This window comes from Topomyia yanbarensis, chromosome 3, assembly GCF_030247195.1.
Source record: "Topomyia yanbarensis strain Yona2022 chromosome 3, ASM3024719v1, whole genome shotgun sequence".
Taxonomy (NCBI): domain Eukaryota; kingdom Metazoa; phylum Arthropoda; class Insecta; order Diptera; family Culicidae; genus Topomyia; species Topomyia yanbarensis.
Genome location: NC_080672.1, coordinates 102,308,495 through 102,380,583, shown reverse-complemented (window position 1 = coordinate 102,380,583; position 72,089 = coordinate 102,308,495). Strand labels below are relative to the sequence as shown.

General features: G+C 40.0%; 5 protein-coding genes across 5 annotated transcripts; 3 read left to right on the top strand and 2 right to left on the bottom strand.

Moving 5' to 3' along the window:
• The first annotated feature begins 11,891 nt into the window (after nucleotides 1-11,891).
• Nucleotides 11,892-15,968, top strand: LOC131687111 (uncharacterized). The gene has a single exon (XM_058971152.1). It carries the CDS (start codon nucleotides 11,892-11,894, stop codon nucleotides 15,966-15,968), a length of 4,077 nt encoding a protein of 1,358 aa, XP_058827135.1.
• Nucleotides 15,969-18,950: 2,982 nt separating this feature from the next.
• LOC131691365 (activator of 90 kDa heat shock protein ATPase homolog 1) lies at nucleotides 18,951-21,095 on the bottom strand. The gene is made up of 4 exons (XM_058977689.1): nucleotides 20,826-21,095; nucleotides 20,002-20,768; nucleotides 19,803-19,938; nucleotides 18,951-19,742 (listed from the first exon to the last, which is right to left on the bottom strand). The coding sequence occupies exons 2-4, from the start codon at nucleotides 20,763-20,765 to the stop codon at nucleotides 19,608-19,610; spliced, it is 1,035 nt and encodes a 344-aa protein (XP_058833672.1). The 5' UTR covers nucleotides 20,766-20,768; nucleotides 20,826-21,095; the 3' UTR covers nucleotides 18,951-19,607.
• Nucleotides 21,096-25,857: 4,762 nt separating this feature from the next.
• LOC131691948 (pre-mRNA-splicing factor Syf2) lies at nucleotides 25,858-26,826 on the bottom strand. The gene has a single exon (XM_058978729.1). It carries the CDS (start codon nucleotides 26,725-26,727, stop codon nucleotides 26,008-26,010), a length of 720 nt encoding a protein of 239 aa, XP_058834712.1. The 5' UTR covers nucleotides 26,728-26,826; the 3' UTR covers nucleotides 25,858-26,007.
• Nucleotides 26,827-36,854: 10,028 nt separating this feature from the next.
• LOC131691822 (zinc finger protein GLI4-like) lies at nucleotides 36,855-51,423 on the top strand. The gene is made up of 2 exons (XM_058978486.1): nucleotides 36,855-37,612; nucleotides 49,685-51,423. The coding sequence occupies exons 1-2, from the start codon at nucleotides 37,174-37,176 to the stop codon at nucleotides 50,830-50,832; spliced, it is 1,587 nt and encodes a 528-aa protein (XP_058834469.1). The 5' UTR covers nucleotides 36,855-37,173; the 3' UTR covers nucleotides 50,833-51,423.
• Nucleotides 51,424-56,368: 4,945 nt separating this feature from the next.
• On the top strand, nucleotides 56,369-66,737 carry LOC131691049 (protein lin-54 homolog). Its single transcript, XM_058977204.1, has 6 exons — nucleotides 56,369-56,816; nucleotides 57,496-57,641; nucleotides 57,698-58,761; nucleotides 58,820-59,338; nucleotides 65,238-65,383; nucleotides 65,645-66,737. Exons 1-6 carry the CDS (start codon nucleotides 56,807-56,809, stop codon nucleotides 66,097-66,099), a joined length of 2,340 nt encoding a protein of 779 aa, XP_058833187.1. The 5' UTR covers nucleotides 56,369-56,806; the 3' UTR covers nucleotides 66,100-66,737.
• The last annotated feature ends 5,352 nt before the right edge of the window (nucleotides 66,738-72,089 follow it).

The window sequence follows — 72,089 nt, the reverse complement described above, 5'->3', positions numbered from 1 at the left end:
GCGCCATCTGCAAACGTTTGCCAAACATGTTTCAGACGTCTGATTTATTCGGAATTTCAGTAGCGGGTATTTACACACGATTCAAATCGAGCCTAAACGTCTGTTATCTGTGGAAATACTAAAGTTTCTTATCCAATGTGGTAAAGAGCTGTATGATTACTCGCTGGCGAGTTGAACTACTTGTGAGATTAACTTACTTACTGTTTCTTTTTGTTTTTGTGCTGTTATTTTCCCCACCCTTCCACACATCCTTCTCCTTTCCTTTCGCTCAGGAAATGATGAAAACAAACGGCAAGGCACAAATCCCCGACTATATCCGGGGAACATGCCTTTTAAGCCAAAATACGCGGACAAAATTTAAACAATTTTCATTCAATCCATCCCGATGCATCGGCTAGTACCAACGCCAAAGCAGTCTAAATTTTTATATAATATCATTTGCCAACGAAACACCGAGCGGAATTTATTTCATTAATTATGTTAAAATGAATTCTTCTCCATCTAGTACAACCTTCTATGTATTGGATGTTGTTTACTGAAAGAAACTTGTCTTAGCAAATATTAGTTCCCTTGGCGTACCGCGTCTGCGGTTGTATACCAACATAGATTGAAAATTTAATCTTCCGCTATTCGTACATCCGTTCCAGCATCAGTAGAATTTCCTATCTTTATGGGACCGACTTGCAGGTATCGGTCGTAATCTCGCGTGTATAAAAGCATCGTACCAGCGCAAACCATACTTACTTCCGAACCAATGTCGCCGATAATTTTGCTTCTTTCGATGTTGGAAAGTTTTCTTGAGTGTCGTTTTTGTGGAATTTTTCTGCGGAGGTACTCAGGTTCCTCGAAAACCGACTTCTGGTATTTATTAATCTGCTCTTATTGAAACTTATGATGCTCGGAACCCATCGGTTAACACAAAAGCTTGATTTTATTTAAATTTAATAATGAACAAGTTCTTGGAAGAACGGAGGTGGATCTTAGTTCGTACTAAAAAATAACTTACCTGTCACTTCATAGAATCGATTTATGCTAATGATACATGCACGAACAGGTTCTACATTATGCACAAGATTACTTTTTAGTATTCAATAATTAATCATCATATAGGCGTTTTGCTCAGAAAATTAGCACTAAATTTAAGTCCACCACCCTGAAGCTCATACCGTATATTTCTCCTCCTGCCCCAACTTGTTTCGACTCTCTTGCCACACGTTAACTTCAATAAAGCTAAACCAGAATTATATAAAGACCACACGAGATCTAAAGCTTTATCTGCTTTACCGCCATTGAAAAGTTTCGTTCCCGAGAGCAAACCGATGCAAAACAAACACCAGCTGCCATAAAATTGGTAATACATTATGAGCGAGGCTGTCGAGGTTTTCTTTAACCCGATACATGGATCTTAACTGATCAGGTCGATTCGCGCTTTTGAGAAGCAAACAATGATAAAGTTTTCGGAAAAAATAAACTCGGTCGATAAATTTCATTTCGTAGGATGTTGTCACATTTGAATTCATAATAAAACAAACTATTCCTTAAACAAATATATAAGGTAATGAACCTATTTTCACCCGGCTTCAATTATAGCCCCACCTATTTTGAGGTGGTCGGTTAGCGTAGTTTATTCCATCTTCTTCAAGGCATTAGGTCAAATGAAAGTGCGATAATTGGGATATACTATTAGAGTTTTCGTTGCGCTCAAGCAGAAGGATTTTACCATTCTCAGGTCATTTTTGTTATTATATTAGTTCTTATGAACTCAGCAAACATGTTAATGCCTTTACGCATTTCCTCGATTGTAGGCTGCGTATTTATCGAAATAGTGCGACCCTCCTTAATAAGGCCAAAATAGACTCTTTACCCTAGTACTCCCCATTGCTCTACCTTAAAGTCACACACATTCGATCCCATCCAGCACTGTACGACGTGTTGAGTGAAACAGATCTGAAAATTTGCTTCCATCTGCCTTCAGCATTCCCCGACCCAAAGCAAAAAAAATGGAGATTGGGCAATTCGGTTGTCTTGCGTTGCTACGGTTGGTAATCTGTATACCGGCTAGGCTAGGCTGTTGCTGTTGGCAGCCCTCTTCAAGCATAAACCATCATCCAGAGACACCCATCACTGCTGGTATTATGTGCTGTCTAACGTCGTCGCCACCAGTCACCACACAGCCAGCGCCCAACAGCACGCTGCCATAAGCCATCCGGTACGAGCGCGATGGAATCGAAGCAAAATCGATTCAGCTGTTCCGCTGTCACGGCCCATCGCTAGATTGAGATGCCCATTCCAAGGCGTTGTTTCGGGTGTTTTTTGCGATATCGGATGATACGCGATGGTTGCGGCAGTGGAGATTAATAAGCAAATATTTTATGATTGGATTGTGCGCTACCACGCGCCTCCACTGCAGGCGATAATCGTGGCGGAAGCGCGTGGTAGTTTATTGTTTGTTATTGAGCATGCGAGGAAACGAAAACAATAATATTTTTCTGTTGACAAACATGAAATTGCGTTATGATAGATCGGGTCGGAACTATAAAAACTCCAAACGAATTCAATTAGTCGATTGAACGCATCTAGTCATTGAGCAATGGGCATCCACAAGCAGCACTCGGAAGCCAGTGAGGGCTGGTAAATAGCTTTCGTTTTACAGTTACCATTAAATTTATAAAGAGATCATTAATTTATAGCTACAAATCATCGATTGTTTTTTTGTTCCGTTTAAATATTTATTGCATTAATTTATCATTGCGGATTTCAAAAAACTCTGAATTTGAATTTAAGCTCAGAGTTTATAAGCGTTTGTTTTGAATTTAATCTCGAATTGATTCAGATTACTAATGCGAATTTGCCTTTTTGGCATGAAAAATTCAGTGCTACTGGTTTCCAATGAGTACGATTTTATTTATGAAATGTAGAAGCCTAAATATATGAGAGAAAATTGAGCACTAAAAAGTTTGAAGAAACTGACATCTTGATGATAGAATCATTAGTACAGCGACGCTCAGATCGTTCGGACGTATACCGCGTTTGACTGATGGAAACAATTTAAAATGTTCCTATTTATCAAGCACAACACTGTTTAGCTCTTTTTGAGGTCTCAAATAGTGTAAATTTTAAGTTATTGGTTACTTTCAGGTGACCGCACCATGAGCGTCAACCATACGGGGCGCGGAAATCATTATCTGCTTTGTAAAATAAGTCTGGATAAGTGTGCCATTTTCAGGTAGGGGAACGTGGGAAGACGACTTTTCAGCTAAACCTGCATAACTCTCTAAAAAAGTTTTTAATCCTTCAAAACTCATTGAGATATAATGTGCAAAGGTATTGTGTGTGTTCATGATTTTCCACAGAATTTTTTATTTACTTTTTCGAAAATAATAAAAGTTTTTCGGTGAACGCAGTCTCCCCGCAGTGGGAAAACTTGACCAAGGCACTTTTAAAAAATCAGAACAAAAAATAATGACATAAAACATACTATAATTCTTTTTTCCATATTGTCGAGATCCTTAGGTAGCAGTAAAAACATAAAAGCGTTGCATTTCATAAATTTTGACTATTTTTAATGCATTTTCTTTTAAGGATTACTTGCACTGCTTACATTGCATGTTCACACGTCGCGAAATCAGCCATATTATTACTAACTTTGTTTACTCATACTAAAAAATACAGACTGATGTTTGAGATGGGATTTTTTGTGACGTGATTAACATTAACAGTGGGTACCACAGCATAGTAAATATCTGAAATTTTGTATCTTTCTTCTGCTTATTGCCACTTGGTCAAGTCTCCCCATAAAATCTTGGTCAAGTATCCCCAGCATTAGGGACCATTCATAAATTACGTAACGCGTTTAGGGGGGGAGAGGGTACGAGAAGTTGTGACATATTGTGACATACGGGGGAGGGGGAGTAGGCTAGATCGTTACGTAACATGTTTCTACTGAACAAAAACATTTTTTTCGTGGAATTTGTTACGTAATAGGGTAGGGGGGGATAGAGAAATGTGTGACAATTTGTTACATGGGGGGAGGGGGGAGTCAATTTTGGGCCATTTTCGCGTTACGTAATTTATGAATGGTCCCTTAGTTATTGCGTTTAATGTCGTGCAAATTTTAGTAATAACAATTCCAATGCTCCGATTTATGCAAAATCATTTCACTACTTCTTAAGGAATAAGATGATATATGAGTACTTTAAAAGAAATTATTGGTCGAGGAGATATGTCCATACAATGTTTGATAAAAAAATTACATCATTTCACACAAATTTATTAATTACGGAACATTTTCTATAAGGAAAGGATTTTTCATTCCAAACCTCTACCTTAACAGATCGAAACACGTATAAAAATATTTTTGAAATTTTTTTAAGAACTTAAGAGAAGATAGATAGATCCAATAATAGAATTCTGCACTTGGTCAAGTCTCCCTATGTACCGCACACAATCAATTATTGTTCAAAAATTGATCTGAAAAAGAAAACCAATATAAACTCCAAAGGGGTGCGAAACTGTGGCTCCACCCTACGTGACAGAAGACCACGCCACGGAGTCGTCAGTCCCATTCAGATTTGTTCACAATGAATTTCTCAAATGTAAAATAGATAAACAACAATTTCAACTGGAACGACTTCAAATTAAAAAACCTGTTATAATCCACCTAGTGGTGCAATTTTGCCTCATTTATTCAAACTATGATTTAATGCCTGGTACATTGAATATAATATTCTATTACATGCTTATTGCATTTAGTAAGCATATATAAGCGCACGACTATCACGAACCAGATAAGAAACATGTCGACGCTGACACACTTAAAACAAACAAAAATATAATATTTTATTAGCTTAATCAGCGTGAGTTCAATATTGTGTTCATCTTAACATATTTTGAAATGCGGGGTTCTGGGGAAGAGAAAGTGTATAATAATTAGTGGGGGGGAGGATGCGCCAGCAACCACCTAAAACTTATTTTGAAATACGGAGTTGGCGAAGGGAATGCAGGTGTGTGGTTGGTCTGAGAGGGGGGGGGGGGTGAGACGGAGGATGGAGTTGAAAGGAAGGAGGGTGAGGGGTAGATGGGAGTCACATACATCCATTTGAGACTAGGTTAGTCAAAATTGGTTCAGTTATCATCGAAGTGGCTCTATTTCTGAAATATTCCCGGAACCCGGGACTTCCCGAATTATCGGTAGTGGACAATGTATTCAAATAATCTTTGATTCGCCATCAGTGATCTAGGCATGCGAATCGAAGTAATTTGATGTGCATTTCAATAGAATTTTAACCTATGGGGTATTACCGGTTTTTATGAGAAATTGCTATGTGACCGCAATAATCAAGCTGTAACTCCGGAACCAAAAGTTAGAACCGAATGCAATTCAATAGTAGTCAATGGGAGTATTATACCTTTCTTTTGAACTCAAAATTGTAAAAATCGGATAAGAGTTTGCTAGAAAATATGTGTGACATTAGCTTAGGAACTTGGCGAGTTCCCCGGGGGCATCAAGAACCATCATAGATGGCGTATGTGGTCAAAACTACTTTGATTGATCATTAGTGATCTAGTCCTGCAAATCCAAGTAATGTTGAACGTATTTGAATACGTATAACATCATTCGAACATCATAGAGTTACCAGTTTATATGGGAAATTGCTGCGTGACCGCACTCTACAACCCGTAACTTCGGAACCCGAAGTCCGATCAACTAAAAATTCAATAGCGTCTTATGGGAGCGTTATATCGTTCATTTGAAACTAAGTTTGTGCAAATCGGTTCAGCCATCTCTGAGAAAATTGAGTGACTTTTATTGACACACACACATACACACATACATAGGCACACACACAGACATTTTGCGATCTCGACGAACTGAATCGAATGGTATATGACATAACAACTATACTCAAGAAAAGAAATCTTAATTCGAGTTCAAAAATTTTGCAAAAGAAAAAACAGCCACGGTAATATTAAATTGAAAAACCTGTTTTAATCCACCTAGTGGTGCAATTGCGCCTTTCTCATTTATCCAAACTATGATTCATTAGCTAGTGTTGTTCAATAGAATTGTGGAAATGTCCATTACATTCTTATTTCACTTAGCACGTACCCCACGACTACCACGAAAGTAGACGCAGACTCACTTTAAACAAAAAAGTATAGGGGAGACCGGGGCTAATTTGCGGTGTTTTATAGACAAAAATGTGTGACGCGGAAATCCCGCCAATTTACCCCGGCCACGGCGTAAGTTGGCGGTATGTATGAATACGCCAGAAAATGGAGATTCAATTACATCAAAGGTTCGTGCTGAACGTCTTTTCAATAAAATTGTATATTACTCGACAATTTCCAATATATTTCAGTCTCAATACCCCGGCATTTTATTTTGACGCGTATTCCATATTCAAAAGCATATTTTTAAAATTCTTCAGGCTATTGGCCGAAGTAAATATCCCCTGCATTGACAAGATACACAAGGAAAATAAAAATATTTGATGACTCAATTTGCACAGTGCTGAGTGCCCGACCAGAATGATATAACAAGTTTATAACAGAACACAATTTTTGAAACATATTGTGTTATAAATTAGGTCTCGTTAGTAGTTAAAATAACAGAAATTTATAACAAGTAACAATGCGAGATATAGTTTTGAAATATTTCTGTTATGTGTTTTTGATCGGGTGGCGACACAATACTCAACCGCAAATGTTGCCTTTCATTTGAGACTTGGTTTGAGAACATCGATTCAGTCATCACCGAAGAACCGATGTGACTTAAATTGTGGAATATGCCCGAAATCCGGGACTTCCGGAATCGTCGATAGTGGACAATATATCCAAAGAATGTTTGATTGGCAATCAGTGATCTAGACGTGCGAATCGAAGTAATTTGGTGACCATTTCAATAGTTTTTAACCTCTGCGGTATTACGATTGCACCGATTTATATGGGAAATACCAGTGCACTATGGTCCCAAAGCTGTATTTAGGAAGACAAAACTGTTTGTGCCAAAACCGTTGGTTTTAGATATATAGTATCTTCGGCAAACTTTCTTAGAACTTACTTACCGATTTTTTTATATTAGTTGAATTATGGTGGTCGTTGTGGTTAGGGTGTTCAAAGTATCAACTTCTTAGATATGTAAAATTCAGCTACATAATGTTCTACAAAGTTATAAATCAATCAAATTGAAGCAACTTTTCTGAAGAAACTATGTGGCTATCTCTAATGGTTCATGTGCTATGATTTTTGCAATATTTAAGGTAGGGTGGCTCTTTAAAAATTGGTTTTCTATTAATATCTTTTTATGTGTAATTTCTCGCTAATACTTTGTTCTATAGGTTTTTAGAACTTTTGTAAATACACATTTTTGCCGAAGCAATAAAGTTTCTATCTCTTTTGTTTGCATAGTTACAGGCGATTTTCAAAACAAAAATGGTTTTTTTCAAAGCTATATATCTTCCAACATTGCAAATGGATTTTCAATCTTTTAGTTTCATTTGAAAGATCGAAACTTTTGTAATTTTTGGTGAAGAAACTGCGAGAGCGTTATTTCTGTAAAATAAATAATTAATTTTTGAAAATGGTGTATTTTTCAACAAAAATCGTTCATAACTTTTCAAATAGACGAGATAACTTTGTTACTTCAGCAAAAATCTTCGCCATGCAAAGTTCTAAAAGTGCTGCAAACAAAGTATTTACGATAAATCAATGTATGAAGTGACAAATGAAAAATTGTGATTTTAAGAGGTCACGTTTTCATCGCTCAATCTCTTATGGTAAAATCAACTGAGAAATAGTCATTGAGTGTGATAATACCGAATGGCATGGCAATTCTATTGGATTTGTAAACGTTTTGGAAAGAACAATCTACCGTACATCTAAATAGTACAGTGGATTTACAGTAGAGCTGCAAACTATCGTTAATCCTAAATCGGCCAACAAAAGCTATCTATGCTCACTTAAGTAAATCCTTTTTGGTTTGGACTAGTGCTCAAAACGAGTGCTAGAAAGAAAATGTTTTAGTTCACGTCTTGTTATCTTAAAATAAAATCTTGAAACGAGTTTGTTATTCATAGCAGCAGAAATTATTGTAGGGGAAAGAGGGTAACAGTGGAACTATGAAAACGTATTGTTCCACTGTTACCCTCTTTCCCCTATGCTTTTCCAACATTTATGCAATGTTTGAAAGTATAAATTAATTATAATGACGGCTGTGGGTAAATTAAGGAAAGATTCTCAATTTTTTGTTACTTCAAAATAAATAAAAGTAAGAGGTCTGAAAATCGCTAACCGCGAACTGGTAAAATAACTCATAAAGCATAATTCCCTAGCATCTATATAATGCATGATGACGGTACTTGCTTTATTGGCCCCGTAATAGATAACTTTTATTTAGAGTTTACTATAGTACGCTATTAACACTATTGTGAATTCACGCTAACATGTAGTTGTACGGTAAATTGTTGTGTTTTCAAACTGTCACATATTCAATATATTTTCATTATAACACACATTGACTATTTCTTAGTTGATTTTACCATAAGAGATTGAGCGATGAAAACGTGACCTCTTAAAATCACAATTTTTTATTTGTCACTTCATACATTGATTTATCGTAAATACTTTGTTTGCAGCACTTTTAGAACTTTGCATGGCGAAGATTTTTGCTAAAGCAACAAAGTTATTATCTCGTCTATTTGAAAAGTTATGAACGATTTTTGTTGCACAATACACCAATTTCAAAAATTAATTATTTATTTTACAGAAATAACGCTCTCGCAGTTTTTTCACCCAAAACTACAAAAGTTTCAATCATTCAAATGAAACTAAAAGATTGAAAATCGATTTGCAATGTTGGAAGATATATAGCTTTGAAAAAAACCATTTTTGCTTTGAAAATCGCCTGTAACTATGCAAACAAAAGAGATAGAAACTTTATTGCTTCGGCAAAAATGTGTATTTACAAAAGTTCTAAAAACCTCTAAAACAAAGTATTAGCGAGAAATTAACACATAAAAAGATATATTAATAGAAAACCAATTTTTAAAGAGCCACCCTACCTTAAATATTGCAAAAATCATAGCACATGAACCATTAGAGATAGCCACATAGTTTCTTCAGAAAAGTTGCTTCAATTTGATTGATTTATAACTTTGTAGAACATTATGTAGCTGAATTTTACATATCTAAGAAGTTGATGCTTTGAACACCCTAACCACAACGACCACCATAATTCAACTTGTTACCACCGCTGGGCAGCCCGAGAATGCAAGTGGTGTTTCCCCCGGTCAATGCGAGTTGACAGTTGATGCGCAAGGTGTTGATAATTAGATAGGAGCAAGAACCATAATAACAAATGTGCTAGGTGCACACACCAAAAAAATCTGAATTTTATCGTTGACGTAATTGTAAACATGACACAAATCAACAAACCGTAATTTACGAAATGACGGAACATTACCGTGTTCCATTTAATTTTACATGAAACATATACTTTACATGCGCAATGACATAAAATTACACTTCCTACCATTCAGAACAAACGCTGTATGTGGAGTAAAATTACATGATTTACGAAATTAAACGTCATGTAAAATTAAAATCAAACGTAAAACTAAGTTATTTTTGATGCTCGTATATGTCAGGGTCAGGAGACGTAAATTTACATTATTATTTCTAGGTGTGCAGTTTAGCTAGCCAAACGAACATTTGATTATATTTAATGTACTAAACATTCAGTATTTCGGATAAAAGCTTAGGTGGTGGAATATATTGAGGTTACCTGTAAGTAAATAGAAATTAAAATTATATAATGATACTTACCAACTACATTTTGCCAGCATCGAGAACTAACCCTAAATTTCTAGAAGAAAACCTAAATCTAGTATAGAAGTCAGCAAACGGTGTGTACGAGAATTGAGTGAGCTACTTCTTGTAAGTTTATACCGTTGATTAATTATTATGATGTGAACTCTAATTCAAAATAAATTTGCAGTTTGAGCTGCACGACGAGGCTGCTACAAAAATTGAGTTCGATTTCAGTCCGAACAATTTCTCAAAAAGAAGTTAAGGATTTCGGATTGAACCTCATCTACAAAACACGATGGCTGAGCCTATTCTGGATTTTACGCAAACTCCTTGCACAACTTGCGGGCAAATATCTACTGTAAATGAGGAAATGATTGCCTGCGAGACGTGCAACAGTTGGCACCATTTCCGATGCGTCGGAGTAACTGCTGCCATTAGAAAGGAGAGAAAGTGGTTTTGCCTGGAAGCCGCCTGTCAGGAAGCGTCTTATGAATACCAGAAGGCTAAAGAGGGGAAGAAAACGACCCGTGCTAAGAAGAACGCCGAAGAGTCAGACAAAAGCAGTGTCAAATCTGACCGCCAAAACGTCCAGACTCTAGAGCAAAAACTAAAGGCCATGGAAGAGAAGCAGAAGCGGATAGAGCAGGAGCTGGAAACTGAGTGGCGTCTGAAAGAGAAGGAACTTGCCTTCAAGCGGGCAATGGAGCAGAAAAAGATCATGATGGAGAAGAAACTACGCGCTCAAGAGGAAGAAGACCAGAGGTTTTTTCAGGAAACCAGGCTGAAAGAGAAGAAGGAGCATATAGATCGGATGAAAACGATGCAGCAGTCTTACCACGATGCGATGAAAAGTTTAGATGACGAGTTGAATGCACTGAAGGTAACCCGCAATCCAATGGAAGGTGGTTCAGGGTTAAGCGCAACAACGGGCATTGTAAAGCTGACCGAGAAAAATATATCGAAGCTAAGCAACAAAACCGTCGTGGAAGATGACGAGGACGACAATGAGGACGAGCATTTGCTCGAAGACATAAGTAATTCAGACGGTAGTTCTGAATTTTATGAGACGGTCGGAAATAACAAGGTCAGTACTATCTTCAACAAGTCGGAACAAAGAAAAGGAGGTCCAACAAAAATGCAAATGTCAGCGAGAAACGGGATTACTAAGAAGCTTCCTGTGTTTTCTGGTAAGCCAGGGGAATGGCCGTTATTTTATGGAACATACCAAGCGTCCAACGAAGCATGCGGATATTCGAACATCGAAAATTTAGTGAGACTTCAAGAGAGTCTGAAGGGCCCGGCCCTCGATTTAGTTCGTGGGCAATTGTTTCTTCCTCAATCCGTACCAAAGGTCATCGCAAAGCTTCGACAATTATACGGTCGTCCAGAACAACTTCTTCAAAGCCACTTGGAAAAGGTACGGAAATTAGAACCGCCAAAATCAAACAAACTGGCTAGCTTTATTCCGTTCGGCACTGCTGTTGAACAACTTTGTGAACATTTAGAAGCGGCAGAACTTACGCAACATTTGGTGAACCCGTTGCTAATCCAAGACCTTGTAGATAAACTCCCTGATGGTGACAAGCGCGAATGGGTTCGCTACAAAAGGAACAAAGGTGAAGTTACACTGAGAACCCTAACCGATTTTCTCGCCGAAATCGTAGCGGATGCCTGCGAAGCTAATGTAAATATGGAGTTTTTACTGGGGTCCAAATCGTCAAATGGCGTTCCGTCTGCGAGAGGATGGTCGAAGGAAAAAGGAGTGCTGTTCAACCACTGCGAAGCAGAAAGCTCGAACGTGAAGGACCGTAAGACACAAAAACCGTGTAAAGCTTGTCAACGAACGGATCACCGTTTGCGTTTTTGTCAAGATTTTAAAACCTTGGAACACGCTGACCGAATGGAGATCGTGAACCGATGGAAGCTGTGTCATGTTTGCCTCAACGAACATGGAGGCACACCGTGTAAATTTAAAATCCGCTGCAACGTTGGTGAATGCACGGGACAACACAATCCGTTATTGCACCCAAATCTTTGGAACGAGTGCGCACATAAATACGAACAACCCAGTTTTGTTTAGAATGATCCCGGTAAAATTGCACTACGGTGACCGATCAATAACTCTGCTGGCGTTCTTGGACGAAGGAGCGTCTGTCACTTTGATGGAGAAGCAGTTGGCAGATCGACTGGGAGTCGTCGGAGTTCAAGAGAAACTTACCATAAAGTGGACTGCTGATATTACGAGGGTCGAGAAGGGTTCACGGCGATTGAATGTATGGATCTCTGCTGCAGATTCTGATGAAAAGCTGCTACTGAAAACAGTACGGACAGTGGAGAAACTCATGCTACCGCCACAGTCACTCGATGCACAAAAGTTGTCTAATAGGTACGAACACATGCGTAACCTACCCATTTCCTCTTACGATGGTCGACCAGAAATGCTAATAGGGCTAAACAATATTCATTCGTTTGCCCCTGTAGATGTAAAAGTTGGTACGAATGTAGAACCGATTGCTGTGCAGTGCAAGCTGGGATGGACGGTGTATGGTCCGACAAAGCCAGATGCAAGCTCTTCGGGACATTATCTGGGTTGTCATCAAGAAGTGACCAACGAAGACATACATGAGCTGCTAAAATGCCAATATGCTTTGGAAGAATCGGTAGTAAAGGTGTCGGAAGACTCTGCAGAAGAGAGAAGAGCGCGAGAAATACTCGAACGGTCTACTAAGAGGGTTAATGGGCATTTCGAAACAGGTCTGTTGTGGAAGTCGGATGATCCGCGTTTTCCAGATAGCTTCCCAATGGCCTTTCGAAGACTGAAACAACTGGAGAAACAGTTGGCGAAAAATCCGGAGCTCGATATGAACGTCCGCCAGCAAATTAAGGAGTACCAGCAGAAAGGATATGCGCATCTGGCAACTGCGGATGAACTTTCCGGTACCGAACCATCAAAAACTTGGTACCTTCCCCTCAACGTCGTTTTAAACCCAAAAAAACCTGGAAAAGTCCGTCTTGTTTGGGATGCAGCTGCGACAGTGCAGGGGGTTTCTCTTAACTCGCAACTTTTAAAGGGACCGGATATGCTCGTTCCATTGGTGACGGTCATCACCGGTTTTCGAGAGCGTAGGATTGCATTTGGAGGCGACTTACGCGAGATGTACCATCAGCTGAAGATAATAGCCAAAGACAAGCAGGCTCAACGTTTCCTTTTTCGAGAGAATTCTACGGCATCACCAAGCATTTACGTGATGGACGTAGCCACATTTGGGTCGACGAGTTCACCATGTTCCGCGCAATTTGTGAAAAACAAAAATGCTGCTGAATATGCAGCGCAGTTTCCTGAGGCGGCGGAGGCGATCATCCATCGCCATTATGTCGATGATTACTTTGATAGTGTCGACACTGTTGAAGAAGCTATTCATCGAGCGAAAGAAGTGAGTTTTGTTCATTCGAAGGCGGGCTTTGAGATCAGAAATTGGGTATCGAATTCTCCGGAATTTCTCCAAAGTCTCGGAGTACAACGACCAACGCAGGAAGTGCACTTCAACCGGGACAAACAGACCGATAACGAAAGAGTTCTAGGTATCATCTGGGATCCAGAACAAGACGAGTTCTCATTCTCAACTCAACAACGTGAAGAACTCAAGGCATATTTTCAAGGCGACAAGAGGCCAACAAAAAGAATTGTACTGAGCAGCGTGATGGGATTTTTCGATCCGTTGGGGCTGCTATCTCAATTCACCATTCACGGGAAAATTATAATTCAACATTTGTGGCGATCCGGTTGTGATTGGGATGATCAGATTAGCGATGATTGCTGGGGAATGTGGATGCGTTGGATTGGTCTGCTGCCTAAAGTGGACATGATTCGTATTCCGCGTTGTTATCTCGGTGATGCGATGCTCTCTTCGGTCGACTCGTTGGAGGTTCACATTTTCTCCGATGCTAGTGAACACGCATATGGCTGTGTAGCATACTTGCGGGCCGTCATCAATGGAAAGGTTAGGTGTACACTGGCAATGTCCCGTTCTAAGGTCGCTCCACTAAAACGACAATCAATTCCACGCTTAGAACTAATGGCGGCACTTCTCGCTGCTCGGATGAAACAAACGATTTTAGCTACCCACAGTCTCAAAATCTCTCGTTGCATTCTGTGGACAGATTCTCGAACTGTTTGCAGTTGGATCCGAGCTGATCAACATAAATACAAACAGTTCATCGCCTTTAGAGTAGGAGAGATTCTAGAGTCGACAAAGGTAACCGACTGGCGTTGGATTCCGTCAAAATTAAATTTGGCCGACGTATTAACAAAATGGGGTCTGGGCCCACCACTCGAAAGTGATGGAGAATGGTTCAACGCCCAAGCCTTTTTATATCAGCATGAGGATCAATGGCCATCGCAGGACATGTTCGTTGAAGATACCGACGAAGAAGCAAGAGGTGTCGTTTTATTCCACGGATTGATCGATGCTCAAGCCAGTTCGCGTTGGATGACAATAGTAAGAGTAACCGCGAATGTATTGCGTTTCATAACGAACTGTAAACGTAAGAGAGATGGTCTAGCTATACTAACCTCAAAGGCTACGGAGAACCAGAGACGACTGATCAAGTCCGAAATTCGCACAACACAACGACCATTTCAGAAAGAAGAGTTCATAAAAGCAGAAAATATTCTATGGAAACAGATACAGTTTGAAAATTATGGCGATGAAATGAGTGCGCTGATGAAAAATATGGAAGCTAAACCAGGGCAGCCGTTAGAGAAGATTAAAAAATCAAGCTGTATCTATAAGCTAACGCCTGTGATAGATGAAGAAGGAGTACTAAGAATGGGCGGAAGAATGGGAAAATCTAAAACGATTCCCTTTGATAAAAAATATCCGATCATCCTGTCTCGGAAGCATGAAGTAACGAAGAAGCTGATTCAGTTCTATCACGAGAAATATGGACACGCTAATCGTGAGACTGTTTTCAACGAGTTGAGGCAAAAATTCTGGATTCCTAATCTACGGGCCGCTATTCTACAAGTAATGCACGAGTGCATGTGGTGTAAAGTGAAGCGATGTCGTTCGCATGCGCCAATAATGGCTCCACTTCCGGTACAGAGGATAACGTCGTGTTTACGCCCGTTTAGCTCCGTAGGAGTAGATTATTTGGGACCTGTTGAGGTGACAATCGGACGAAGGAAAGAGAAACGATGGGTGGCAGTTTTCACTTGTTTAGCTGTAAGAGCGGTTCATTTAGAGGTGATACACAGTCTCACAACGCAGTCTTGTTTGATGGCCATCAGGAGATTTGCTTGTAAACGTGGTATGCCGGACGAGATATTTTCAGACAATGCGACATGTTTCAAGGGAGCTGATAGTGAGATGCAAAGGATAAAGAAACTAATCGGAAGCAGATGTGCAGAAAAAATATCAAGTTCCACGACGACCTGGCACTTCAACCCTCCTGGTGCTCCTCATATGGGTGGAATCTGGGAGAGGATGGTGAGATCGGTCAAGGAGGCAATGACCGGATTGAACTACGGAAGGTCGCTGACGGATGAAATCCTGACGACAGCACTAGCGGAAGCGGAGGATATGATAAATACTCGCCCGCTAACATACGTTCCACAAGAGTCGGCAGAAGCGGAATCACTTACTCCGAATCATTTCCTGCGAGGTTCGGTGACAAGCGCAGACCTGGAAATTGATGACTCGGTGGACTTCGCGGATGCCCTAAGAGACGTTTATAAACGCTCCCAGTACTTAGCAGACCGTATGTGGGAAAGATGGTACAAAGAATATCTACCGACAATTAATCAACGTTCAAAATGGTTTGAAGAGCAACGACCGTTGCAAACTGGCGATCTGGTGTTTGTGGTTGATGGAAAGAATCGTAAACAATGGATTAGAGGTATTGTGGAAAACGTATTGAAAGGATCCGATGGGAAGATCAGGCAGGCTATGGTGAGGACCTCGGGTGGAGTCTACAGGCGGGCCGTGGCAAATCTTGCGGTTCTCGAAATTCAAAGTGGTAACTCCGGAAATGCTGAGGACAATACCGGATGTTACGGGCAGAGGTATGTTACCACCGCTGGGCAGCCCGAGAATGCAAGTGGTGTTTCCCCCGGTCAATGCGAGTTGACAGTTGATGCGCAAGTTGTTGATAATTAGATAGGAGCAAGAACCATAATAACAAATGTGCTAGGTGCAGTTTAGCTAGCCAAACGAACATTTGATTATATTTAATGTACTAAACATTCAGTATTTCGGATAAAAGCTTAGGTGGTGGAATATATTGAGGTTACCTGTAAGTAAATAGAAATTAAAATTATATAATGATACTTACCAACTACATTTTGCCAGCATCGAGAACTAACCCAAAATTTCTAGAAGAAAACCTAAATCTAGTATAGAAGTCAGCAAACGGTGTGTACGAGAATTGAGTGAGCTACTTCTTGTAAGTTTATACCGTTGATTAATTATTATGATGTGAACTCTAATTCAAAATAAATTTGCAGTTTGAGCTGCACGACGAGGCTGCTACAAAAATTGAGTTCGATTTCAGTCCGAACACAACTAATATAAAAAAATCGGTAAGTAAGTTCTAAGAAAGTTTGCCGAAGATACTATATATCTAAAACCAACGGTTTTGGTGAAAACAGTTTTGTCTTCCTAAATACAGCTTTGGGACCAAGTGCAGTGTAACCTTACTAACCGACCTGTAACTCCGGAACCAAGAGTCAGAACCGAATAAAATTCAGCAGCAGTCAATGGCATTACTGTATCGTTCATTTGAAATCAAGTTTGTTAAAAATCGGTAGAGAATTCGCTTCCGGAGTTACGGGTTGAATAGTGCGGTCACACAGCAAATTCCCATATAAACTGGTACAACCATGATATCCAAATGACGTAAAACATATTAAAATGGGTTCAACATTACTCTAGTTTACGGGTCTGGATCACTATTGATAAATCAAAGCAGCTTTGACCACATTGCCCACCTATGACGGTTCATGATGCCTCCGGGGAACTCGCCAAGTTCCTAAGCAAATATCATACCTACTACCCAGCGGATATTTGGAATCTCACTCACTGACAACTGCTACAGTGTAACCCGGTCAAAAAGGGCAAGTTGCTGGCTAACGGGGGACTATTTGCCAAATCGGATGCGCTAATTGCCCTTCAATTTGCCAGCTATTTCAAATGCTACAATTTGCCGCCCCAAGTCGCCCACGGAACGCGCCAAACTTATCGGATATAAACAATACACTCTAAAGAGAAACTGGGCACATCTTTGTCAATTTTCGGTGAAGTATGAGAAAAGTTACGCAAGTTTTAAGCCATCGCAATGATTATCTACACACTCTTTATTTGTTTATTTCTTTTTATTTATTAGTATCTAACAAACGATTTGTATGGTTTGATGTGAAAACCAAAACCGTACAATTTATTATCTTAATGGATATTCAAATAAAAAGTTATCTATAGGAGGGCCCGTCAGTATTTTAAGTCCCGGGGCCCGCCACGCCTCTCGAAGGACCTGGCCTGGCAAGGAATCTCATCTGCCAACAGTTTTTAGGAGCAGTAAATCGGGGATCATCAGAGTCACACTTCCTAATCCAAGATTTGTGAAAAATCGAATCGATTACCACAAACCGTCGACCTCAACATTGTGGACGCTGTAGTCCTTCATAAAAGACTTGTCGCCACTACCGTCTTTTTCTTGTTTTCGGCAGAATACCACAATTCTAGAGATTTCATTCAAAACGTCATAACAAGCAAATGTAAACAAACTGAGTTTTTTTATTCCAATAAGGTGAGCTTTTCCTCACCATGAACAAATGGTCGGTGTTAAGTCAGACCGGACTAAGTCGCGAAAGATCAAAAAATGAGATAATGATAGCACTGGATAAAGAATTTCGTCAGCTGCATTCGACTTTTGCCAGATTTGATATATGTAATAATAAACAAGAATTATGGCAAAAATTAATTTCCAATCATTATGTAAAGGATGCTGCGATTCAAACTTTAAACTCGTTTTTCTCGAAATCAATATTTTGTCACTTAGTCCGGTCTGACTTAACACCGACCAAATGATAGAAGCATCAGGAACAAGGAATCAGTAGCAACTGGCTCAAATGGCACGTTCTTCGTGTTGATCGGAGATTTGTGCCTTGCCATGATCTGTTTTTTTCATCATTTCCCTTGATCGGAAGGATTGGGAAGTGGTAAGGTTAGAGGTAAGGAAAATCACGACACAACAATTAAACGATCTGCTGTTGCTACAATAGCAGAAATAAAACGTCCAACCCCCGGAGGGATCTTAAATATTTATTCAAGCAGCGGATATATCAACACCCCAAGGAATATTGAGAACACCCTCGTAGAGATATTTGTAGTAACCTTTGTGCTTTAGTGTGGGAAACAATTGGCATCGAACTTATATCCTACAATATGGCTTAAACTATAGCTGCATACGTTACAAATCGTTATTGTTTTGAAACTTTGCGCTTTAGAACATTAATGATCCCGAAACCATAATTCGACCTGAATTTTTGCTTCGAGACAATGCTTAATGCCGCATCGTCTAAACTCCAGAAAAGTTGAAGACCTTCCTCTTTGATTACTTTGGTTCTCATGATTTTCAGTTGACTACCTTTGCGGAAAGATTATCGAAATTTAGCCCTGTCAAAACATCGTGCCCTTTAATGACTCTTTGGCATTCCAGCTAACGATTTTGATTCGCTAGTTGGACCGACAGATGTCAAAAAAAACTCGAAAGAAGACGTTAGTAGTGTAAATGATTGATAGATAGGTCGTCAAAGTAAATTTGGTCCAACTAAAAAGCGGCCCAGTTAAAAAATGACCAACCAGCGAATCACGACTGTACAGCTTTGATCGTTCTGAGGTGAGAACCACACGACCCCATACCCAAGCCTAAAGCCGCAGAAACTAGACAGAAAGAATACGGATGGGATTGAATAGAGGGCCCTATTCTCAAAGTTACGTCACCTAGTGACTAGAAGGAATTTTTCTTCTAGTCACTAAGTGACGTGACTGTGAGAATAGGGCCCAGGAATCAGAATATATTGGCCCAGGAATCAGAATATAGATCTCGGCAATAGACAGTTTCTTTCCGATGGATAAATAACATTATTGTGTACAGGATAATTTGATGTATTTCGATCATACACATTTCTACAGCAAACTTGCAATAGCAGCGTGTTTGGAGCCACTTTTCCTTAGCTTTCAACGTGTTATTCTAAATAAATATTAACTTTGCAAAGAACTACTGATTTCATGTGTAGATTTTTTTTTTGCGTAAAGGATTGGAATTAAACTAAACAAAATATTGACAAAAACAGAAAGTATAATTGGTGCATTTTTTTAAAAGCGCCAATAAAACTTTGGCCCATTGCCCTTTGACGGGAAATTCACAGCAGCAAACGAAGCACAACACTTTTCCTTTGTTAATCGTTAACATCTACTCGGCGTGTAAGATTTCGTTTGCAATTCGCTTTCAAATTGCAACTGTCAAAGTCTTATTGGTCGTTTACAGAAAAAAAAACGCGAGAATTGTTGATCAATTGTTGTTATACACTGAGAACTATATCCGATGGGCTATTACCAATTCTAATAACATCTGATCATTTCCCGATATCACTCATCAAAAGAAACATTACTTTCATGAATCTATCGATATTTTTATGCTTATTCCGGTTGTTTGTTCTATTTTTCGACTTTACAGAAGATGCACATAAAGTATGAAAAATGTCACGGTCGCAACCCGCGGTCCTTCGAGGTGATTCGTTAACACAAAAACGTTCCGAACCCGAACGCCGACCGAATACTGTCCCAGTAGTAGCGGCTCCAGTTGGCTTTGGTTGCTTCGAACTCGGCCGCAGGAATAAGCGTTTGCGTTAATTTCAGTTCCGTGTGATCCTCCTAGAATTGAAAGAAGTTTTTGAAACTACACTGGGAACGGTTTTGTACATTTAGACTCACCATTTGTTTTAGTTCCATCACAACATTTGAAAAATGCCCGGAAGGCCACTGTTTCAGTCGCCATGTCTGTGTGATCTTCTCATTGGGGACGATTTCGTCAAATGCGCCACTGACATTTCCTCCGAAATAGACGAATCTAGAAAATGAAAAAAACCATTAAAAATAGCTATAACTAATGATTTTTTTCTGCTACACATACTCTCCGCCTTTAAAGAGATCCAACTTGACATGGCCTCGAGTAAACGCAGTCACCATATCTGTTCGGGTAAGAGCGTCGTAAAGCTCGTTAGCCCGGCATTGAAAACGTTCCACGGTTTCCAACGTTTTTACGTCCAGCTGGCAGCCGACTTTTTTATCATCACTAATCACAGTCTGTAGCTCAATTTTCTGTTTATTGAAACCGCTCGCAAACACAATTTCCTTATCAGGCTTCACAGGCGGGTTTCCGTTTTCCTCGCCTTTTTTCGGCAAAATAAGTCCTTTGGCAAAGTCTTGCTTTAACGTTTCAACATACGCTTCTAGCTGTTTCCGAAGCTTGTCACGTCCAATATTATACATAAAAACTTTCAGCTTCTCCGAAGCGTTATTCGAAGCGTCCACTGTGACCGTCAGTTCAATCTCGTCGATATCATTTTCCTCCGAGAGATTCGGAATGGTGACCTTCCCAGTAACATCCTCATCATCGATCGTTCCTTTCCATTTAAGAACAATGTTCCATTCGTAGAAAAAGATTAACTTTCCTTTCCGATTGTTGGCCGTTGCTTCCCCGTCCAACTTTTCGATTTCAACGATTTTACACTCTTGGCCAGAGCCTCTGATGACGTAGCCTTGAAGCAAGGCAGTTAGCTTATCCTTAGACCACGGGGTAGCATTTTTCTCCGTCCAGTGCCAGTTGTTTACATTCGTTGCATCCGGCCGTTCCTCCACAATCCAACGAGGATCTCCTTCGCCCCACTTGGCCATTCTCTGCAATAGTATACCTTCAAGTTAACCCTTTATTGATTTGAGGTTAGTCCGTCTCACCAGTTGTCTAGTTTGTTTGCTACTCTTATGGATACAGAACCACACGTAATAAATTGACAAAAGTTTATACTTTTCGAGTAACTGTTGTACGTATCGAATATCCCTTTTTATATTTTATATTACTGTTAACTACTCTCGTGAATTTCCTATTTGTCTGGCAGAACAAACTACCTTAATACCTTCAGACTGCGCTGCGGAATGATTCTAGACTGTTCGGCAACCTTCGGGACTAGTCGATCTGTATCTGTCACACCGAGATCATCAGCATTCAGAAAACGTGAAACGCAGTGTGTTCAACGTGCGGAAAACATCACGTATTGGTGACAGATACGTACCCAGTGAAAATAATATTCGATGACGTCTTACTAAGACGTCTAGCGAGCAAAATTTTAAAGGGCCTGTCCGAATAAAATGCTTTGCACATTATTTCGTGTAAAAACTAGAAAAACTCATAGTAAGAGAACTGCGGAGAAAAAAACAGCATTTTTGGCAACGTATGCCCCGGCATTGTATGGCAACACGTCCAATGTTATAAGGATAGGCAATGTTCGATTGGATTCGTTTTTTGACAGCTAAACGCGAATCCAATCGACCCAAAATGGAGTCTCCGCAGTTCTCTTTCTAGAGTTTTTCTAGTAAAAACGCGCTTGCAAATTTTGCTGCGCTTAAAATTATTGGTGCATGTTTTTGATATTGATCCGATGGTATTCTGGTTGCAGTAAAGAATCGTAACTTCGAACTAGCGCCATTGAATTTTTTCTCCTATACTGAGCCGCGCAACCCATAAGGGCATGTTCAGAAGCGTTTTATTTTGCATATATACAACTCCTATAGGAGTTTTAAAGTAGAACTGGAACTGAAACATTCACAACCCCAGCAGAGCGTTTTGTTTTATAATTTCAAACAGTTTTGTTTTAAAATTCAAAACTTATGCGACGCCGTTCTATTTGTTGCTGATTTTAAAACACGTTTAGAACTGTGTTTTACATACATGGAAAGTTTTCAGCACAGACACTTAGACACGATAGATTGAGAAAAAATAAATTTGAATGCAATAACGCTGAAGGTATGGCGAGACTTGAATTTTAAACTGAATAGAACATCCGCTAAAACCGCTGCTGGGGACAGCCAATTCTAGTTTCAAAATGTTCAGTTTTATATTATTGGCATCTTTACGCAGAAAATATATGTAGGAGGCGCTACATGCTTGGGGTGGATGTTTTGCGAATAAACTGTCAGATCAGTAGCAAATCTTTAAAAGTTTACGTAATTTTTGCATTTTGAAGAAAATTGACCTTAGTTGTATAAAAACATGAAAGTGAAGTGGAAGAAGACTAATTTCATTCAAGATGGTAATAGATGTATTATGCAAAACAGGGATAATATAGCATATTTTTATATTTTTCTTTCTGAACCGGTATAAAACCACTTCGTACAAAGTTGTGTATGTTTCGAAATAAGAGCTAATTCTTGTCTTGTCTTGAATTTATACTGGTTACGCTTTGATTGGTTGTTTAAATCTCTACAAACATGTGATTACGGCCTAAAAGCCAACTGTCAAAATCAACTTTGAATGGAAATTCCGGACAAACCGTTACACGCCAATCACAGATGTTGGTAGTAAAAGAAAGAGAAAAGTTTTCTCTTTCATAAACTGTTGTGAACTGTGGTCGACTAGTAACGGTTTGTCTGGAATTTCCATTCAAAGTGGATTTTGACAGTTGGCTTTTAGGCCGTAATCATATGTTTGTCGAGAAATATTCTTAACTCGGGCGGTTGTGAACCCTGACCTAGAAGCACAATATACACATTTTTCACATACACATCTACTAGAAACGTTTATCATTAACTTCCAAATTGTTTTTCTTCCCCTCTGAGTCCACACGGAAACAAAAAACTACCTAAAATTGAATACCTTTGACTCAATCTCGTGGTATCGTGGGGGAACTTAAAATTAGGTAAACCGTGTTGAAGGTAGTTTCCATTTAACCACGGCAAAAATTACAACTCATTGATAGGTTTTTTATACTCAAATTTAAGTTGAATTTACCTAATTTTGAGTTCACCCCAAACAACTCAAAAGTACCTTCCTCCACGGAAGATCTCGACTGAGTCGAACCTCTCGTTTTGTTTTTGACAACACTAATAAGTGCGAAAGCGACGCACAACTCAAAAGTAAGTTAAAAGAACTTTTCTGCAGGTTGTTTTATTTAACCGTGCATTATTTACTATATTGATGCATATTTACGGAAAAACATTAAAAAATTAATCAAATTACTTATTGTAGAAATGAAAAACGCATAAACATCCACCTTATCTTGTTTATAATATTAATTCGTAGATGTCGCAGCAGGTAATTGAGCTTTGCAGCAAAATGCCAATAAAACTGTCAAAATTATAAATCTATAGAACTGAAACACTCCTGAACATGCCCTAAAGTATCTTATACATTGTAACACAGAGAACAGACGTCTATCTCGCAAGTAAAAGTTGTGTAAAAAATAAAGGCCTAGTCAAATAACACCAATTCATAAAGCCGGTAACGTCCATGACGTCATAAATTACAGAGGAATTTCAATCCTGAGCTGCCTCCCAAAAGTTTTTGAAAGTATGCTGTTAGATATTCTCTACCCTGCAGTAAAACACATCATCACTACAGATCAGCATGGGTTTGTTAGAAAGCGCTCAACAACGACGAACTTAATGAGCTATGTGTCAACGCTGATTGATAAATTAGAGAAACGACAACAAATTGATGCAGTGTATGTAGATTTCTCCAAAGCCTTCGATCGCCTTCCTCATCAGCTAGCTGTTGAAAAGTTGAGGCGAATCGGATTTCCGGACTGGGTGACTAATTGGATCTTCTCGTACCTTACAAACCGCAGTGCATCTGTGCGACTTGGAACTGTACTTTCAGACCCATTCGACATCACATCGGGTGTACCTCAAGGGAGTCACCTTGGACCTCTTCTCTTCGTGCTCTTTGTGAATGACATTTGCAGCGAATTGACATCGTGTAAGGTGATGTACGCAGATGATCTGAAAATTTATCGCATCATAACAACTCTGGTAGATTGTTGTGCACTTCAGATGGACATAGATAGGATCATGAGTTGGTGTGATAGAAACGGAATGACTATAAACATTCAGAAATGCAACATAATCACATTTACACGAACACTCTCGCCAATTACGTTTGAGTATGCAGTGAGCGCTGCCCCAGTAAAACGAGTTTCATCAATCAAGGACCTTGGTGTTATACTTGACCGTAAGCTACGTTTCATCGAACACTTCAATGCAGTTACTGCTAAAGCCTTTGCAGTACTAGGACTCATCAAACGAAACACCCAAGATTTCAACGACATCTACTGCCTGAAGGCACTGTACATCAGTCTGGTACGCAGCATTCTAGAGTAAGGAGTTATCGTTTGGGCCCCGTATCATACCGTACACATTAATCGCATAGAACGGGTGCAAAAGAGCTTCGTCCGGTATGCCCTTCGACGGCTTCCCTGGCGAAATCGATTTGAACTACCACCGTATGAGCATCATTGTGCTCTTATCAACCTGCCTACGCTACGAAACAGGAGAGTTTTTCTGCAGCGACTTTTTGTGTTCGATCTTCTCGCTGACAACATTGACTGCCCTCTGCTTCTCGCTAAGCTGGACTTCAACGTTCCTGGTAGGTCTCTGCGGAGAATGGACTTCTTTTGGCGCTCTACTCATCGCACGCAGTACGGCCAGAATAACCCGGTGGATGTTTGCTGTCAGCTCTTCAATAGCGTTTTTTATCATTCCGACTTTAACTTAAGTAGAGAAATGTTCAAAGTGAAAATAGGTTTAAGTTAGTATAGTATTTCAGTCTGTACGAAAATTTATTAATTCGAAGACAATATAATAATAATAATAAAATGTAGTTGAAATATCATCACCAGGTACGCCATTCTTGCCATTTCGTTTGGTAGGTGAGTTTAGTCATCCTCTAGGAAGAAATATGCGATGACGCCATATTGAGCCAGCGCAACTGTCAAATTTTTGAGTCAGCCGATGCAAACCAGCCATTATTTGGTATCACTGCTAGCTTTTAATAACGGAATGAAAGGTTTCCAATCTGTTTTTTTTTTCGCGCATCTCAGAAAAAAAATTTAATCCGTTTCTCGCGTGCCCATTCACACGTTACGTGCTGTTGATGTTAACCCATGTGGTCAAAATCTTTGCTAAGACCGATAATGTTCAACTAGGAATATGGTTACAATTTCTTAAAAAAATAATTACAAATCGTTCAAACTGTCAAATTGACAGCACCATTACTGAATTCTCAGTTTTTTATTCAATTATTAAATATTACAAAAAATCTATTACATAAATATTTAAGGAAATACTCAAAATTTGATGTTGTATCTACACCAACAGACCCTTTGGCCCCAATAGTGGTGGCTTAGATTAGTTACAGTTTAGGATATAAGAAATCTTAACTTTTATCGTATTTCTCCTCGTCAACTTGTAATTACAGACGTTTTAACCTTAGAGCCATTTGGCCACCTTATAGATTTGGAAACGAATCCAGGTGTACTGTGTGCAAAGCAATTGTTTTACCAACTACACTACACTGCTCGCCTCCACAGTATTAGGAACTAGAATGCTGAAAATTCTGTAATTGGCAATTTGAAATTCGGAATTTGTAAAACTGTCAATTTCAAATAACTGAGCGAAATACAAGTTATTATTACATATTTGTATTTGCCTGAACTTTCGACATTTTTTATTACTAAAAATTTTAGCTTCTGAAAAGTATGCTGAAAACAACGATCAAATTTTGGTTTGTATTGCTGTCATGCAAATCAACTTCTGCCATTATCAACTATATGGAATAACCATAGACCATAGTAGGATAGCACTTTTCAAAAAAAAATCCAAATCGTTCTTGTAAAAGCAACTTTAGGATTCAGATAACCTTCAGTGTACACCGAACAGGTCTATGTATGAGCAGAAACTACTAATTAAGCGCACATGGGACGTAGAAACACAAAACTCAGTTGGGCATCATTTTATTGTATAGCAGTTAAATGACACACTGGGAAACTTTTTACAATAGGTGAACATGTATTACCCCATTACATTTGCAAGCTTCTCCCGTTACATGATTTACGAGAAATATTTTAGATAAAAATAAAACATCTTTTTAGATCGCCGTTCCCCGTTCCAAATTCTGCTTAATCTCTGTCGTGTGCTCTCCATAAAACCGTTCCAGCTTCTTGTTAAACCGAGCATTCTTTTCATTGATGTAATCAATATCGGCATCGTCATTGTGTGTTCTTCTACGTGAGAACTTCTTCCTTTTATCAATTTGCTGCTCCAAATCTTTTACCATTTTATCCACAGCCTTCGGTGAGTCTTTATGCATTCCCTGCAATACCACATTCGGCCCTCCATAAAACGCATCACCATACTTTTCCTTCTGCTCCTCATACTTCACCAAATCCCTTGGCTCCATGGTTTTAATAAGCCGGTTGTACTGCCTGGCTGTCTGAGCTTCATAGTCAGAAAATCCCGGATCAGCATTCCTTTTCTTCGCTTTCAGCTTGTCGAATCTGTCCGCTTCAGCTGCAGAAATTTTCATCATTTTAACTCGATTATAATCCAATCCTTTGGCTTCTGCTTCCGCCTTTGCTTTGCTGTCATCGATAAGCCAGTCGGCTTGTCGCTTCCGTGCCTCCCAGTTGGTCGGAAGCTTTTTCCGTTCGTCCTCGGCGACTACTTCCTGGTGGTTAGAGTTCCGTGCTTCGTTCCGCTGCATGTGCAATTTTCGCAAGCGCTCCATCCGTTCCGCGTGTTTTTCGGCGAAAGTCTTCGCTGCTGGTTTTTCCATAGTGGTTGACGTCGCCGTACTGGATGGTTCCATGATGGGAAAGGGTTTTACACAAAACCAACAGAAGAAATTAATAAAAACAAGTTCCGATCGATTGAGAAAAGGATTGAAAGAAAAACACAAAACAATAATAATCAAATTCAATGGATATAGCTGTCAAATAAAATAAGACGTTTGAAGCTATGAACGCAATCCAAATTCAAAACGTGCACGGCAAATTTACATTAATCGTTTCACTAAAACAAAACACAAAATTTTCAAAAACGGGATTTTTTGTTCTAATAGGCACAATAAAAACAGTCATTCAAAAGTGTGTAAACATTTACAAGTGCCATTAGCGATCATCAGGTATTTAACGAACGTTTGGAAGTACCGAAATCGATGCAAAATAGCTTGAGCGCAGTTAAGTAGATTTTCAACGTTTAACAATCTGAAAATCAAATTACAAATATGTATTTGTATTTGCTAGTAAGCTAATTGAGAGACTTTAGTGAAAGAGGTCCATTTTAATGTGTTTTTTTGCCAAATAAACAGAATCCGAGAGCAAAAATGTAATTCATTCCACCAAAGCACAGAGAACTGACATACAAGTAAAATTTTCAACTTATGTAAGAAATTAAACTGTCGCTTTGAAATGACAACAGCAAGTAGCAACTTGCCACTGGTCCGCGCTTCGATCGGCCAGCAATCGCTATACGGGACTTGTATGCAAACTTGGATGCAATGATGACTCACGCATGCAAACCTGTATGCGATGGTGATTTTCAACATATATTCATTTAAATGATTACACAGGTTTTTCGGGAAAGTTTGTTCTAGCTTATATGTCTGTTCTCTGTGACCAAAGTTTGATAAACTGAAAAATAAGTTGCGCTTAACCCCTTCATGCCCATGGTGTTTGCGGACAACAACGTTTTTGAACAGCTATAACTTTTGATTGAGGCAAGATTTGCTCACAAAAACAAATAAACTAATAAATGTAACTATTGCCTTTCATTTGAGTATTAACATTTACATATGGATCGACTTTAGAACTGCAGTTATTGCAATTAAGCTATATACAGTTTCCCATTCCATTCGATAAATTATAGGTCATTCGTAACCCAACTTTGTACCGGGAAACAAGTGCTTTTTGTTCTCTCCGGTGTGGTTTAGTTTTTTCGGTGGTACGAAGGTGCTTGCTGTGGCAGAGGCTGCAGTAAAGCATTACTAATAAACAGTCCCGCGAGTGATAATTGTTACCTGCGATATCAGTTAAAGTAGTGCAGTGAAGTGCGTTACTAAACATTTTTCTTGCCTGAAAGACGGCTTTGTTTAGACGAGCTATATCAGCTCTAATGTGTGAAGGTCACGCGGGTGACGAATAAAACAAACGAAGGATCAATTCACCTACCAGCTCGTCAGGAACCAACTGGTGAAGTGTTTCGTTTTTTACTTTTCTTATCGATTTTTTTCTTTTTATTGCTTTTGATTTTTTATTTTGATTTAAGTTAAACAGTGCGGTCGAGCGTGTTGCTCCCGCAACAAAATGGAACAAACAGAAGGATCACCCTCCGAAGAGGAATATTATGAAGAAGAAGAACGTATATCTGATACTGAGACAGATAATGTTATGGTCGATCCACTTCCCCCACTTTCCCCCAATGTCTCACAGCCCCCCCGAGTCAAGGTTTACCAGGATGGATCCGCTGGTCCTTGGGTGGTATACTTTCGGCCCAAAAATAAACCGTTAAACAGCATAACTGTTGCACGGGAGCTGACAAAACGTTACTCGGCCGTAACCGAGATTAAAAAGGTTCAGTCAGACAAACTGCGCGTAGTCGTTACTGACTTGAAACAGGCCAATGATATCGTTAGAAATAGCCTCTTTACGCTGGAGTATCGCGTCTACATCCCTTCTCGTGATGTGGAGATCGACGGTGTGGTAAGTGATGCGGGTCTAACTGTCGATGATCTGATGAATGATGGGGCTGGCCGCTTTAAGGACCCTAACCTTCAATCAGTTAAGATTTTGGAGTGCAAGCAATTGCACTCAAAGTCCATCGAAGATGGTAATTACTATCCATCAGACTCGTTTCGCGTAACCTTCGCCGGATCTGCACTTCCGAGCTACGTTGAAGTGGGAGGAGCTCGTCTACCTGTACGCCTGTTTGTACCGCGGGTCATGAATTGTTCCAATTGCAAGCAGCTAGGTCACACGGCCACCTACTGTAGCAACAAGCAACGGTGCGGTAAATGTGGGGAACGCCATGCGGATGATACTTGCAGTAGCCCTGCTGAGAAGTGTGTTTACTGTGGGGAGAATCCGCATGCACTTTTGACATGCCCAACGTACAAACTTCGCGCGGATAAACTGAAGCGATCCGCCAAAGATCGCTCCAGACGCTCTTACGCAGAAATGCTTAAAAGAGCTGTTCCACTTATCTCCGAAAACCCATTCGCTCTCTTGCCAACTGACGATAACGCCTCTAACGACCCTTGCGAGGGGCATTCTTTGGCTCCGCTTGGAAACTCTAGGAAAAGACCTAATCAAAACTCACCTGAACTTCCTCGTAAGGGTCCTAGGTTGTCCCAAACAAGGGTACAAAATAAAAATAATTCATCAACTGGAAGGGCTGGTACAAATCCGAAGATAATACCTCCTGGTTTTGGGAAATTGAGATACAACCAGGAGTTCCCAGCACTCCCCGGGGCACCAAAAATCCCAAGTGCTCCAATTTTACAGTCAGAAACTCAACCTAAAACGGGATTCCTTAAATTTTCTGACATTGTGGACTGGATATTCACAGCTTTCAACATTACCGATCCTATGAAAAGCTTGCTGGTTGCTATTCTACCAACAGTAAGAACATTTTTAAAACAGTTGACTGAACAATGGCCCCTCCTTACAGCGATCGTATCCTTCGATGGCTAACTTATTAGACGGAATCAGGGATCTGATCACTGTTTTACAGTGGAACTGCAGAAGTATTATCCCCAAAATTGATTCATTAAAACACTTGCTAAATTACAATCATTGTGATGCATTTTCCCTATGTGAAACATGGCTAACTTCTAATATAAACCTCAACTTCCACGATTTTAACATTATCCGCTTGGATCGAGAAGACTCATATGGGGGGGTACTTTTAGGGATCAAAAAGTGCTACTCCTTCAATCGAATCAACCTCCCTTCGACGCCAGGCATTGAAGTTGTCGCTTGTCAAACAACAATCAAAGGCAAAGATCTTTGCATTGCTTCTATTTACATTCCTCCTAGGGCCATGATGGGATATCGAAGATTCTCCAACGTGATTGAACACCTTCCCTCGCCCCGCCTGCTTCTTGGAGACTTTAACTCTCACGGTACGGGGTGGGGCTGTCTATACGACGATAATCGATCTTCGACAATTCAAGACCTTTGTGACAACTTCAATATGACAATTCTGAACACAGGGGAAATGACACGAATTCCTAGACCACCTGCGCAAGCAAGTGCACTGGACATATCTTTATGCTCGACATCACTACGGTTAGATTGCAAGTGGAAGGTAATATCTGATCCCCACGGTAGTGACCACTTACCAATTGTAATTGCAATCACCACTGGTTCAAGACCATCGACACCAATCAATGTTCCCTATGACCTCACACGAAACATTGATTGGAAGAGCTACGCTGCTGAGATATCCAAAACTATCGATTCAACACAGATACTTCCCCCGGAGGAAGAATATAAGTTTTTGTCCAACTCGATTCTCGATAGCGCGATTCAAACTCAGACGAAACGAGTACCCGACGTGAACACCCAAAAACGTTCTCCCAACCCGTGGTGGGACAAAGAGTGCTCAGACGTGTACGCGGAGAAAGCTGCCGCGTATAAAACTTTCCGGAACGACGAGTTAGTTGCTAGTTATCGAGTGTACGCGATATTAGAAAAGCGAATGAAAAATTTAATGAAAGCTAAGAAACGCAGTTACTGGCGCCGGTTTGTCGACGGGTTAACAAGAGAAACATCGATGAGCACTCTTTGGGGCACGGCCCGACGTATGCGAAACCGAAACAGTACTAACGAGAGCGTGGAATATTCAAACCGTTGGATATTCGATTTCGCCAAGAAGGTTTGTCCGGATTCCGCCCCGGCACAGAAAATCTACCGCGCCGCGTCGCCTTACAATACCGCGAACGAAACACCGTTTACGATGGTGGAGTTCTCACTTGCTCTCTTATCATGTAACAATAAAGCCCCGGGGCCAGATAGAATTAAATTCAACTTATTGAAGAATCTGCCAGACTCTGCCAAAAGACGCTTGTTGAATTTATTTAATAGGTTTCTTGAGGGTAACATTGTCCCACATGACTGGAGACAGGTGAGGGTCATCGCCATCCAAAAACCAGGAAAACCAGCCTCCGACCACAATTCGTATCGTCCGATCGCAATGCTGTCCTGTATCCGGAAGTTGTTCGAGAAAATGATCCTGTTTCGGCTCGACAATTGGGTCGAAACAAATGGCTTACTGTCAGATACACAATTTGGCTTCCGCAAAGGCAAAGGGACGAACGATTGCCTTGCGTTGCTCTCAACAGAAATTCAAATGGCATATGCTAACAAAGAGCAGATGGCATCAGTATTCTTGGATATTAAGGGGGCTTTCGATTCAGTTTCGATCAACATTCTTTATGAGAAGTTGCACCAGCATGGTCTTTCGCCAATTTTAAATAACTTTTTGCTAAACCTGTTGTCTGAAAAACAAATGCATTTCTCGCATGGCGATTTATCGACATCACGATTTAGCTACATGGGCCTTCCCCAGGGCTCATGTCTAAGCCCTCTCCTCTACAATTTTTACGTGAATGACATTGACGAATGTCTTGTCAATTCCTGCACGCTAAGGCAGCTTGCAGATGACGGTGTGGTCTCTATTACAGGTCCTAAAGCCGTCGACTTGCAAGGACCACTGCAAGATACCTTGGACAATTTGTCTGCATGGGCTCTCCAACTGGGTATCGAGTTCTCCACGGAGAAAACTGACCTAGTCGTATTTTCTAGAAAGCGTGAACCAGCGCAACTACAGCTTCAATTAATGGATCAAACTATTGCTCAGGCTTCAACATTCAAATATCTCGGGGTATGGTTCGACTCTAAAGGTACCTGGGGATGTCACATTAGGTATCTGAAACAGAAGTGCCAACAAAGGATCAACTTTTTCCGTACAATAACTGGAACATGGTGGGGTGCCCATCCAGGAGACCTAATCAGGTTGTACCAAACAACGATATTATCAGTGTTGGAGTACGGATGTTTCTGCTTTCGCTCCGCTGCGAACATACACTTCATCAAACTGGAGCGAATCCAGTATCGTTGCTTGCGTATTGCCTTGGGTTGCATGCACTCGACCCATACGATGAGTCTCGAAGTGCTGGCGGGCGTTCTTCCGCTGAAAAATCGATTCTGGGACCTCTCATATCGATTGCTCATTCGATGCGATATTCTGAACCCATTGGTGATTGCAAATTGCGAAAGGCTTGTCGAGCTTAATTCTCAGACCCGATTCATGTCCTTGTACTTCGATTACATGGCACAGAACATCAATTCATCTACATATAACGTCAACCGTGCTCATCTCTTAGATACTTCTGATCCAACTGTATTTTTCGATACATCCATGAAGGAAGAGATTTGTGGAATTCCGGATCATATTCGCCCACAAGTGGTCCCAAATATTTTCTATAACAAATACCATCAAGTCGACTGCGCCAAAATGTTCTACACTGACGGATCAATTCTCGACGGGTCCACAGGCTTCGGTATCTTCAACGAAAATCTTGCTGCCTCATTCAAACTCAATGATCCTGCTTCAATTTACGTCGCAGAATTAGCTGCCATTCAGTATACTCTCGGGATCATTGACACCCTGCCCTCAGACCATTACTTCATCGTTTCGGATAGTCTCAGCTCCATTGAGGCCATCCGTGCGGCGAAGCCTGGAAAGCACTCACCGTATTTCCTGGGGAAAATACGGGAATATCTGAGTGCTTTATCTGAAAAATCTTACCAGATTACCTTGGTTTGGGTCCCGTCACATTGTTCTATTGCGGGCAATGAGAAGGCGGACTCTTTAGCCAAGGTGGGCGCATTAGAAGGCGACACTTACGAAAGACCAATTTGCTTCAACGAATTTTTCAGTATCTCTCGTCAGAGGACGCTCGATAGTTGGCAAACCTCATGGAGCAATGGGCATCTGGGACGGTGGCTACATACCATTATCCCGAAGGTATCAACGAATGCTTGGTTTAAGGGGTTGGATGTGAACCGGGACTTTATTCGTACGATGTCAAGGATCATGTCCAACCATTACTCGTTTGACGCGCATCTCCGTCGTATAGGGCTTGCTGAAAATAATCATTGTGTTTGTGAGAACGGCTATCACGACATCGAGCATGTTGTTTGGCTGTGCGCAGAGTACTGTGTTGCCAGGTCCCAACTAATAGATTCCCTTCGGGCCCGAGGTAGATCACCCTATGTGCCAGTCCGGGACGTCCTGGCAAGCCGTGACCACCCCTATATTTTTCTTATCTATATCTTTTTGAAAACCATTGATGTCCAAGTTTAATACATTTTACCCTCTCTCATTCACAGTAGAATCTCACCAACCTATCCCTGTATCTACAATATGGCATTGCTTCACGAGTCTTCGGTGCACACTCTTCTTGATAACCGTCTATCCAGAACATCATGACATACCGCACATGCAGATGATATAGAGTGCCAATAATTATCCGAAATATCGACCCTCCCCTCGCCCCTGCGATTACAGGCTGGAAACTACAACACTACAACAAAGTGTGCATATCCGCCACAATGATCAATCAGCAAACGACGATGTCAATTACACAATATGTATCCCACTTCCTACCTTTGTCCTTTACTTACATAAGAGGGGAGCAAGCCGCCCCTAAATTCGGCTTTCCCTTCCCCCACTAACATGTGACATGTAATATAAAAAAAATGAATTATCGGCCTCGTTAAGCTACAGCATTTGGGCCTAAATAAACGTATTTTAAGATAGATAAATTATAGGTCATATATACATAATAAAACATCATTTCAAAAAAAAATTCGTTATAATACGTAAAAACGATTTTTTGTTTTTTAAAATAAATCTTATATAAAGCAACCATACATAGGAAACCTGCGGTTGTTTACATCTGGCCCATCAAGACAACACCTAAAATGAAAAAAAACTATATTCATTGTATGGTGTTTATGTCAAATAAAAATAACCCTACGGGAAAACCGAGAAAACATGTGTTCATTTTTTCTGACAGGGCATCATTTGTCGTGAAATTCGAAATGTCAAATCCTTCTGATAGTGTCAAATCCAGACTGTCAACATATTTCTTTATTTTAAATTTAAATTTTATTTTCACTTTTCCTGAGGAAAAATACATTGTTGCAATCACGAAAATCAGCTTTATCGATGTATGTAATAAAAAAAGAGTTTTTTTCTCATTTAATGACCCAATTTGTTGATTGGATTCAGTGCTGCCAGGGACAGTTTATGTTGACGACGGGAAATAGCAATATTATTGAAAACTGATAAAACTTATAATTATCTGTGTGTAGACTGTCTTTGGCTACGTTTTAGACGCAATTGAACTATTGTAAATAATTGTACTGAGATTTGAAGGTAAAAATTGAGCAGCTTCTAGCACTGCGAGGGAAGCACCTATCTTTTCGCGTTTGTTGACTTCACCGTTTTCAAGAAAAAAGAGTTTTGAATCCCTTTATGCACTATAAGAAAGTTTAGAATGGAAGGGTTAATGACACACATAATAAAGACATAGTGCTCTAACAAGTGAACGTATGCAGCGGAGCCGCGCAAAGCCGATGTGGATCCACCGGACGAGGCTGATGATGTACCAATCAAAAAATTGTCAAGTATATTTTACACAAGATGGCGGTTGGACAGTATTTTCCCACAGACGAGCTCTTTTGGAAAGGGTCCATGGCTGGTAATCTCTCACCCGTAATCTTCAATCTAGAGCCTAAAACAAGTTTTTTAGATTCCTTAGAATGATAGAAAGCGACGCACGGAGGATTTTTTCGATAGCTTGGTTTTCCGCGAAATGGCACATTTTTTAATAGAAATACGCTAAAAATGTCAAAAATCAACACAAAATTGCTCATTTAAAAATCCTGCGTACGTCACTGGAGAAAGCAATTTTCACTGTACATTCAACTGGGAAAATTGCAGGACGATAGAAAATCATTTATTCGAGTTATATTTCCTGCCCCCGCAAAAATGTAGTTTCGAGAAAAATGTAGTTAAAGTTTTCAGTACACTCAGTAATGGGGACAATTTCTTAAAAAATCAGGTATTGAGAGCTTTTTAATTGTAATGTAATTGTTAATGTTTTTTTACCAAATCACTTAAAGGCATTTTCGTTTTTGACTGCGCAATTCACCGCTGTAATCGGTGCTACACTCATTCATACTTGGGTGTAATCAGTCTATCTCTTTTTTGCACTACACCGTAGTAGCACCACCTAAAAACGAAAACGCTATTACATTCCTTTCCAGCCACCCTCGCACGATTTCGTCGTCTACTTGTTCCTAGATTGACTGAACTAAAATAACATTTCATGTTTATTTAAGTAATTGGGTCATTAAATAAGAAAAAAATCTTTTTTTGTTACATACATCGATAAAGCTGATTTTCGTGATTGCAACAATGTTTTTTCCAACTCAGGAAACGTGAAAATAATATTTAAATTTTAAATAAAGAAATATGTTGACAGTCTGGATTTGACACTATCAGAAGGATTTGACTTATCGAATTTCACGACAAATGAATTTAATATATGTTTTCCCGGTTTTCCCACAGGGTTACTTTTATTTGACATAAACACCATCCAATGCATATAGTTTTCTTCTCTTTTTGGGTGTTGTCTTGATAGGCCAGATGTAAACAACCGCAGTTTTCTTATGTATGGTTGCCAAGTTTACATAAGATTTATTTCAAGAAACAAAAAACTTGTTTTTACGTATTACAAAGAATTCTTTTACTAAATAATGTTATATTATGCATATTGGACCTAAAATTTATCGAATGGAACGGAAATCTATATATAGCTTAATGACCCAATTTAAGACCCTCATAGGCGGGGTTTGAGTCCGCTGCACCCTCCCCTTGCGCATGAGCCTTCTGGCATGCATTCTAGATAAAGGATACCATGATCACAGAATTTTGTCCCCTTACTCTTATATATGGAGTAGGCATTTGGTCTTTTGTGACAAAAAGCAATCGTCACGAAAATTTTCAACCACAGAAACGACACATTTCTAAAAATTTCGACACAATAATTCAGTTTGGATTTTTTTTCGACAGGTATTTTTTATCAATTTATTCACTTCATTCCTTTTATTCATTTATTAATTTTATTCATTGAATTCATTTTATACATTTTCTTTGTTTTATTCATTTTATACATTATTTTATTCGATTGTTTAATTGCATACATTTATTCGGGTCATATATTTTATTCAGTTTCTTCAATTTATTGATTTTATTGATTCTGTGCAGTCATTCATTTCACTCAATTTGTTAGTTTAAATAAATTTCGTTTATTCCATTGACATTTTTATAATGTTGTCTAATTTCGTTTATTTTTTATATTAATTTTTCTATTGTTTTTATAAACCGGACTAGGATAAGATTTATCTTCGTTTTGAAATAGTGGATTGAAATATCTTCGCAAAATTTCAAACCCGTTTTACTCGATTGTCATTTTTATTGGCCCTTTTCAATGACTTTGACAATCGCCGATTATAAATCACAGCAACAGAAGAAAGAGAAAACTTTTCTCTTTTATAAAATATTAACATCCATTCTCGGCGAGCTACGGCTCGTTAGGAATTTTCTCTCAAAGTGAATTTTGACAGCATGCATATTGGCCCTTCTCAAAAAACACGCGTGACTTTATCATTGCGGGGTATCGTTCACCGATCGCTTTCTGTGAAGCGCATCAAGCAAATTTTCTTGACAAACTAGTCCCGTTTTGTTTTGCGCGCGATTGGTCGCCAAGATCACACGCACACTTGCGCACTTGAAAACAAAAACCCGAAGCTTGCGTTCGCTCGTATATCGTGTATCGGTACTTTCATTCAGCAAATCCAACGAAGATGCAAAGCCCTGTCTGGCAGGCAGTCAAGAAAGGAATCTGCGCAAGCCAAGTTGAGTTGTGTTGTTTGTGTTCACGAACGGATAAACGCGTCGTAAAAGTTGAGTGCGTGGATGAGGGTTTAAAAAATTAAATGGATGCCATCGGATTACGGAAGCGTCTTTACAATTTAAACTCGTTGCGTGCTCCAGTGTGATATTTTATGGAAATAGCTTGGTGAAGTAAATAATTCAAGGCAGTATTGATTTGGAAGCGAGTTTATTTTTTCCTGTGTAGTGTTTTGAGTGGAAAAATTGTTACGCTTTTTGTGTAAAAATGGATACGCCAAAAAGGATCAAGACGATCGCCTCGCATTATATAGGCAGTCCTCCACTACATAATCCGGTATTGCTGGGAACGGAGTTAACGCCAGCTGGAAATAAGCATCATCATAATTGGAATTTAACTGGTGGCTGGCCTCCGGAAACACTGACCAGCCCAGCATCCACTTGCAGTTCTCCGGAGGCTCTGTTTGCGAAAACCGTCACTGGAACACCCACCACCACTAGTGGTAGTGGCAACAATGGCTGGAAGCAACAACTCGGAAGTAGCTCGGCGGAGAAATCGGAAAACAAACGGGGCCGGCCAAGATCCGAGGCTCTAACAACGTTAATGGTGGAAGGATCAGTTTCTCCCTCGGCCATCAAGTGCCGCTACTGTAATCGGGTTTTCCCAAGGGAGAAATCGCTCCAAGCTCATCTCCGGACGCACACAGGTACGAACACTGCGAGGGAACCGGCTATGCATGAATGCTTTTACAGCTTGGTTTGCTGAACGATTATGCCGGTCGTCTCGTGCACAAAGAACAAAAGCTGCTGCTGCCCGGTGGAAACAACAATTTGCAGCAGGTATCAAACACCTGCTTTGGTAGAAAAAAAATTTTGAGGGCTGTTTTCGTACTTTTTTTTCTCGAATTTCATTGCCTCATCTGGCACGTGAGCCCTTTCTTTCCTTGACGCTCGAGTAATGAAACATGTTCCTATCCAAGAGCAAGGTACCTAATTTTACGGTCAAAATGATAAGTAACATGTGCGATGAAAACGAGCCATTTAAATTAATGGAGATGAATATGTGAGGGCCTCAATTGATGGTCCAGAGTTTTGAATTTGATTTGCATTTTATTTGTATTAATTATTAGCAATTCAAACTACTTTTGATTGATGGCTATGTTAATATTCGAATAATTATTCCTAACTGAAAGACCAGCCGTGGAAACTTGCAAGATAAATACTGACAATTTGAAAACAATGATATAACTCAAGGAATCAAATATTTCCTTAATCTGATATAAGGCTTATGCTAACAGATTGTCGTTGCGAATAAACATACAAAATACTAAAAAATACTATTTAAACAAATGTTCAGCCATGTAAAAAGGAAATGCACATGTGCACGACTAGTTGCATTTTTCAAAGCATAGTAGGGTTAACGTAACAAGAGCCTTTTTCCGGATTGCACGGTACCTATCGATCGTCTGAACTAACGCAATTTACTTTTCTTATGCTTCTTTGCTTGCAGCTTCTCAATATCTTCTTTTACATCCTCCATACACCATCCATTGGTCGATCGACCATCGATTTGCATCCGCAGCAGCACGATGGTTGCAAAACCAATCTCATTTCTTCGTCCCACCTGCATGCTCTTATTTTCCACCATCATCAGTTCGATTTTTTTTGCTGGGTTTGAATTGGGTAAGAGAAAACGGGGACACGAAAATCAGCAGTTAAATACCTCATTCGTTGTTTGTTCGATTGGTCAAATTTAAATGTAGGATCTGCGTTTTTGGGAAATTAGATTATTCATAAGCTGCCGTTCATGTCCGGCACCGAGAAACCGTGGTGTGTTTTTAACTTAGAATGATGGAAAGGAAATTCATTATTTTACCCAGAGCGTTGCTTTTTTCTTTCACCTCTGTTGGAAAGTTAAGGCGATGGTATCATTGTAAAAAAAAACAAGCTAATTAGAAAATGCTCACTGGAAAGAGGTAAATTAAATCCAATGGATATTTAATAATCCGATGCATCGGAAACATTTGAGGCGATGTATAGAGGAATAGGCAAACAGTGAAAACTCACAAAAAGAGCTACATGAAAATTGGGAAATATACTGACTTGTACTCCGAACTTAATTTTCACTCGGTGAAAAATGAAGAACGCTCGTTGTATAAAGAAGGAAAGAGAGTCGATTTAAGCCATTTAATGACGGTACGGACGAAACCGAAAAAGAATCACAAAAACGTAGAAGCCATAAGCTAGCTGGCTGGCTCTAGCAAAGCCCAATACGTGTTGTTTACGCTGCTTGTTGCATTATTATACACTTAGGAACAAGCGGAATCCAAACACCGGTGAAACAAGAAGAGCTATGAGAATGAAGGGACCAAAACGGAATACATACTACCACTTAAAAACGGTGCAGTATATGTCAGAACAGCCGCGTACAGCAGCTTCAACCTCGAATGGGATGTAAAGAACACAAGCAGAATAAGAATCAATGCGAAATTTCTGAAGAATGGGAAATTGAAAATAATACAAGGGAGCTTTTAAATATGATGAACCTATACCATCTTCAATTCATGGTGATAGAAGAGAAACAGTGCCCGCTGAAGAATCGAACTTGAACTGATTCATTGCACACTATAGCTGGACTAAAGTTTATTTCGATATTTTAGACGGACTATAACAGCTCAGGCGGAAGTTTATTTGTTTATTTTTTTGAATCTACACCAACAGACCCTTTGGTCCCAATATCGGTTATTTAATAGAAATAGAAGTCCAACGGTAGTAACTCTCTGAAGTCTGGTGATGGCGCTATGACGACCGTGGATAGTTCTTTTGAGAGGTAGTCGCACCAGAGACTTATTACGCAGAACTCGAATGCGGTCTAGAAGATATAGGCGCTCTAGAAATGTAGAGCACTCCACTCTGATAGATAGTAAATCTGAGTGGAATAGGGCTAGAGGGTAGTCCCCCCGGGTGCTGAGATTAGCGAGGTGCCTCGATTCTGTCAACTCCTGATTCTGGTATACGGATTCAAAGTGCAATAAAACGATTTTAAACAGTGTACAACCTTTTTCGCTATCCGGAGCATGTACCGTAGCTTTTGATACCTTATCCACAATTTATGAAATATTATGTAGTTTGAACGTTAGTACCGAATCCAATATGACTACGAGATCCTTGACGTGAGAGTCTCTTGGAATACTTGAATCGAACAAACGGTAGTTGAACTGGATCGAATGACGTTTCCGGGCGAACGTCGTTATAGAGCACTTAGTCGAGCTTAGAATCATTCTGTTTAGATCGCACCACGTACTGAAGCTGTCCAGTTCAGGTTGAAAAAAGAATCGGCATCGTTTGAATCGCGCATCCACCGAAAATCCTTCATGTCGTCGGCGAAGGAGAGACGGATCCTGTAATTTGAGATTTGCGGCAGCCGCGATTTGTAGTGTAAGGCGCTCGTTGAAAAAACACTTGGATATTTGTCAGAGAATAGTTTGCAAATTTCTTTAGTGTTGGTAACTATAATACCATTTAGTGCCGTACTGGATGATAAGCCGGATTCTATCGTTGCTCATTAACATACTTTCAAAACGACTACGGCTTAGATTGCAGTTGATGTTCCGGACGCAGATGTCTGGAGAAGACGGTCTGTCTTGCTGTTTGTATTCGTGTCGTAGTTGAGTTGAAAGTAATGCTTTGGTAATACTAGGTTTGTTCCAATACACCGAAGTCACTCCGGAGTAAACAGGAGCAAAAACTACTTGCTCATTTTTACTCCGGTTTGCTACCAGAAGAAGAAAAGAGTACAGGAACGATTTTCTCCGGAGCACTTCCAGTTTCTCCTGGTACTGGAACAAAGCTACTAGTGCAATGTTGCTTCTAGTTTTTGGTCTAGTTTTTGCTCGTTTGGCAAATTTTCATTGTCTTAGGACAGTTGTTTGCCAGGGGTATGTTGAATCCCTGTTGAGCCAGAATACGGTTCTCAAACTAAGTATCGGTCAAAGTGATGGCGTTCTAACAACAACTTGTAGTCGCTAGCAAATAGCTGTCCACTAATGAGTAGACATTCTGGTAGTAAAACTCGATGCTGTTTGAGAACGGATTAGGTTCGGATAGAATGGACAGACACTGCTGTAAGGAAGGTCCTCCAAAAGTATAGATCAACCAATTGTACCAGAATACTAGCTTCGCTTTTCAAATTCGGCCCCACACACTAATTTTCAAGTGGATTTTTCCTCAAGTTCGGGTCATATGTCAATGGCCATCATGTTATATGCGACCACAGTCCCATTTGAAAATATATTTCAAATGGCCGAAAAATTGATCTCAAGTGTTATATCCGTTAGTCAAGAAGTGCATTTCTTCGGATATTAAATTATATGAATTAAGGCACATTGAGATGAAATCAGGGAGTCTATAGTCATAAATTTATGCGAGTCTAGTACCGAATTTTTAGTTTCGCTTTGCAGATCAATCGCAGCACGTTATGTTTGCTTAAAATTTTGTTTAGTTAAAGTAATATAATAATATTTTTCCGCACACGCGCTTCTTTTGAGATGAATAAGGGAGTATCTACCAAGTCTTAATGGTGGATGACTGGGCAAATCAGGACTTCATTGAACATACTACCTCGAATATTACGTTTTACCAGAAACAGATTTTTTTCATGATAAGGTAACAAAATATTTGTTGTCTCCTTTATTTGCATTTTGAATTTCCAAAAATTTCGCCTTTTGATCTTTCAGCCCTTTAAAAACGTTCGGTTATGATTTCGACCTTATAATGTTGGGCCATACAGAACCCTTCATCCGTACACTACTAACGTTTTCCTTCAGATATGTCTTGTGTGTACAGTTAAACTTTTCTGAGCGATAAAAACAGATGTCACACCAGAATCTTACAGGATCAAACATGATACATCGTTTTTCTGGTCTGCTTCAAACTCAAGGTTCGGGACGCAACTCGGTGTATCATGTTGGAATTCAAGCAGCACGTTTTCACCCCAGCTTTGCACGTGTTCTACAAAGCATAGCGACTTGCGTGTTTAAATACTCGCAAGGGTTAGCCTCACCTTCAGGGTTTTTGCACATTTCAACCTTCTATATAGTAGTTTTGTTCATCTCGTCCCTAAACGTATATAAAAGCGAAAGGAAGAAAGAAAGCTGATAATACGCACAAAACACAATAAAAAGGTTGATTTGGACAGGTAAAAACGATCGAACACCCCTCCGGATTTTGTTTTTTGTGTACTGGTTCTAAATGGAAAAGGGACAGTTCTCTGTATGCATTGCGTAGCAATTTATACGAACCGGTGTGTTATTTTGTATTTCTTGTTTTGTTACTAGACTTACCCCTCTCTGATTTGAAATTCCAACTTGGACGTAAAATGTTGAAATGATTCGGGATGACGCCAGAATGATCACAAATTTAACCAAACGTGTGCTTTAAATTTAATTTATTTCATTGCAAGCTATCAGTTGGGCAAATACTTTGGTTGTCAAGCTGTTCAAAACCTCAAATACGAATTAAGCAAGTATTAGCAATTATAACTATGTATATGTTTTTATTGTTTTAACATCTACCGTATCTACGGTATCGCGAACATCATCAGGCCACAATAGATACAATAATTCGAGTTAACTATATGTGGGAGTTTTCACTCGTTTTAGGTTGAATTTTATGTATTACTATACAGAAGGTAAATTTGAATATTCCACCAAGCATACCAGTTCGAGCAGTAATCAAACGCAAAAATGTCATCCTCACCATTCTTTGTGGATGACAACTTATGGAAGAATACATCTGTAATATGGCGCTAAATATTTTTGGTACTCTGTTCAGTGTGGTTTAATACAGACCTGTAACTGCCAATTCAAATGAATGAAGGTTGTATTCGCTTGAGAACCTAGAAACCAAAATCAACTTAGTTTCGAAAAAGGCGTTTTTATTGGGTTCCTTTCAACTTCAAATAAAAACGACACAAGTGGTCGCAAAAATGATGCCATTCAGCTGTAAAGTAACCATCAAAGTACATACGTGTAGCAAGTGAAGGATTTATGTTTGGGATTCGTCTCATTACATAGACCGACTTGGTTACCGGTCTGTTTGTGTTCATATTCAAACAAACGGTCACTGATGTTGTTAGTTTAGCACAGAAATTTTGATTCTGAAGAGATCATGTTGTTTTTTTACAATTTTGATTCTACCAATAGATATATACTACAAAACCTATTTTTGAATGAATACACTGCCACTCGAAAAACCGTTGCAAAAACGCATCTAAGTCTATATATAAAATTGTTTTCGTATATTTATAGTTTAGATATATGATTAAGAACACTGCATTCGCTACATTTCTATGGATAATTTAGGAAAATTTACAATAATGGCAAAATATAACTAGAACTAGAAAGCTTGGTCTATACATGAAATGTTATTATATTGTCTAAAATTTGATTTTTCATCGTCGGTCCGGGGCTTTTACCACACACAATCGAAAAGTTTTTATAATTTTTAAAAGCTGATCTTGTGCTATAAAGATTTGGTTCCAGATATTAGTTCTGTCACGGTTTTCTGTCTTTTTTCTTCAGATCTTCTCAAATAAGTTTAATCGGATTCGATCACCTACTACAAATAAATTAAACTGATAACCAAGAAGATTTGATTCATTATGTAACATTCGATGTTGATTGGTTGTGCTTAAACTATACATAAGAAATATATTTGACTTATTATTACTCTAAATGTAGTAAGCAAATAAATATTTTACATTAAGTAGTATAGTCCTACGTGTGCAGTTCGTGCAACCCCATGCCCCTTGTAGTTTTAATACCGCACTTAAACATGAGATTCCTCGATAATGATAAATGTTCGGTTTGTTTCCTGTTTTTTTATTTATCTAAAATTAATTGGCTTAACATCTAAAACATAATTCTGCTAAGTGGAAACATATGCACTCACCTAATCTTTCTTACAGATCGGTATCACATTCTATTATAAAATCGGCAACTGCCACAAATAATTTTGTATTACTCGCTTTTAATACTGGTTGTGTATCTGGCGCTATGTGCTTTCTAAGGAGAATTCATCATAACTTCTCACGTTATCCAACAAACCTTGCTCAGCTGAAAATTATATGATTCGAATCTGCTGTAGCTAACCCACAGGAACACATGTCATCATCGATTATCCCAATGTGCAGGAAGTCATGAATGGTTACTTATGAATTTGCATAGGATTACTACTTGCCTTCTCGAGAGTTGCAAATCCTGGAAGCACGGTTTAAACGAAATCGTCGGTAGTATCCTTGACAGAAACGACCTTTTTCCCTGACCGTCCATACAGCCTGCCATCGTTCTTTAGCACGAAGCCTGTGGGGGGATGTGACGTCGAAACTAGTGATGACATAAAGTTGATCCATTGCAAGAAGCCAATTTTGCTTCTTGATCAGCTAACTCGTTCAATATTATCCCCCCATCGGACGGAACCCACATGAAGATTATTTCTGATCCTCTGGTTTCATCTGAAAAAAAATTCGCGTTTATGTCGAACCAGGCTACTGGAATCGTTGAACTTATTTTACAATTACAAAAACGTCTTACACTGCTTAAACTGTCCTTCATTACAACGTGGACAACGATGCGATTTGTTGAACAGCTTTGCAAATAGCCAGTAATTCAGTCATGTACACAGACATTGTTGAAGGAAGCTTTGTTTTTATAGATGGAAGACCGAAGTCATCCACTACGGCATAGCCAACATCGTTGTTATCAGTAGCAAATATTTTAACGTTTTCATAGTGTTTTCTAACTCTGTTAACAATTTGAGATGCAGATACATGATGCTCTTGAGAAGGTTGATTCTTGATGGATAAATCAACTTTCAGTTTCTTCACTTTAATTTCTGAAGGGAACATGAAGCATGACAAATTTGGAACGGTTTGCTGTACCGGATGATATTCGTGAAACTGAAGAACCGCCTGGTTTATAGCTGTCGTGGATCGTCTGTGCTGCAAAGCGCTTATAACAAGGCTCTAACGAAAGGCGTTTATTAACGAATCGTATTATCGCTGATTCACGTTGCATGCCTAGTGGAGCTAAGACATCTAAGGAACCAGTATGAGTTGTTTTAGTGGATCCTAGGCATACTCGGATACACGCCCATTGAACTCGATCCAATATTAATGCATCTCGCTTTGTAATGTTGAGCAGGAATATGGCACCGTACTCTAATATTGAAAGCACACATGATTTGTAGATATTTCTAATGCTGAGGGATGCGCAAAACTACCAATACTGACTGGCCACACTGCGCAGAAAGTTCACATATGGCATCGTATGTCGTTTCAGTACGGAAATATGAATACTCCAGGACAATTTTTCAGTTATATGCATTCCCAACAGTTTCATCGAGTTCACACAAGTAACAATTGATCCATTGATACGAATTGACGGTTGCTCTTCCATATGTTTTCTTGAAACAACCATAACACAACTCTTAGTTGGAGAGACCCAAGCACAGAACACACGGCACGCTTTGAATCATATTGTCGATAGTCCTTTGTAGTACGTTGCAGTTATCCCGTAACACAGATCCACGAACGCTACAGAAATATCGTCAGCGTAAACAACTTTAATAACCGCATTTGCAATGTTTTTCATTAACCTGCTATATAGATGTTGAAGTAGATATAACTGAACTCTGTACTTTTGAGAAGCCAAGGGAATGGAAACGATACGTTCTTCGAATAGCCTGTTGATGGCACTGATGATACAGTTGCAAACATGTGTTCTTCGCAATTCTCCAACCAACAGGTTGACATCAACGTTGTCATAGGCACTCTTCAGGGCAATACTGCAAATGATCATGTGTTCTCGTTGTCGTAATGCTGCTGATGCCTGATCGATGAGGAGGAAATGCATGCATCGTTCCTTTACCCTTGAGAAATCCACACATTTCGGGCAAATTTCTGCTCTCTATATACTGCTCTAATTTGTCTTTAACCATTAACTCGTAAATTTTACGGAAACAGGATAGTTAGGTCTTGACCTGGTTTCGGAATTGCCACTATCTGGAAGTTCTTCCAGCTCTGAGGTATCTCAGCACCGGCATGTACGCTGTTGTATATTCCCATCAATGCTTTCAAAGCACTAAACGGTAGATGATTGAAAACAGATTAGGGAACTACATCTATTCTGTACCGGAAACCCCTAGCTCCGGTGCTAACAGTTTAAGTCAATGTTCGCTCATATACACTAGACAACAAGTTTCAGGGCGACATGACCGGGAACTCTAGTGATATGAGGGAACTCACTCTCTTCTAGTATCTAAACCATGCATAAAATTCGGCTTCAGATTCACGGTCCGCGCGATCATCCAATAACACACACGAATATGCGAATGGACACACAGTAATAAAATCAAATTTATTCATGCGAAGTTACATACACGCTAGCGCGCTTAACAAACACCTTAAAATACAAATGTTAGAGCTCTTTGCGATTACCCACGCAAATTTACGTTTGCGATCTCACAAACATGAAAACACCGGGGTGATCAAGCGATCTTTTATGCACTTATGAACGCGTTTTCAAGCGTGGACCTACAAACGCCCGTGTTCGCGCGATCATGAATAGGCCACTTCCGGAAGTCCCTACCCACGGTCCTAGCAGCATATGCCTTACCCTCTTCTGACGTCCAAATCGTACACTGAAAATTAAGTATTAGTCTAGGTAGCAACCCAGTCAACTCTTAGCTACTGACAAGGAGAATCCGAACCAATAAAACTCTAATTAACTTCTATTTATTCAGCTTTACTAATTTTATTTATCAAATATTCAATTATCGTGTTAATAAATTTTTTTTATGTGGAAAGTGCTTATTTTTGCAATCGAAAAGCGAAAAGTGAAACAAAGATAATAACATATGTTTCATAATTAGTTCTATGAACCACATGTTATTGAAACAATCCATTCGTCTTTGTTTCGATTTAGCTCTTTTCTGCTTATGCTTCGTATAATCCGACCAAGGAGGCGCAGGTAACTGCTGTCTTAATCTTTGTCTATTATGCTTTGGATGAAACAGGGAATAATTGGGCTCGTTTAGGACGAGGTGTTCCACATTGCCGTTGAATCATTGTCGCTAGTCCTTGCTACAATGGCAACTAACCCGATTTAGCCAAAACGTAACTAGGCCATCATATGACCTAATAAGGGCTTGAATCTGTTTGTTATGGCAGCCCACACTTTCAAATTCGTAGTCTTATCCGTTACAAAAAACGCTAATTTGCTTGCCAGAAGAACAGATCCCTTGTCACACCATAATTCTTTTTCTTGAACACAAACTTGATGAAATTTCGCATCTGATTCGTCGTCGATCAATCTTATCAGCACCTCGTCATATTGGAGCTTCGGTGGGGCTGTTTTTTGTGAGATTTGTAACATTTTTGAAAACGTATTCTTCATTAGGGACCATTAATAAATTACGTAACGCTTTTAGGGGGGAGGCGGTACAACAAATTGTGACACATGTTTTTACTGAAGGAAAAAAAATTCTCGGAATTTGTTACGTAATAAGGGAGGGGGATAAAGAGAAATTTGTGACAGTTCGTTACATGGTGGGAGGGGGGAGTCAATGTTCGGAAAGTGCAGTTAATGATAAGACTTCCACACCGACGCTTTAATTGCATTTTGCGGGTAGTTACGAAAATTTCTTTCTTCTTTTTAATCACTCTTCATTTCACTGAATCAAGTGAACAACAATGTATAACCGATTTTGCTTTCGTATTTATTTGAACTGATTTTTACCTTTTAGGTTTCAGTTCATCGATACAAAATTTGTTGTATATAAATACAGTGTGGAACACGAGGATTTGCTCAAATGGCAGGGTAGAAGTTGGGGCGCTCGGTTCGAATTATTCTTTTGCTCAAATACCAATGCATCGCAATTTTCACGCCGATTGTAATTTTAGTGTACTTCATTCGCATTTCATCGATTGTGTGCTGAGTAAATATTTAAGGAAATGGCGCCATCGTAGGGTGATCATTCGCACATCAATTTATTTCGAAATAATAACCTGTTAATTTGCTCAAAAAATCCATTGCCCTTCTTCATTCGTCTATGCTCCCATCTGGCGCTTCCCGTCGGAGCCTAGGTGCGATCAAAATTCAATTTAAAACACCTTTAATTTAAAACGCTCTCTTTTGCCCCTTCCCACGCACAGTTGGCAGCAGTCTTACCAAACAAGAATCCCCGAAGATTTCTTCCTATGTACCTACATTCAAACCTGCGCAGCCATCATTTCGAGACGTGCCAAAAATGATCTGCCACATCAACCATACGGCATAACACCGGTAGCTATTAAAAATCTGCAAACACCACACACGGCCAATGATCCATCGTTCGTCCGGTGTTCGGGGTGGATGTTGTGTGGTGGTTGTATCGATTACTCTGGCCTGGGCTCCCGTTGTGTTGGTTGCGTGGTGTGGGACCATTTTCGCAGCTTCGCCAATATAAGATTTGCTGATGAAACCTGTGCTAATGTTAAGAAAAAGAAGAAGCTTTGAGCGAACCAGCGGACCAACATTGTTGCACGCTAAAAAGTGGTTTTAAAACCCCATTTCTCGACCGGCGCGCACACTTCAGCTACCATAGCGCGGAAGAACCAACAAAACGTAACTCGTCTCACGAACGAGGCTGAGGGAAAGGAAACAATCCGCGAAAATGGAGAACCTATGTACATATAACCTACCCGGTAGATGGCTGCGCTGAAGTATTAGATGATTGATTGAGTCGTGGCGAAGAATTGCGAATTTTTCAGTACATATATGCTCTTTTATTACTGACAAGGAAAACCCCAAACCTGAGTGAAGAAGGTTTGAGATTGCGGGGGAATGGATAGCGCTAGTTATGTCGTTGAGGTGAAGAGGAGGGTACAGGAAGCGATCAGTGTTAAGCTGGAGATCTTCGGTTTCCGTTTCCTTTACGAGTCAACAGGAGGTAGAAAGAAGACAAATCTAATAAAAATTTTCTAATTTATTCACGGTAGAACAATTCAGCTGTTTGATGTTATATTGACTACGGGTTGGACGTTCCAGGATGGAGATATTGAGCCTACATTTTCCCAAATTTTATCAATAGGTGCAATATTGGTTCAAGTGGGCTACGGGCCCTATTCTCACAGTCACGTCACTTGGTGACTAGAAGGAAATTTTCCTCTAGTCACTAGGTGACGTGACTGTGAGAATAGGGCCCTACGTTTCGAGATGACGAGGTGATGAGATTTTATTACATGGGTTCAACATACGAATATAAAATATACGCGCTCAATTTTGATTCTTAAAGTTGGAAACGATCAGCGCGTTGAAGAATGTACCTGCACAATTAAATACATGTGATGGGCAATGTGTTCAAATTTACCGCTAGCAGTAAAAACTAAAACTATCCAATCTTTATACTCTCTAAGATTTCAATTCGTTTGAATAATGCACTAAGAATGGTGTCAAATGTAGGAAATGCTTCATACTCGAAGCAGTACAGTTATATAAAAGAACTTGACTCATTTCCATACAATATACCAATATTTCTTTTGTCCATCCAAAATGGCTAATTCATTTAACGATAAGTAAATTTTACGCTTGAAAATAAGTTAGTTCAGCACGTGAAATCAATTCATCAAGGCTCTTGTGACAATATACGGCTGGTTGTTTGTGTTCTACACTTAAAATTTAACAAAACCAAAACTCCGTTTAATAATCAATATTAAAATACTGTTTCTTCATTTCTTCCAGGCGAACGCCCGTACCAATGTGACTATCCGGGATGCACACGCGCATTCACCCAGAGTGGACAGCTGAAAACTCACCAACGGTTGCACACTGGCGAGCGACCTTTCATCTGTTCGGCCGCAAACTGCCAGATGCGTTTCACCCATGCAAACCGTCACTGTCCCGATCATCCGTATGATACACTGAAACGGTGTGACGATTTCGTCATCCAAACCGTGCCGGAGCAGAACAGTGAGGTGCTGAAGTGGTTGGACAAGTACAGAATGGAACGAGAGGATCGAACTCCCACCCGGAAGACACCGAAGCGCCCGAATCACAATGCGCAAAATGAGAACGAAAATTGCTCCCGGCCTGTGACGAACAATGAGAACTATTTGACCAATGGAAGTGCCTTTCAATCACCGATAACGCCTCGATCACCGTTCAAAAGTCGTAAGGGGCTTATGTGTGAGTTAGATATGAACGCTGGCATGGGACTGGCCGCTAGTCCCATAACAGCCAAAACCAAACCAAATATTCCCAAATTGATTCAATGGCAAGAGCCCACTAGCCAAGAAGAGGACGACTCTGGCGATGAAGCCAGTGGCACACCTGTCCGTTCCACGTTCAATCCAAAGAAGAAGTGGCTTCGTGATGCATGGCAGGAAGATCTTGCAAAACCACTGGAACCGAGCATTATTTCGCCACAGGTTCTATCGAGCACTACATCGACCGCAGCTCTGAAGCAACAACTTAACCAAGAAAGCAGCAACACTGTCCTCGATCCCAACCAGATGCGCCCAACAGTTCTGATGGTAGTCAGCAAGGATTGTGCACGTCCACTTAACGAGCAAACAGTTTCAATGCCCCGTACTGGGCGACCAGAGGAAACCAATCGGAAATTGCAGGGAGCGCTAGCTTTAATGCAACTTGCCACTGAAGAATCGGCAGGGTTTCTCACACCATACGACACAGATGGACTATCCAACGAAACCAACGACTCAATAATTGCCTCTCCATCTACATCCTGCTCACCACTTGTGGCAACTACTACTTTCGCAGAACACCAACCGCTTCGAATACCGATGATTTCTCATCTACCGGGTGAAATTGATCACAGCATACCATTCACACTGGCTGCCGAAGCCTATGCCAACTATCATCGGTTGTAAACGAAAAGTTCTCTTGTACTAATCTTACTTCCTTGGAATTCGATCTCTTCTACTATCTATCTTATTTTTGGGAAAAGGTCCCCTATATATTATGTCCAAAGAAAACACTAAACCCCAGGAAGGGCAAGGGTATCGATCGCACTCAGTAAACTTTACCCTGTGATGTATCTGTGTATCTTAGTTCTAAGTTCTTTGCTGTTTTCACAGTTTTATGGATTTTTAAACATCATCGTTTTTGTTTTGGTAACATTTTCCGATCGTAATCATTAAAGTAAACACAAAGTAACTATTCTAACAGTATAACGACAGTAAAATCCGTGTGTAACTTTAAAATGTTTGCTTCGCTATTTCATATTACAAAGCCAGAAAAAGCTATTTATTTGTATTATTATTTGAAAACTATTTTAGGAAAACATGTTTCATCAATGCTATAAAAACAAACTACCAACCGAGCTCAAGAAACACGTTAGGTTAAAAGTGAACATATTTTATAAAATGTACTAGAGATGGTGTCACCCATGTTCACTTCATTATTATATATATTTTTTATGAAATGCATCCGTGATGTTTCAATAAACTTGTACAAATTACTCACGTGTTTTACTTGTTTTCTTTTTAACTCGTCCAATACAATTATATTGACCGTTGATGTAAGCTCCGACACCAGTGGGTCTCAAGCTTTTTCATCCCATGTACCCTTTTAAAAAGTCCTGACGACCATGCGCAACTAAAAGTACATTAAGGCCTGATTTCTTCACCCTCGCTTAACTTTTAAAGCTGGTATACCAGTACAATTAAACCTGACTTAAACGTTAAGCAAGAAATCGGCCGTAAGTTAAAAAATACATATATGAGAACACATTTCCTAATTTCACCAACTCCATTTTTTATTTTTTTGCGAATATTAGTATTTTATAGGCTTAAATGGTTATCGAATTTTGCTAACTAAATCAGTAAACAAATTTAACATTGCTGAAAGCTTAAAAAATGTCATATCTGGCTGCTATATATCTCTAATGCTGAATTTTTTTCTGCGGGTTGATAAGACTGCCGCTTATAGCTTAAGGCATCTCAGTCCGTCCCGCGAGACAAAATCGGACGAATTGGCAACTGTCTGCCAAGTAATCACCGGTCCTCGGGATAAGGACTAAATTTTGCGCCTGTTTGTCTCGAAGTGTGTAACGTGAAGTCCACTAATGTTGTCTAGTCCAAGGTATCCTGCTCCTAACAACGCGTGCTAACTCGTCAGCGATGCAATTAAAACTTCGTATTGATTCCGCTTCTGCCTTTTTTCCTGATCTCCTCTTGGGTCCCCTAGGTCTGAAGCGGATCATTCGACTGTAAAGCAAATCAGAGAAGGCTGTCAACCGTAATGTCAACGAGTACTATTAATGATTATTTAAATGGTGGTTGCATCAGATTTAATTATCATGTTGTAACACCACTCTTATAACAGTATTCGATAATCCCTGTTTTAGTCAATATACGTATTCATTACGTATTACGGACCAAGCGAATCCTAATTTTTTTCAATTATGCCGAGTAGCTAGACGAGTGAAGGTATTTTAGGATTTCACAAGAAGAATCTCTGCCAAGGTACGGGCATAACGTAGTTGGTAAATCGATTGCCTTGTACGCTGCTCACCTGGGTTCGATTCCCAACCATATGGTTAGAGCTTTTTCCAAAAGAAATTTGTCTAACCCGAAAAGAGGCAAATGCCCGTAAGGTTAAAACCTACTCAAAACTTTAACGGGAAGTGAATAAATATTTTTTACGTCCTTTTTGGGCAGATTTTTTTTCTCTACTCAAAAAGGAAGTAAGAAATATTTATCCACTATTCCCCTTAAAGTTTGCTCGAACCGAGTGTCCGCCTGGTTCGAGTCGAATAGACCACACCGACCCGAAAGGGCTGCTTATCATTTCTGAACCGGTGTGCTTGGTCGAGTAAAATAATCATAAGAACAAGTCCTGAATAAATAACTATCACTTAGGTGCCAGTCCTGCACTCCTTTCTTGAACTAGCCTCATACCCAAGGTCAAAGAGTCGACAACTAGCAGAATCCACATGTCCCCCACCCAAGCGAATTAATATATCAACTTGCAAGTGGGAGCACATATCTACCAACCAGCTAAAAAGATTTCTGAAACAATGAGAGTGAACCAAGCCAGTCGAAGGCCACAGACCCAGCGCCATCTCGTACGGTTCCTGAAATGTTTGTTAGTGCTACTTACAGATTTCATTTCAATAGTAGTAAGTGTCTCATTCTCTGTTGAAAAATTCGCTTACCGCTGCTCATCTCTTCCGGCATTTCGACGCCGCCGGTCTAAAGCACCGTCAAGGGGCAGATATGTGAACTATTTCTAATACAAAACCTGTTTTCACGAAAAAAAACTTAAAAAAAAAGTTGCTCTGGACCCCACGACGGATTATTTTGAAATTGATTGCAAATGAAAGGGGATAGTCCAGTCTTCCATATCCTAAAGTTTCAAAGATGCTGATTTTTTTTGCATAAAGTTGTTCTACCAGACACACCGTGTACTGTGTTGCCCGTGCCAGGTCTCAACTCATAGATTCCCTTCGGACCCGAGGTAGATCACCCTAAGTGCCGGTTCAGCACGTCCTGGCAAGCCGTGATCTGAGTTAAAAATATTAAAATTCATTGAATGAAAATTGATCATATTCCGCCGCATTCATTTTCAATATTCAGTGACGCAGCTGAAAACTTCAAACGAGCAAACCGTCCATTCATCCATGCAGATTTTCATTCGTCTCCTATTATTACACGAAGCGACCGTGCAGCAACGAATCAAACGCATCAAAGTAGGCCCTGACACAACGTAAGCGATGATGGTTGTTGTTTCAAATGCTTTACTGGCATTTGAAAATATTTTCCTTGATAATTAGTGAAATGAATATATTGTACGATATTGAACTGAATGAATAACATGGATATTTGAATGAATATTTTATCTATTCACCGCGAATCGAATCGCGGTTCATTTTCAGCCGTCAAAAAAAAAAGCTTCGATAATTTTTAGCTCTCACCGTGACCACCCCTACATTTTTCTTATCTATATCTTTTTGAAAGCTATTAATGTCCAAGTTTAATACATTTTCCCCTCTCTCATTCACAACCTCTCCCTGTGTTTACAATATAGCATTGTTTCACGGGTCTATAAGCGGACCCTACACTAGCGCTATAAGCGGACCCTACACTAGCGGAAATATTGACAATAAACCAATTATTGATAAATATATTGATCGTGTAAGGACATTTTGGAAATATTGATTCTGTATAATTCAAAAGCGGGACACGGGACAAGAATATTGTCAATAAAAATATTGTCAAGACTACTTCAATACGTCAATCCCATTAGCGGACCCTACACGAGACAGAAATATTGTCAATAAATATATTGACAAGACTGCTTCAATCCATCAATCCCATTTAAATTCTACAGAATCAATATTTTCAAGATGACCTTACACCATCAATATATTGAGCAATATATGATTTATTGTCAATATTTCTGTTCGTGTAGGGTCCGCTATTTGATTTCTACATGATCAATATTTTCAAGATACCTTTACACGATCAATATATTGATCAATAATCGATTTATTGACAATATTTCCACACGTGTAGGGTCCGCTAAATGGGATTGACGTATTGAAGTAGTCTTGTCAATATTTTTATTGACAATATTCTTGGCTCGTGTAAAGCGGACCCTACACGGGACAAGAATATTGTCAATAAAAATATTGTCAAGACTGCTTCAATACGTCAATCCCATTTGATTTCTACATGATCAATATTTTCTAAATACCCTTACACGATCAATATATTGATCAATAATCGATTTATTGACAATATTTCTGCACGTGTAGGGTCCGCTTAAGGTCCGCTTATGATGCATACCCTTCTTTGAAGCGGACCCTACACGTGCAGAAATATTGACAATAAATCGATTATTGATCAATATATTGATCGTGTAAGGGTATATTGAAAATATTGATCATGTAGAAATCAAATGGGATTGACGGATTGATGCAATCTTGTCAATATTTTTATTGACAATATTCTTGTCCCGTGTAGGGTCCGCTTGATACCCGTCCATCCAGAAGATCATGACATACCTCACAAGCAGATGATAAAGAGAACATCATGACAGCATCGGAGTGCCAATAATTATCCGAAATATCGACCCTCCCCTCGCCTCTGTGATTACAGGCTGGAAACATGGTTCTAAGCACTGGAATCACGTCGGAAGTAGTGCGCTCTACTTCCGACATCATGGATAAGCACTAAACAAAAAAAGAACGATTGTGGCTGGTTGGATTTTTGAGATTTCAACTGTAACGATAATAGTGTGACAGCCTGACTGATGAGATCAACGCTTTTTCTTGAAAAGGGCGATACTAGCAGTGATACCATTCAAAGAAAATCAACAGTGAATATTTCCAGACTTATTTCCTATTTAAGAACTATTGTGTTTTTTACATCCTAGATTGCATGATTCAGTGATCGAAACCCAAAACTTCATAAAGTGTTTGAAATTATTACATTAAAATTTGTTTTTGCTATTGAAATTGACAAAATGATAGTATCGCCCCTTTGGCGATTGTTTACTTTTTCGGTCCCACCTATCAGCATTGAAGTATCGCCCTTACGTTTTTTTACAATAACTACCGTTTTACACCACCGATTTCGACCGGGTTTTTTCAATAGCGAGCATTGTTACTATTTACAGCTGGTATCAGCTTGATAATCCTAAATAAATACGAAACAAACAGTTTCGCCTCTAAACTGCTAGCAAAAAAAGTATCGCCCTGTTTGTTTGCATGGAGCGTGGAGGGCGAAACTTTAAATAAACAAACAAAAACACAGTTTCGCCCGTTGTATTTTTTGCTGTAGTTTAAGAAAGCAATATCGTAGAATCCAAATTTTTAGGTTAATTTGTTGCGTTTCAAATCCCTCATTCGCATGTATGAAAAAAGTCTTATGTTTACATTTGTAAGTATCGCCCTTTTCACAAAAAAGCGTTGAGATGGATATAGGGATATACGGATTCGTCTACACTATACTTGTTAATTACGCCATCTTCCCAACAAACAACTGTGCTGGATAAAGGCTAGAACAGGTAGTGTTCAGCTAATTCCATTGTAAAAAAGGCTTGTTCAGCTTTCGTTGTTTGTTGAGTTATCATATGCTGACTTAAAATATATTGAAAATGAACGTTACAGCGGACGGTACTTTATTTTGCACAGCACGAAATTTTTAAATTGTTTCCTTTAAGTTTTAGAGTTTTCCAAAAATCGAACAGAAAAATGGCTTCAACTTTTAAAAATCGATTAAAATTTCTGACATCAGCTAGAGTTAAGTTCATTTTACTTCAAAACTTAATTGACTTTGTGCACTTTTTAACATAGTGCGAAACGTCTTCTAAACGTCTGATGATTGTGGCGACGCCCACCGAGAAATGATCAATATAATAGTTGGCAACATTGTTCGCCTTCACAGAGCGCAAGGCAACCACAGTTTGACAAGTTTGCCAATAAGAAAATAGGAGCCAAAAGCGCAGCAAAACGAAGACAAATTAAATTTGATTTTTGAAAATTTTATTTGTAAGTAATATTTTCCCCAGAATTGGGGCCTATTAGCGGCCGATTGGGGCTCTAAACTTTACTCCAGTGCAAGTAGGTAGTGTGATTGCTGAAGTGAAACCGTTGAAAGATAACGGAGGCGTCGATTTTGACGGTGCAAACATTCAGTCAAAAACGACTCCACAGAGTGTGGTGGCAGTTTTCCAGTTGGAATCGCGGCGAGTGCCGAAATGATTGGATAATAGTGGACGGGTAGAATATTCCTGGTTTTTGGAGGCTGTTCAGTAGTGATTAGTTTTTTGTTGGACGCAATTTTTATTTTGGACCTGTTTTTTTCTGACAAATTTTTCGAGGGCATAAACGGCAGAATGGAAGTCGGTAAGTGTGAATGATTTGAAATGACTCAAAGTACCAAATCCATATTGTTTTGAATTTGAATTTGAAAAGATGGACGAAATGAAGGGCAGCCTGGTGCGAGCCAGTATTGGATCATAAAATTGGGCGGTTGTAATAAATTGCACATTTTTAGTGAACGTTCCTGAGCGATTTGATAATATTTCGAAATGTACTTAAAAGTAGTTGAACAAACGGGAATTCGCATTTAATTTTTGCTAGGATAGATCTGTCAAGCATATTTTGCTTTGTTAGTGTTTGTTTTTTGTAATTTGTAATTTTATTGAACACGATAACCTGTTAGTACAGACTTTGAATATTTTTTATATCATTTTTTTTAATTTTTGCTTGCATATACAATAATATATTCAGCGGAAACATGAAATTGTAGACTCTCTTAAAACATTTAAATAAATGAAATGTAGATGACTAAAAGAGGCTCGTAATCGCCGTTAATTTTGCTGCTTGCAGTCAAAAACTATTGATTTTGTCGTACTATGCACGCCTTTCATCTTTTAAACGTCGTTTTGTAGAAAAATGAAGAATCAGTTGAATAATAGAATTTTACCAGAAAATTATGAAGTAATGTAAATAAAAGTAACGTAACTTCACTGTAAAGACGAAACAATAGTCTAGTTATGTATTTTTTACAATTTGTTTACAGAAGAAGACTACACGTTAGATGATGGCATGGAAGGATTTGGCATGCATACTCTGGAAGAAGGAACGTTTGTCGGTTCGGATGATTTGGTTGAATATTCTGCGGGCGAGGATGAGCAATACGACGAGGTTGGCTATATCAAATCAGAGGTAATTATTTCACATTTATTTCCTTATTTTTGCCTAACATTGTTCATCGCACACAGGAATCATTAGAGGACGGCATCCCAAGATCGGTAATTAACAGCCCAAACATTACGGTGAAACGAGTAGTCAACAGTAACACTGCTAAACCGGTGCCTACAATACTGCAGAAAGTGGCCCCAAAAGCTTCACAGGTGATTCGTACGACGAATGCTACTGGCAAAGTAGTGCTTATTCAGAGACCACCCAGCTCAGTAGCCCCAGTAAAGCTTCTTAACAATGTTAAAACAACGCCAGCGTCAACGAAGACAACTTCGTATCATCTGGTAAAAAACGACGGAAGCGTGATGATGCGGTCAAAAGTCACACCCCAAGCTATGGTACGTCGAGTAGTTTCTGCTGCGGAAACTTCTACCACCCCCAGGACGAAGGTTATTGCCAAAGCGCCAACACATGTCGTGATCCATACAAAGTCGGGAACTGCTGGGACCACCACTAAAACGGTTACAGTCGCAGAAGCCCATCAAATGGGCCTACTGAATAACAAGATGAAACAGATGGTAGCAGTTGCGAAACCCAAACCAACAGGACCTCTTGCCGCGAAATCTCCCGTCAAGATTCTGCCCAGTTCATCGACGGGAGTTCAATCCGGATCCAACCTGGTTCGATTGAAACAATCTCCTGGTGCACCAGGACCATCCGGACAAACCCATAAAGTCCTTATTAAGTCAAATCTAGCGGCAACCAACAAAACTGCTGTACACAGCCAGAAAGTGCTTCTGCCGCAAAGTGCCATTCAGGCAGGTCAACAATCGGGACAAATTCAGGCAATCAACATACCGGGTAAAGGCATACAATACGTTCGTTTCTTAAACCAGCACTCTAGCTCAACAACCTCTGCCGGCCCCGGGCGTAAAATTGTTCAAGTGGTGAACAAACCCTCAAACACCGCCACCACGTCTGGTTCGAAAATTATTATGCAGAACGCTAAAACCTACGTGGTGAGCAATGGCAATGTAACGACAGTTCGAGCAGCTGGTAATTCACAGCAGATTCGAGCGGTCCCATCTGGTTCCCAAACGTTAGTTCGTAAAGCAATTGTGTCGACCGAAGGTTCTCAAATAGGGTAAGAGTAAGGAATTATTTTCCTAAAAAACTATGCTAAATCTCCGTTTTGTTTTTAGTGTCATCAAGAGAGAACCGGATTCGTCTCGGTACATAACACTAGTCCGTAAAGAGGACAATTCTTCGGAAGCAGTCACTACACTAACCGCCTCACAGCTAAATCACCTGAAAGGCTCATCAGTGATGGCAGGTGGTTCGAAAACCAAAATCGTTATGGTACCTTCTGACTATACAAGGCAGGTGAAAATCGAAAATTCCTACGTAGGGACGGGATCCACTAGTGCCACCATGAGCAATCCTCCCACAATCATTTCGGTGAAACGAGAGTCGATAAGTGGGTCCGACGATGAAGCTCGTAAAGGCCCGTCTATAGGGTCCGCCTTTCCCGATGAAGCGTACAAAAAACGTCCGTGCAATTGTACAAAATCTCAGTGCTTGAAGCTGTACTGTGATTGTTTCGCCAATGGTGAGTTCTGCTACAACTGCAACTGCCGGGACTGCTACAACAATCTGGATAATGAAGAGGAGCGACAGAAGGCCATCCGGGCGACGCTGGAGAGGAATCCGAGTGCGTTCAAGTGAGTAGTGTTGTAAATTGCATTTTTTGTACTCGAGTGATTTCTGAGTGTAATGGTACCGTTCGAAAAAAAAATGCCTGGTATTGCGAAACATTCTAAATTAAAAGATTGGGCAGAAGATACGGCTGTAGTGACATCGAAATGCAATGCTATGCAATAAATACATCGAAGGCGCAACGTCATTCGTTCTCGGTCCCGCCGTTCGGCCGAAGTGCCTCAACGAAGAGGTCTTTGTTGAAGGCTTTCGTATTCCACTTTCGCTCACCAGCCATTCTTCTCCGTACTGCGACAGGGGTCCGTTGACCGATGCAGTAGCGAATCGCCTGGTCGTCGCTATGCGTTTACGTTATGCATACTCTCCAATCCATGTTCGCCGTCAATGAAGGACTACAGAACGTGACGCTGATGATAGACTCCCCCTGTCTCTCCGAAATGTGCTTACAGAACCTTCATTGCACAATCGTATGTCTAGCTTCGCTAGAGTTTCCTGCAGGATACATCTTCTTGTATTGGTCGCACTACTGCTGCACTCCACAGCCCACTATCAATAACTTCTGGCTATCTGCGAATCAGCTGCTCGGCTAACTGCTCCAGCATTAGGCTGAACTGCTCTACTGTCCACGTTGGAGGAGCGTAACAGCCGCACACGAAGACGCCGTTGATTTTGGCGATCACGAAGCCTTTGCGTTGAGCGTTCTACTACTTCTTGAATGGGGAATCTGCCCATAACTTGTATCACAGCCGTTCCCGATCTATACGTGACCCAGTTACCGTTATCAGGGGGACTTGATAAGGCTCTGCAATCAAAACGACATCACACATTGTTTCTGTCGTAGACTACCACAACAGTTGCTGTGCGGTGTCACAGTGATTCAGATTTATCTGGGTTATTTCCATTATCGTTGACCTGCAATCGCCTTCTTGTAGACAGGCCATTTTAAGCCACCCATCTGATGGTCGTTTCCGTCCAACAGGGTAACAATTTAGCACTGGGTGGAAACACACCTGTTTGTTCCTACTCTCTCCGTAGAGTGTATTGTTTATGTAAAATGCTTACCACTGTTCTTAATGATCGTTCACTTTTTCTTGAAAATTTTGTTTGTTTTAGCTTTTGTGAACGATTCTGTTGGTCTAGTTAGGTGTAGAAAATTTTGTTTCATATTTCTGTTTAAATAGCAGGGATTAGTTTGGTCACCGTTCTCCTTTTGATGTTTCATTGGCTGCTGGTTATGCTGCAAGGGCGATGAGAGTTATGCGCCGAGGCAATTTGTCTGGTTTGTTTTGATCGAGTGCCGAAGGCGGCCATCGAAAAGTTTAGTTAAAGACGAACCACAGCAACGAGAAGACGTCGTCGATTATTTTCGCGATAGTTCACCGCCGCAAGAACAATTGTAAAGTGCGCGTGTGCGACGGAAACAAAACCCGTCGGAAAGTGCCGGCCAGTGGTTCGGGCGCTCGTATTTGTGTGGTGTTGGATCGCCGCCGGGGCAAACTAAATACCAAGGAGCTTTCGCTTCCCCGGCTAACCGTAAAGGATCCAGACGCACCAATCCACCCTCACTGGGAAGGATAAGCCGAACGAGACTTGCTCTCCTTCCTGACTAATAGCCAAGGAGGGCGAAGCAAACCCGAGTAGTGGACAAACCGTTACTTACATACATTCTTCAACTAGAGGAGCATCTCTTACCACATTTTCCCCCAAATCTTCCGGGTCCTCTCTGATTTTCATGGGCAGCGCTGCATACGTCGTCGCGCGGTTGGCTTTGATGTGCACGGCTTTTTTTCTTTGGCGCTTCTGACGAGCCGGAGGTTTTCCATTTCTCTTCTGTTTCACTTTTCACCCTTCCTTCTGCTTTTGCTTTTTTCCGTGTTTCTCCTTACGACCTACAACGGTACTCCAGCTTTTCTCCTGTTGGGTGACGTCCTTTCCGTCGGCAATAACAGCGTTCTCGAGCGTCTCTCTCTTGGGCCCGCCTGGTCTTCCGTCTCCTGGTGAGGACCTTGTCCTCTTTGGAGTCGCGAAAACTGGACTCTTGTTCACTCCAATCAGCTTTTCCTTCCCCTGCTTGAGCGGGCTAGGAAGATAGTAGTCTTAACCTACACCAATGCTCACTCAGCTACATCAGGGGTGGCATTATGGAACCATTTCGAATCGACTTTTTCATACAAGCTTGCATACAATAAACCTTTCGTTTCGAGATGCGCAATGCCACCCCAGCTCACCGCGTTGCCGTGTCATACTCATTGACGGTAGACACTAACGCCTTTCGGATTCCGAGAACTATCTCCTTACTGTCCTTAAAGACATTGTTTTTCGCATCCACAAACTTGGTACTTCACTGCCACTATTGGCTTCTGTGGGGTGTAATTCATTTCGCTCTGTTGGGCTTCCCCTCCTCTTGTTATTGCTGAATAACTTCAGTTGCTGGTGGTGGTGGTGAACATACCAAACCACCTCAGATGAACGGATTGGTCGCGCCTGCTCCGTAGGTGTGAGTTTCAATATTTTCATCCATTTTATTGGGTTCCAACTCCCGGCCGCTATCTCGACTCGTTGTACATCGCCTCTTGTGACTCGCCTGGTTATCTATGAAGCAGGAAGGTCGTGCTAGACGACACTATCCTTCATGGGGAGTAGCGTTCAGAGCGGGATCGGCATAAAATCGGGAATGCTCCAATCGAACCTAGTGCCACCAACTAAATGGTGACGAGTTTTGAACATACCCGAAGATCTGCCAGGGTTTTGTCGGGATGGATGTAGCTGTGCTGTTGGCCAAATCGCCATTTCAAGTCGGTGTCATCCTTCTTTAATAGGGAGTAGAAAAGCACACCTGTCAGCCCAAAGTCACCGTCCAATTCGTGATCCGTGTCCTGTCCGTTGACGTTCGCCATGGCCAGTGTGCCATAATCAGGATGTTACCGGCGTCGCTCCTGATGTGCCAGTTGGCACTTCGGTTGGGCTAGGGAGCTTTTATTGCTAAGGTCTTAGATTACTGGAATCTTAGGATCTTAGCAGAAGTGGCACAGACTCGCTTCGTTGGAGCTGCTTTCGGTGATATGTTTTTTATAGGTTTAGCAGAACATTATCCAAACCCCATATACTAGCAAGACTCTCCAACTCGCAGTAGGACCGTGGAGGGGGAGGGGTTCGCTAAGCCCCTAAACTCCTGTCCTTGTTCCTGTGTGTGTGAATGGTTAGTACCGAGAGGGCTGCGATGAACCTTGCCGGCGAACGACATGGCCTTCTCGTACTCCGATTCGGCGACTTCCGTCGACCACACGCTTCTCCCTTGACTATGCGAACTGGCCTGGTCAGTGGGTAGCGACTCTCTGCGGTGTTTCACCGCTTTCAGACAATGTTCCGAAAAGATCGCCTGCGATCCTACTCTGCTTCACTCGCGTCACAATCAGTTTCTTGCTCAAACCCAACGCGACAATCTTTCTTCTGTCTCTGGTGGTGCGTGTTCGAACCGCTTGCCTGACGGCTGCGTGGGGAAACTATCAAGTTCTCTCATCATAGTTCTGGCCTAATTCGCTGGCCGGGTAGCCAACTGCTTTTTCAAGACAACGTTTTACCTGCCGATCTTTTTAAGCCACTACCTCTTCCGTATTTCCTTCGTTTTGGTTCAGCCGGTGTCTATTTCGATGGTTAAATTGCGATTACACACATATTACCGAGCCATCAAACTTGACTATATTTAAATCAACGTAGCACATTGTTTCAAAACGACATTTTCACGATCAAAATTCAATAACTTTTGAAAAAAATCATGTCAAAATACGGAGAGGTGAATAGTGTTGCGGAAGATGCTTGGAGGAACTTCTTCCCAGGACTCCGCAACGGCGTTCGCGTGGTGAGAATGCGTCCGACAAAACTTATTCCATCTTACTTGACTTTAACATGCACATCATCTAAAGGTGTTGAATATTCTCAACGAACACTAATCACGTACCCAGAGCAGATTCCTACATGTCAATATTGTGATCAGCCGCTACACCACGGGAAACCTTGTGCAGAGACTGCTTAGGAAATTCCCCGTGATGCGACCAAACCAACGACTGCGGACCGGGCATTCACAAACCCCAAATCAACAACGATCGAACCCAGTGCTACTAAACCTACTGCCATTACCAACATCGAAGTAACAACGATTACAGCAAATGTGTCCAATCCAACAACCAATACCGATGAAGAAGAATTTACAATAGCGACCCGTCAGCACAAACAACAAATAAGAACATCCGACCGTGAGCAAGATGAATGCAGTACCGATGACGACATGGACATAAACGAAAACACGAGAGAAGGCGGACCGAATGACCCCAAGGTGCGGCAAACAACGCACCTAATATTTCACCACCAAAGAAAAGGATCTCAACACGCAGCAGTAAGATGCGTCAACAAGACCCGACGAACAGGCTGTAACGATATTTTTTTTCTATTTTTACATATTGTAAAAACACGGAAGATCCACGGCTAACGCATTGAGCCGTTTCAAAGATATTTAATATAAAAAAATCACATTCAGAATCACGGCCTGCTGAAATTGGCCTTAAGAAGTGTTTTAAACATCCTACGAGAAACATGTATAGGAACAGGCTGTTTATGGACATTGTGGAAACATTATTCTGAGAGCTACGTCTATCCAAAAACAGAAACAAAGTTTTCCGTTGTCCTGGCGTGTTACACAAAATGATCGATTCGTTTACAATACTCAGAAAGTGACCGAAAGACAATCAGGTGAAACGTTGGGCTCTTGCGATGGAATTTTATTTTTTCATTTCGATTATAGAAGTTTTAAAGGACTAAGCTAGCGCGGGATTGACGCTAGCTCAAAAAAATCGGAGACACAATTTGTGTTTCTGAGCAACCCTCTAGTCAAACCAAATGTTACGATTTCATTAGTTCTCATTAGCTTTATAATGAGCTTTTTTTCTTGCGGGACATCGCGCTCGCATAGGGGTTCGCTCAGGAACACAAATTTTGTGTTCCTGAGCGAACCCCTAGTCAAGGGCGATGTCTCCGTTTTTTTGAGCTACCTTTAATCCGGCGGTAGCTTAGTCCGTTCACTAAATTAGTGTCGGATTCTGATGAGACGAAGTCCAAACACAAATTCCATAACTAATTTAGTTATATGCTTTGTGCTCTTCGCGCGCAAAGAGGCTTTTAAACAATTTTCTTCTTAATGGAGAAAAAATAGTTTTTACCAAAATTGTTCTCCACTCCAGAAATACAGCAAACAAAGAAAACTTGTATTACCTAGCAGTAGGTAATCTTAAATTTGTGCATCCTACTTTCTCCAACGAAAAACGAAAGAGAGGAAGTCCAAATTTACCCAAAAATAATGAGATACTCCCCAAACCCGACTATATTTCATCCCATTAATTGTGAGTGAAAAAACATTCCCTCTCCCATTTTTTCTGGCAGTGAAATAAGGACAGCAAATTAAAATTACCTGCTGGTAAGTAATGGATTTTAAGTGTGTGGATCATTTCGTATGTCTACCGTTGTCATACCTCAAAAGCCCTTCCCAAAATCCAAAATGTTACGATTAAACTCATGCTCTCATGCTAGTCTCATTTCTTTCACATGTTCAAAACGTTCAATGCATACATTACTCGCATGGAACCGATTCAAACTTATAGCGTTTTCGTATTTATTCGCTGCTACACCGGTGTAGTGTAAAGAAAGAAATAGCCTGATTGCACAAAGCTGGTGTAGTGCAACGTCAAACACGTAAAACCCAGTAATTCAATAATTGTATGTTGCTCTCTATAACGGTATCAAACGAAACAAAAGACAGTTTTTGAAATGCAAAATTAAAACATCAAAGTAGCCTTCTGAATCTGAAATAATTTGCTGTCATTCTTTATTAACAGTTTTTTTTTCAATTTTCAGACCGAAAGTCTGTGCCGTCAGTGCCGCGGAAGACTCTCTGCGTCAGCACACGAAAGGCTGTAACTGCAAACGTTCCGGTTGTCTTAAAAACTATTGCGAGTGCTACGAAGCAAAAATCCCTTGTTCCGGCAACTGCAAGTGCATAGGTGAGTATCCTCTTTTGGCCTACGTACTAGTTTATTTAGTTGCTTGATTAACTATAGCACCCGATTATCATACTGCAACGCGTAGAGTAAATAGCAGCAAATTGCCGAAGTATAATGTTGCTTCGCTGTAATGCGTCAGCACATCATTCGAAAGAAAACCTCGCGCAAAGACGCACATTGTGTTCGGTGATTTTCTTCGTTGTCTCTGACTAGAAACCTTTTTTTTCTCTCTCTCAACTGTTATCATGTTTACTTTTGTAGGTTGTCGCAACACCGAACAATTCGCCAAAGAATACGAGTACGCAACGGGATTGTCTAGCAGCGTAATTGCGGCTGGCTGTGAATCAGGGGCGGCATTAGGAATTGATCCGGATCATTTATCCGGCGACGACAGTATGGCCGAAGCCGGGCAGGCTAGCAGTAGTTTAGGAGCCCCAGTTGCAATCCTATCGGGGGTTGGTGAATGTTCAACCAGCGCAGGAGTGAAACGACCCCTTCCGGCGGAGCCGGATCTCACCCAGCTACCACCATCCAAGCAACCGTACAACTTCATGACGCCGGACGTAATTGAGGCGACGGTGCAATGCATGATTGCGCAAGCGGACGAGTGCCAGAAGCGTGGGTGCAATATACGCACTGCTGAGCGCATGATTCTAGAAGAATTCGGGCGCTGTTTGGTGGAGATTATTGACTTCTCTACTAAGTCGGATAGCTAAAAGGTATACATAGTGTGAGTATGTGTGTGTGTTTGTGTCGACGATATTAAGTACATTGTCGTACTTATCGACTTATGGATAGTTTTCAGTTCAATCACGGAACAAGAGTATATTGCACATATATTTACCTTTACACAAAAGAGAACGCTTCTTACTTTAAATGATAATCTTAATTAGTTTCGTGTGCCATTGTGATGGTACGAAATAAATTTGGTTATTCAACCAGTAATTGATATAAAATACATTAGCAATACATGTTTTACTAACATAAAGAAGTTTATCGGAATAATATTTATTGTATTTCACTACTTTCCATTTCATCATTTATTATTTTTTGTAAATCCTAGTCTTCAGCTTTTGTTTTACAATAGCTTCATTGTACTTTACATTTTGGTTATGATGGATTATAAAAAAAAATGAATTCGAAATATGCGTAGGATGGCATAAGTTGACGTAGATGTAATCAGAAATTTTTCCTCAAAGATTTAGATAGATTAAATTGATTGCGGCTGAGTGGAAACAGGGCGGTATTTTGTAAGATAGTGTACAAAACAGTTTCATAAGATCGACAGTGATTCATAGTGTAATTAAAATCTGAATTGACTGTTTTATTGTTGATAGAGTGAACAAAATAAATAAAAATACTAAACAATCTCAAACGGATTTTGTATAAAAGAGTTTTAACAGCACTTTTTAAATTACACTGGATATGAAATTTTTTAAAATTACGAATTATGCTGTACCCAGCTGGTTTACTTAAACTGCTTGGCGGTCTGAATATTTGTTCCATAATTTTAAATATTTGAGCCGATCGATAGATCTGCGCTGAAGCAAATTGACTAAAGTCATTCAGTTTCCTTTCTGAAATAATTTTTGCTGTGTTTAACCAGATTATCGTTATACATTCCCGTAAAATAAATTCAATTGTTCATATACAGGGAAGTATAGGTAGTTTGTACATAGCAAGGTTGGCGCAGTTTTCAGCATCTAGGTCACGATACTTTGCACGAATACCTTGATAACTATGCAAGCCGTAAAATCATATCCGCATATGCAACACGCTTTTCTATATGTCGCCGGTAACTTCGTACCGTACTATATTCTTGTTTACTTCGGAACAGTTTGGAACCAACACATTCAAATTTCTATGCACTTTGTCTTGACGAAGACTGTTTTCGGGTTTGGGTAGTTATGATCCGAAACCGACCGTCGTTGCAAATCCATAGAATAAAATCATTACAAAAACTTCTAACTCCAAATTATGGCCAGTGAGTGCGAGCTCTAAAATGCTACTACCGATAATGTAGGTAGCAGCACAATTATTGAGTTCAGGAGCTCTATAGGACACCACGCCACCGTAGTCAGTCCGACTCACGCCCCTTTCCTTTTTAGGTTCATGTTTGTACCTATGAGTAGAAATAACCGTGCATAGCATTACCCCCAGCTTATCCATATTAAACCTTTATTCAACTCTGAAAACTAGTTTACTAGATAATCATTATTCAAATTATACAGAAAAGATGTCAGAAATCTAGCGACCTAAACGAATTATGTTTTGAAAAAGTAGCCGTTTTTACTCTATGCTATATTTTCTTAGTAGAGATTAATTTAGGTAAAAACTATTTTTTCTCCATTAAGGAGAAAATTGTTCAAAATCATCTTTGCGTGTGAAGAGCACAAAACCTATAGCTTAATTAGTTATGGACTTTGTGTTTTGACCTCGTCTCATCAGAATCCGACACTAACTTCGTGGCAGGACTAAGCTAGCGCCGGATTAACGCTTGCTCCAAAATACGGGACACACACTCTTGAACATATCCCTAGTTAAGTGTGATGTCCCGCAAGAAAGGGAGCTCATTTTGAGTTATAGTTTTTACATCAATATTGTTTTTATACTAAGGCACGAAATATGGTACAGTACATTTTGTATCGGCTTGCTAAGCCAAACCCAATGCTTTGATTTTACCAGTTCTCATTAGCTTAAATAGCTGCAAAACGTCGCTTGGAATGCCAGAGTATTGTGTATAGCACCAAAACCAAATGTTTGAGGCTTTATAGCTAACCACCTCATAAGCGGCCCTTCACGTTCAATATTTTTGTCAATACCAGTATTGACAATATGGTTACAATATTTCAGTCCCGTTTAGCGGACCCTACACAAGACAAGAATATTGTCAATAAAATATTGTCAAGACTGCTTCAATATGTTAATCCCATTTAAATTCTACAGATTCAATATTTTCAAAATGCCCTCACACGATCAATATATTGATCAATTATTGGTTTATTGACAATATTTCTGCTCGTGTAGGGTCCGCTTTTGAAATCCACAACGTCAATACAATTTTTTTAAGCGGCCCTTAACCCTCTAGTGCCCAAATTTTTTTTGTCTTGAAAAAACTTTTGGAGGTGGGCTTCGTGATGAGAAAAACGAAAATAATGTTAAAAATTCTTGAAAGTAATGGATTTTTCATTAAAGCCTTAAAATAAGTAGGCCGCCTAGAGGCGGTATTGGGCACCTGGGCGAATAAAAACAAAAACTTGTTTTTCCTGGTTACTTCAACATAAGCGAATACAGATGGTTGCTTATACATATTTTGGACTCCATATGAACGCAAAATACCTAAACTGTAAGTGCTAGTGCTTTGGTTGTTTAATTATTGACTTCTAATTTATCGTAGGGGAGTCTAGGGTCTCCTGGCGATGGTTACACTTATCATGTTCATGTTTTTAATTTAAGAAGATCGTGTGGTTACATATACGGCCAAGGAAAGTTTTCACGCGCTATCGAAAAATCTAGTCATTCGTGGTATAGCTTTGAACTCGCCCTAAACAACAAAAATGCTGAAATTTAAAAACTTTACCTAAGGTAATGAGCCTATGTTCGACCTAACCATGTAAAACCGTTGGTTAAAGCGGCGTTAGCCATCTTTGTTCAACGTATTGGTTCAAATGGCGATTTTTGATATCATAGTGGTTCATAAGAAGAAAGCAAAGATATTGGTGCCAATTCATACGCATTGCATCAATTTTATTCCGAGTAGTTAATAAAATGGAGACACTCTTCCTAATACGACTAAAGTAGGCTCTTCACTCTAATACGCTCGAAAACTCAATATCACTTACAACGTGTACGAAACAGATTTTAATGAAACATAAACACATTGGAGAATGGATTAAACAGTACTCGAAGTGCAGAACTAGAGACAGCACCATATGTCTAATACAAAAGGAGAAAAAAATATTCCGCCAGCTAGCCCCAGACTCCCCTAAATATTATTAAATGATAAGAATATCCATATTCTAACAGCAACATTCACCCAAAGTTTTTAAAACATACTTCTTTTCAGCTAAAATTGCACATAATGCTAGTTTCGGTACGATAAGTAATCACTAAAGACTGAAAAAATTTTTCGCTCGGGTGCCCAACACCGCCTCTAGGCGGGCAAAGTATTCTACCAAAAAACCTAAACTTCCGAATTATTCCACTAAACCAATTCACATCTACAGTGAAATGCTAGTAACAGGCTACTCAAAAATATTTTTTTAGTTTTTGAAATTTTTAGAAATAGTTAAAAAAAATTTAAAGAAGAAGTTTTCCTCGAGTTTTCAACTTTGAGTTTCAATTGCCTTTTACAGAAAGCTACGAATATTCAAATAATGTGTGTGTATGAAAGATGTGAGCGTTGGGAAGAAATGCTAGTGCGGATGACAACATACAATTATGTTTTTGTAGTTTTATTTAGATTTTTATAGAGACCGCCTAGAGGCGGTGTTAAGAACTAGAGGGTTAAGCGACCCTTAGGGTGCTTACAGAGTGGCGGCGAGAAGCTGAGCTGGCGCTGCAACTGACATTAGAATGCGAGATGCGAGAAACCTGCTTGCTGCAAACCAAATGGGTGATGTCAGAGTGAAAGCCGAGCGGATCGGCGCCGACTGCCCGCTTTCACTCTGACAGGCTCCATTTAATATGCTGCAATCAGGTTTCTCGCATCTCGCACTCTAATGTCAGTACCAGCCCCAGCTCAGCTTCTCGCCGCCACTCTGTAAGCACCCTTACACGTTTAATATTTTCGTCAATACTAGAGACTATTGACAAAAGTATTGTACGTGTAATGGAAAAAAGTTGTATTGACGATGTGGATATCAAACGGGACTGAAATATTGTAACAATATCGTCAATACTGATATTGACAAAAATATTGAACGTGTAAAGGCCGCTTTGACAAATGATGTCAAATCAAGTGAGATTCGTTCGAAAGCGATTCGAACGAATAGTAAGCCCATTTGATTTTGCTGTCGTAAACGGGAATACAAACCGCTTTCGAACGAATCTCGCATTCGTCGTAAACAAGAATGAGGGTGAGTATCTGTGTGCGACGTGCGTGTATTTATTTTGTTTACTATGATCATACACATTGCAACTGTGTTGGTGTCCTAGACATCAAATAAGTTAATACATGCGCGACCGAAAATAAAAGTCCCGAGAACAGATCATGCTTCATAAAACTCTCTCTAAATATATAAAAATAAAAATCGTATATAAACTTCAAGCTCTAATAATTTGACTGGGGCTTTTTGATGTAAGAGTAGAGTTCACAACCTTTAGTTCAAACAGGAAAAATTCTTACAAAGTAGATTTTTTCAACCGACTTTTATTTTTTTAATTTATTTTCAACCTGTTTTTATACTGGAGGTTAGTTCTTGGTTTTTTGTTACTTTTTAAAACAGTGGGAGAGATGAACATCTAGAAAAACTCTAGAAAGAGAACTGCGGAGACTCCATTTTGGATCGATTGGATTCGCATTCGCGTTTAGCTGTCAAAAAACGAATCCAATCGAACATTGCCTATCCTTTTATAACATTGGACTTGTTGCCATACAATGCCGGGGCATACGTTGCCAAAAATGCTGTTTTTCTCTCCGCAGTTCTCTTACTAGAGTTTTTCTAATGAACATCATAACAAGTATCCAATCGAACGAACCAAAAAAAATTAATAAAGTTTGACATCAATTAAGGTATCCACCGGTTAAAAAAAACCTACTTTAATGAAAATTGATATTTACCAATTTCATTCATGTTGAGCTACATAAAAAGTCAATTATTTGTCCAATAGCTCCGGAATGCTGTCCATGTTGTATTTTGAAATAAATCGAAATGTTTCCTGTGTTCAACAATTTGAATCGAAATCTTAACAATTTGCAGTAATGGTCTGTTAAGCGCCTTGGGAGTTGTCTTTCTTCAGCCATGATGGGAAGAGTACTCTCTACAGCCATGATCGATTGAATTGGGCTGATAATGAAGGCCAAAGGCGAAGCGAACCATTTTGTTGTAAGCAGATGCGAGTGTCTGCAGCGATGTTTGGCCTCCTCTGCTCACTAGGTCAACGTCGTATTTTTATAGTAAGGTTTAAAAACATTCAAAAGCCTGACCTGTAGTGTATTGGCAATGTGTGGGACTGACGACTCATTTTCGTCCCTGACCACTAAAAACACGTCTTACGCTTTATTTCGCCCTTCTTCCCCACGAAAATACATCAAGATATATCATCGTGGAGGGAGGGGGTCTCGAGACGATCGTTGTACTTTTTTAGCACCTCAATATTTTGCTCACGACTTTTCCGCCGCTATCTCGGAGCCACACTTAATCCATGAGCCATATTCAGCTCTCGACTCTTCTCTTGATGTTCCTTTTCATCTATTACTGCCCTATTACATTCTCGTCTGAGTGAACCATTTAGCTGCTGATTTCATGAGCCGTTTAGCTTATATTTTCATAAGTCATTCAGCTCCCAGCTTTAACATTATCTACTCGAATAGTCCCCGACGTTGAACTCATCCTACTCCGACTGAGATTTTCCCGGAATTTCTCCTGACACCGATACCCACTCTATTCAGCCATTTAACTCCCATCTTTATCGAGATCTACTCGGATATTATCCGAAGGTGAGTTACTCTACTCCGACTGAGAGTTCCTCGGCGCGGAATTTC

Excerpts from the sequence above, each read along its gene's own strand:
- LOC131687111 (XM_058971152.1), top strand. The coding sequence starts at position 11,892 with ATGATCCCGGTAAAATTGCACTACGGTGACCGATCAATAACTCTGCTG.
- LOC131691365 (XM_058977689.1), bottom strand. The coding sequence starts at position 20,765 with ATGGCCAAGTGGGGCGAAGGAGATCCTCGTTGGATTGTGGAGGAACGG. Across the intron at positions 19,939-20,001 it reads GATCTCTTTAAAGGCGGAGA|ATTCGTCTATTTCGGAGGAA; the intron begins GTATGTGTAGCA and ends TTCATTTTCTAG. Across the intron at positions 19,743-19,802 it reads TGATGGAACTAAAACAAATG|GAGGATCACACGGAACTGAA; the intron begins GTGAGTCTAAAT and ends TTTCAATTCTAG.
- LOC131691948 (XM_058978729.1), bottom strand. The coding sequence starts at position 26,727 with ATGGAACCATCCAGTACGGCGACGTCAACCACTATGGAAAAACCAGCA.
- LOC131691822 (XM_058978486.1), top strand. The coding sequence starts at position 37,174 with ATGGATACGCCAAAAAGGATCAAGACGATCGCCTCGCATTATATAGGC. Across the intron at positions 37,613-49,684 it reads TCATCTCCGGACGCACACAG|GCGAACGCCCGTACCAATGT; the intron begins GTACGAACACTG and ends CATTTCTTCCAG.
- LOC131691049 (XM_058977204.1), top strand. Across the intron at positions 59,339-65,237 it reads AGGAATCCGAGTGCGTTCAA|ACCGAAAGTCTGTGCCGTCA; the intron begins GTGAGTAGTGTT and ends TTCAATTTTCAG. Across the intron at positions 65,384-65,644 it reads CGGCAACTGCAAGTGCATAG|GTTGTCGCAACACCGAACAA; the intron begins GTGAGTATCCTC and ends TTACTTTTGTAG.